The 71,614-nt window shown below is 49.4% G+C and overlaps 1 protein-coding gene across 1 annotated transcript; it reads right to left on the bottom strand.

Annotated features, from left to right (window-relative positions):
• Positions 1 to 45,185: 45,185 nt before the first annotated feature.
• Positions 45,186 to 47,649, bottom strand: LOC135981840 (uncharacterized). Its single transcript, XM_065586328.1, has 2 exons — positions 46,679 to 47,649; positions 45,186 to 45,766 (listed from the first exon to the last, which is right to left on the bottom strand). Exons 1-2 carry the CDS (start codon positions 47,253 to 47,255, stop codon positions 45,291 to 45,293), a joined length of 1,053 nt encoding a protein of 350 aa, XP_065442400.1. The 5' UTR covers positions 47,256 to 47,649; the 3' UTR covers positions 45,186 to 45,290.
• Positions 47,650 to 71,614: the final 23,965 nt, after the last annotated feature.

The following is a 71,614-nucleotide window of genomic DNA, read 5'->3' as shown; positions in this document are numbered from 1 at the left end:
AAAATGAAGGACCAGCTGGGTCCCAGGAGACAGTAGGGGTGGCAACACAATGGTGAAGCTCTCCCCTTCTGGTTCTCCTGTTCCTCCAGCCAGCAGTTTAGAAATTTTAAGAACCCCCAAGTTGACCGATGGGCAGAACAGCTCATCCCCTCATTATTTGTCCATCAGTTCGACTTAATTTCTGACACACCAGTTTTGGTCCATTGATTTCCAGTCTCGTACTCTTTCTATTTATCAGACGGGTTCTTAACAGGCCTTAAATTATATCAGGAGGTTTTTTTGGCTGGCCTAATTCAGTCTTTTTGTCTCCCTTTTTGCATCTTTCCCATCAACATTTGTTTGTATCGGTATTGGGAACATTTTGTGAACTTTTATCCACGTTCCCAGAGTTGAGCTCACAATTGGGGTAGGCCCACCAGGTCCCAGTTATTACAACACCTCACAAACCTTAATAAATGTATCCTCACAACAGTGTGACAGCTGGCCTGCTCTGACTGCTGTTTATCATGCTGATCTGTATAGTCTCACGGTTTCTTTGTGCTCCCCGGTCTGTCTATCTGCTATCTTTTGTCTTATGACTCATTCCATGATGAAAGCTTACAGAAAACCTTTGATGAGGTCCCTCACCAAAGGCTCATAAGCAAAGTAAGGAGTCATGGGGTAAGAGGGAAGGTCCTCTCATGGATCAGGTTATAAGATAGGAAACAAAGGGTAGGAATAAACCGACACTTTTCACAGTGGAGAGAGATAAATAGTTCTGTTCTGGGACCAGTGCTGTTCAATATATTCATAGATGATCTGGAAAAAGGGGTAAACTTTGAGACTATGGAGAATTACTCGAGATAGTTAAGTCAAAAGCAGACTGAGAATGTTACAAAGGGATCTCACAAAACTTGGTGACTGGGCTAAAAGTGGCAGATGAATTCAGTGTCGATAAATGCGAAGTAATGCACATTGGGAACATAATCCCAACTATAAAATGATGGGGTCTAAATTAGCTGTTACCACTCCAGAAAGAAATCTTGGAGTCATTGAGGGTAGTTCTCTGAAAACATCCACTCAATGCGCAACAGCCGTCAAATGTTAGGAGCCATTAGGAAAGGGATCGATAATCAGACAGAAAATATCATAATACCACTATATAAATCCATGGTGCGCCCACATCTTGAATACTGTGGTCGCCCCATCTCAAAAAAGATAGATTGGAAAAAGTACAGACAAGAGCAACCAAAATGATTAGCGGTATGGAGCAGCTTCCACATGAGGAGAGTTTAAAAAGACTGGGACGGTTCAGCTTGGACAAGAAACAATTGAGGGGGCTATGACAGAGATCTATAAAATCATGACTGGTGTGGAGAAAGTGACTAAGGAAGTGTTATTTATCCCTTCACATAACACATGAACTGGGGTCACTCGATGAAATGAATAGGCAGCAGGTTTACAACAAATGTAAGGAAGTATTTCTTCACACAACTCACAGTCAGGGATTGTTGTGAAGGCTAAAAGTATAACTGGGTTCAAAAAAGAACTAGATAAATTCATGGAGGATAGGAATGATTAAAGGTCTTGAGAACATGACCTATGAAGGAAGGCTGAAAGAATTGGGTTTGTTTAGTTTGGAAAAGAGAGGACTGAGAGGGGACATGATAGCAGTTTTCAGGTATTTAAAAGGGTGTCATAAGGAGGAGGGAGAAAACTTGTTCACCTTAGCCTCTAAGGATAGAACCAGAAGCAATGGGTTTAAACTGCAGCAAGGGAGGTCTAGGTTGGACATTAGGAAAAAGTTCCTAACTGTAAGGGTGGTTAAACACTGGAATAAATTGCCTAGGGAGGTTGTGGAATCTCCATCTCTGGAGATATTTCAGAGTAGGTTAGATAAATGTCTATCCGGGATGGTCTAGACAGTATTTGGTCCTGCCATGAGGGCAGGGGACTGGACTTGATGACCTCTCGAGGTCCCTTCCAGTCCTAGAATTATGAATCTATGAATGGCTATTAGCAAGATGGTCAGAGATACAACCACATGCTCTGGGTACCCTAAAGCCTCTGATTGCCAGAATCTGGGACTGAATGACATGGGACGGATCACTTGATAAATCGCTCTGTTCTGTTCACTCCCTCTGAAACTTCTGGCACCAACCACTGTTGGAAGACAGGACACTGGGCTAGATGGACCATTGCTTTGACCCCGTATGGCCACTCTTATGTTTCTGTGATCTTATGAATCATGGGATAGTGAGAGAGGAAACATGGGAGTTTTTGAGTTTGACTCCAAATCCCAGAATTCCAGTTGCTTCTGGGTGACTTCAGCTATATATCCCACATTGAACAGTGAGAAACGTCCCAGAGTGCATGGAGCCCAGCAGCAAGGCAAAGCACCTTGGGATACCCTCCCACAATGCCATGCGCTTACTCCATACAATGTCCCTGCTTTGTACGCACAGGGATTCATATTGAAGCAGGAGACAGCTGATGGTGTGTATGCAATGATTGCAGACTATCTAAAGTGTACAAAAACCAGAGCGTGAATTAACCTCCCCTGCCAGGCAGACAGAGCCTTCTACTTAACCCTTCGAAAAAGGGACTGACTCTTTGTTCCATGTTTGCACAGCGTCTACCACAATGGGGCCCGGATCCACGACTGCAGCTCTTAGGTGCTACCGCTAAACTACTACTACTAACAAACTCCCTGAGAACCAAGGGAATATAATCCCCATTGCGCAACTGGAGAACTGAGCCCCAGAGACGGGAAGGGACCTGCCCAAAGTCACAAAAGAGGCCTCTGTTAGAGCTGGGATTTGACAGGGGAAGGAGTCTCCAGTAGCTAGGCATCCATTCTCCTGCTTCATCACAGGCATCCTGGGTGACCTTGGGACTTTCATTTATGCAGACATTGCTGGAGGAGGCTCTGTGGCCTGTGCTAATCAGGAGGCCAGACCACATGACCATAAACAGGCCTTGAAATCCATGACCCCAGATGTTCCAAGTATTGGCCCCAGAATTTGTACCCCATGACCGTCCTTCCTCCATTCTCCTTGCCTGCTCTGCTGGGACTGCACAAGGATCTGAGTGGATGCCCATTGTGATGGTGGTGGCTGGAATGTGTACACCTCTCTCCGAGGAGTTGGTCTGGTCACTTGTCCTGTTGGGGTTATTGCTGATCTTTAAGGTTGACAGATACTTCGATTGCAAAATGCTGAAGATCTTGCAATTCCCCCCCCCCCCCCATCTCGTTTTAGTTTTTTAGAGTTTAAAATTAACATTATTTCCACAGGGAGGCGGGAAAAATATGAGCCTGTTCTAGCTGTCTTAGGTCTGTAGCGGCAAAGAGTTCAGTAAACGGAGCTCAGCTTCTGTCTAATGATTTCACTTTGCAGCTGTGTAAGAATGCTATTAACTCCTCTTGATGGGTTTTATCTCCAAACCATTACTGTATGCATTTCAACGAAGCCACGGAAATGATGATCCTCCTTCTAACTGATCCTCGGAAGTCTGCCAGGGAATGTGAATCGCTTGATAGGGCCAGCGTTCTCTTTGGAAGGGGCATCTGAGGCCGGAAGGGTGTAACTTTGCAGCTAGGCTCTTCCACGGCGAATGTGTGTGGGTATGGGTGGGTTGTGAGTCGCAGGGCCTGCTGATTGTGTGCTGGGGAGAAGGAATTCATGGGCACTGGAGGAAAGATCCAGGAATGGAAATAAAATGGTTGGCTCATGGTAATAGGTTGTAGCCGGCACCAGCGCAGGTATGAAATGGGGAGGGAGAGTAGAAAGGGACTTTCTCTGCCTCATAGAATCAGAGAAATGTTGGGCTGGAAGAGACCTCGAAAAGTCATCTAGTCCATCCCCCTGCACTGAGGCAGGACCAAGTAAACTTAGACCATCCCTGACAGGTGCTTGTCCAACCTCCAGTGATGGGGATTCCACAACCTCCCTTGGAAGCCTCTCCAGAGCTGAATTATCCTTATAGCTAGAAAGTTTTTCCTGATATCTAACCTAAACCTCCCTTGCTGCAGCCCTTAACGTATTTGACAACTGTCATCGGATTCCCCCTCAGCTGCCTCTTCTCTTGGTCAGGTTTTCTAATCATTTTTTCATTTTCGAGGCTCTTCTCTGGACTCGCTCCAATTTGTCTACATCTTTCCTAAAGTGTGGCACCCAGCTTTGGACACAGCTCTCCATCCGAGACCTCATCAGTGCTGAGGAGAGCAGGACAGTTATCTCCCGTGTCTGACCTACAAGACTCCCCAGAATTGGATTAGCCTTTTTCACACCCGCATCCCACTCGTGACTCATATGCTCCCATGCAGCATCCGTCACGACACAGCTGGAGGGCGCCGGCTGTGCTCGCTGCTCATGTTGTCACGGACGGTAGCTACCTAAAAGTGAGCTGGGAGGAAAGCCAGGTCCCGACCCTTTTGCAGACGAGCGGGCTCACGGCTAAAGCACGCCCCCTTGTGGTTGGTGCTCTCTTCTTGCACCCCTGGCTGATGACCGCCTGGCCCTTCTCATGACTCAGCCTTTCGCCCAGATCACTTACAGTCCCCACCTACTAGAGTAACACAAAGTCCAACAGAAACACATGTCCTATCCCCCCGTCCCGCCTGCCACCCTCAATTCTGGGCCTGGTAGTCCATACACCTTTTATCAGGCGTCCTTACCCTTTATGTTAAGAGCTTCACATCACCTTCCCTGCAGAGCTCTGACCTTCTTCAACACTGGGCTCCAGGCCAGGGAACCTAGCAGAGGCAGCAAGGTTCCCTGCACCAGACTCCTTGCTCCCACCTCCCTGGACTTCTTCCTATCAAACCTTTCCATGGGCTTTCTCCTCACCCTGTAAGAGTCTTTTTGTTCCCTACAGGCCTCCTCACTCCCTAGTACCAGGAGAGTGGTCTCCCTGCAGCCCGCTTCAGCTCTAACTTCCTCTGTTTATAGCACCACCCACCTCTTCCCCAACTGGGTTTCATCATTAATTAGGCCAGGCCCACCTTCCAGGTACAACCAGGTGGACTAATCAGCCTCTCCAGCTCACATTAGACCTTTCCTCTCCTGTGTGGGGTAGGCACCCCCTCACACCTTCCTGTGCGCTGACTGGGTGCAGAGGGACGCACTCGGCAGCCTTTCCACGAGCGATGGAGCTGCCACTCCTGTGTGAGCTACCCACGACATCCCAGTAGGAATTCCAGCTGAGTCACTCAGTGGCGTTGAAGACCTCTGGATCAGGGAGGGATCTGGTCCTATTATCTCCGCAGCATGACTCCGTGTTTAGCCCACTGTACCTGAGATCAGAGCCAAGCCCGTCGCCATGTGGAGTGGGACATGGGAGGGGCAGAGAGGCACACACAGAGGAAGAAAACTATCCCCTCTACCCCACAAAAAAAAATATTAAAAAGTAAAATCTGCATGGGGTTATTTGCAAGAGCGCCAGTCTCTACAGCTGGTTGAGAAATGGGGTGACATTGTTTCTAACATTTTTGTGACAAATTTTGTCCGCTTTTGAAATCAAACTTCCAAATTTCAATGAAAAACTTCATTGGGGGATATCACAATGTTCTGGCCAACTCCACCGTACTCCTCCTGGCTGGCTGTTGGCTTATTTCAAACTCAGCCTTTGAAACGGGATGATGGCCCAATTGTGGTTTCATTTCCACCTGCTGAACAACATCGGCTTCACTGGAGTCGCTTATAGACTTCCATGGGGGGTAAGGGCAGACTTAGGCCTCTGTTCTCTCCCGCCTCCCTTTTCAATAGCTTGAAGATATCATTCTGAAAAGAAGACGCCATGAATTCCCTCAGAATGGGTCTCTCAGCCACAGAGCACCACCCAGTTCAGGAATCATTGAGGGAACCCATATACACAGCTGTGTTCCTTCCTTCACGCTCCCTTGCCTTTTCCAGACAGGCCCCAGCACAAATTGATTCAGTATTATCGTAGCATCTGGAGACACCAGCTGAGCACGGAGCCTTCTTGTGCGAGGTGCTGTACAGACGCATGGTGAGGGATACGCCCTATCCCAAAGAACTCAGGCCCTTGGCTACACTTGCAAGCTAGAGCGCATTAAATCAGCCCGATGCGTCCACACTGGCAAGGCACATAAAGCGCCTGGACTCTGCAGCTGGAGCGCTCCTGATAATCCACCTCCACGAGAAGCATAAAGCTTGCTGTGCCCTGGCTGAAACACCCGGCCATCAGTGTGGACAAGGTGTTGCATTACTGCGCTGTGATTGGCCTCTGGAAACGTCCCATAATCCCCTGAAGTCAAGTGGCCACTCTGGTCATTGTTTTGAACTCGGCTGCAGGCATGCGGATATCCCCTTTCAAAGATCAGTTTCTGACAGCCCGCATGCTTATCTGCTCCAGGACACAAAGCAAACCATTGCTGTGGAATGCTTCTGCCGCAGAGGCAGGTGTGTGTGTGTGTGTGTGTGTGTGTGTGTGTGTGTGTGTGTGTGTGTGTAAGAGAGAGAGAGAGAAAGAGAGGTGGGGGTGGGGACTGATGTCGGGTTTCCCCCTTCCCGCTGCTGCTGTCTGAACTTACAAGACAGCATGCTGACACACTCTCTGCCCCCCAAAACACACTGTCTCTCCCCCCACATACACACAACACACTCCCTGTCACCCTTCACCCCCTGCCCCTCATTTGAAAAGCCGCTGGCAATCTAGTAGGATGCCCTTGGAACAATGGGATTGGGAAACCTGCATCATATGATGCTGTGCCTGCCCCATTAGGGATTGCAAACCCTTTCCAAAGCATGCGGCAGCCAGTTGCACACTGGGATAGCTCCCACAATGCACTGCTCTCTGTGGCGTTGCAAGAGCTGCTAATGTGGACATGCTCCACGGTCACAAGGAGCACAGTGTGAACACACGGCAGCGCTTTCCCTGCTGCTGTCTCCGAGGGCTGGTTTCACTCCCGGCGCTCCACATCTGCAAGTGTAGACGTAGCCTTAGACCCAGACCCTCCAAGGTATTTAGGTGCCTAACTCCCAGGGACTGAGGATCTGGGCCTTCCAGTCTAAATAGATCCAGAGAGGTGAAATGACTTAGCACACAGCAGCCCAGTGGCAGAGCCCAAAATATGCAGGGGCACTGGGTCACTGACGGAGAGAGAGAAGCAGCAAGCCTGTTGAAACCCCAGGACCACTCCCTGTCTCCTGATTCCCAGCACTGTGCCTTACCCACTGGATCTCACTGCCTCTTAAGGAGAGCGTCTTTCCTTCCCGTTGTGTTGTGGGTCTCAATGACTCTGGGGAGCCCAGGCGAGAGTGATGGAAGACTTTGTGGTGGAGAGTAGCAGAGGGGTAGCCGTGTTAGTCTGGATCTGTAAAAAGCAACAAAGAGTCCTGTGGCACCTTAAAGACTAACAGATGTATTGCATCTGGTGAAGTGGGTGTTCACCCACGGAAGCTTATGCTCCAATACATCTGTTAGTCTTTAGGGTGCAACAGGACTTTTTGTGGTGGAGGTAATTCCAATGCTGATTCCCCCTTCCACCCTCTACCCCCATGGACTGTAACTCTGTAGGGTAGCACAGCCCTTCTTTTCCCTATGTCTTTAAGAGCACAAGACCCTGTTCTTATGGCAGAATTATTATTATTACGGATGCAGCCTGTGGCTCATAAAATCGCAATGACTGCTCCGCTTCCTGCTTTGCAATTAGCGAAGATCATCTGTGGTACTAAACGGTGATTCGTATTGCACAGGAGTTAATCTGGATGGATAGCAAAGGCCAAGTGCCCGTGGATGCCGCTGTGTAGTTATTATTATTATTTACTATTTGTATTATCCTGTAGCACCACCGGGGCTGAAATACGGCTGACGATGTTTCCTCCCAAGCACACCCAGCGAGTCGTTTTGAACACGGGGGCTCTAAATATTTTTTAATTGGTATTTTGTTTTTCAGTGGGAGGCGTATGTGGCTATCAGAAAAACAGCTCAGGATTGTCCATATCACTGTTTGCACTCTAAAGAGCCCGAGTCAAATTCCTGTTTGGGCCTCGGAAATGGAGTAATGGGAATATTTTGCCTGGGTATCAGGAAACTGTGAAGTGCATCTGAAGAAGTGAGGTTCTTACCCACGAAAGCTTATGCTCCCAGTACTTCTGTTAGTCTCAAAGGTGCCGCAGGACACTCTGTTGCTTTTTACAGATTCAGACTAACACGGCTACCCCTCTGATATAGGAAACTGTGAGTGAGCCTGGTCTAGTTACAAACCTCCAGTGATCAGTGGGTCTCAGGAGATTTGGGGTTTACTCCTAGCTCTGCCAGTGACTAAGTGTGTGCCTTTGGATAGTCACTTTGGGTGTGTCTCCATTGCACACTGACTGGTGGTGGTGTGTAGGGTACTGTACATACATGCCCAGTGAAAGGCTCTGGCGGGGGGATACAGCAGGGAGAGGCTCCGGCAGCTCCCTGCCATGGGGGAAAGCTCTGCAGCAGGGAAGTGGCAGGACACTACGCTGCTAAAAATCGCGGTGTAGACAGGGGAGGCCCTGCTTGGACATGTAGGGAGCCGTTAGGGTATATGCCTAAGGTTCTTGTCTGCCTCTACTCTCCTAAGCTGTGTCTCAGTACTTACAGAGCTATTTATACCCACGCTATATCCAACCCATACTCCTGCCCGAAGTGCGGCTCCATCACCAGTCAGGGCCACAGCCACCTCACACAGTTTCACATTAAAATTCAGCTGGTGCCCGCATTGCAGATTTCCTGCCACCCCGAGCACACGTTGACATCCACGGCCAACTCTCTGTCGGTATGTTCAGAAGTGCATTCTGGGAAACGGCCGCAGCTAATTGCCAAGCTCTAGCAATGTTTTTGAACTCTCCTTGTCCTACCCTTTTCACTTAGGACCTCCGATGAGACCCCAAGAGAAAACTGTAGCAAGAGAAACACTTACCAGGAAGCTTTACGAATGTGCAATATAAAATATGGAGCATCCCCCAGCCAGGGCCGGCTTTAGGAAGTGCGGGGCCCGATTCGAACAGTTTCGACGGGGCCCCGACAGGGATGACTAAAAAAAAAAACCCCACGTTAAAAAAAAAACACGTGGGGCTTGTACTCACTGGGCCGCGCTCCTAGTCTTTGGTGGCGGGTCCTTCACTCGCTCTGGGTCTTTGGCGGCACTGAAGGACCCGCCGCCAAAGACCCGGAGCGAGTGAAGGACCCGCTGCCAAAGACCTGGAGCGCCGCCAGGTGAGTAAAAATTAAAAAGGTGCCTCTAGCCAGGGAAGGGATTCTCTGCCACTTGCCCCCCACTCTGGGCGACCCTGCCACTGGGCACGGGGCCCTCTTAAGCGCGGGGCCCGATTCGGGGGAATTGGTGGAATTGGCCTAAAGCCGGCCCTGCCCCCAGCTTAAAGTACACATTCTTCACCTCCTAGGTTCTTGGAGTGTGTTACACTAGCATAAACTTCCTTGTGTGTCGGCGAGTGGGTGTAAACAGGTCTAAAGGGCCTGAGTGAGTCTTACACTAGTTTACATATCATCAAATTTGGCCTGCGGAGTGTCTGCAGTGGTTTGAATAGCCTGTGATCAGCTCATGTTGCTCCTCCTCTGTATAATTTGTAATAACTGGACACGGTTCAATCAAAGAGACTATTTAATATTACCTCGGGTACTCTCACCACTTCCATGTGGCTTGGCTAGGGCTGTGTGATTAGTGCGTAGAAAGCAATGCTAGGCGTCAGGAAACGTGAGTTCTATCCTAACTCTGCTGCTGACTTGAGATGACAGCAAGTGAATTATTTCACCTCTCTGTGTCTCGGTTTGGCTGGTCTCTCTCCGACCTTCGCTAATTGCTTTGAGAGCCTTGGATGGAAGGTGCTACCTGCCTGCAGACTGTTGCTACCGATCCGTGGCCAGTGTTCAGATGCACTGGATTTTCATTCCTCTCCACAGCCCTCCCAAGTAGCGTGGCAGCTGGAGAGGGGTGCTTGAAAAATTAAGTTTATTATTGTAATTATGGCCTCAAAATTCCAAACTATTAAACAGATAATTGAGTTTATGCTGCTCCCTTCTGCCCTCTCGGTGTCTCTCTGCCCTGCTCGTCTGTGCATTTCTCTCGCTTTTCTTCTAAAAAAGCATTTGACGAGGACAACAGTTATTGACGTGAAAGAACCTTCTAATTCGCTAGCGCCCAGCCAGGGTTGAATGAGTGGGATTGGTCTGGGGATTGATGGGAAGATAATGCCTGCACAACTTGAACATATTGCATCTTCTATTAATGTGACTGAGCCGCTGCTCCAGTCTCGAGTCGTTTGCACCTCTCTGGTACATCCAATTTGACAGCGCCTCAATGATCATTTCAGCTCGAGAGCAATTAAAGCCAAATTCGCATCCGCGCATGAGATTAAAAAAGTGGGAAAGATTAATTTTTGAAAGCTGCTACCTTTCATGGGCGATAGCATCAATTGATTGGACAGACGGACCACGTGTACAAGCATCTCTATGCAAGAGGAAAAAAAAACCTTAGCCACCTTTCTTGCTTTGCCTAGCATCATCCTTTCAAGGCGATAAACACTTTCCTTTGTTCCCATAGGGCCTGGGTGCGTTAGCTAGGCATAAAGTTCATTGTGTAGCTTTATGCAAACAAGACTTCATTTGCAGGAGTGCTTTCCCTCCGTCTTAAAGGGGAGAATAGCACAATACACCCTGCAATGAAGCAATTTTCCCCTCCTACAAGAACGAATGGATATAAACTGGCCATGGGGAAGTTCAGGCTTGAAATTAGACGAAGGTTTCTGACCGTCAGAGGGGTGAAATATTGGAACGGCCTTCCGAGGGAAACGGTGGGGGCGACGGACCTGTCTGGTTTTAAGATTAAGTTAGATAAGTTTATGGAGGGAATGGTTTAATGGTAACACATAGTAGTCAAGGAAAACCAAGCAATGGTAGGTAAATAGTATAATGGCTAACAGGGGTCAGGCTGGAGACTCTTGCCTATATGCTCGGGGTCTTACTGATCGCCATATTTGGGGTCGGGAAGGAATTTTCCTCCAGGGCAGATTGGCTGAGCCTCTGGAGGTTTTTCGCCTTCCTCCGCAGCATGGGGCAGGGATCACTAGCAGGAGGGTCTCTGCCGATTGAAGTCACTAATAACAGGATTGGGGACTTCAGCAGCAGAGTCCAGGGAAGGGGTAGGGACGGTTTTATGGCCTGCAGCATGCAGGGGGTCAGACCAGATGATCATAATGGTCCCTTCTGACCTTAAAGTCTATGAGTCTATGAGTCTATGACATACAGACACAAAAGTTGCCTGCTAAACTACATGCTCCAGCATACAGAATAGAATTTCTGTTCTACCAACACATGAACCTACTGCTTGTGTTAAAGATTTAGTAGCTGTAAGCAGCACTAGGATTAGAGTTGGTTGGGACCTTTTTGACAAAACATTTTTTCCCACCGGAAAATGCTGATGCGTCTAAACCAAAACTATTTAGGTGACTTTCCCATTTGGAAATTAAAAAAAAAAAAAAAGTTTTGAAATTGTGCAAACATCCCAATCTGACCTTTTTTTTCTAAATGAAGAAGGTTCCATTTTGGGGTCAAAACATTTTTTGGTTCAGGAATTTAAGTTAATGTAAAGTAAAAAAAAAAAAAGTCAACTCAAAATTGAAATAACATGTTTCAAAATGGTCAAAATGAAATGTTTCAGCTGACCAGATATGAGTTTTTTTCTTCTGGCTTGTTGGGTTGTGAAAATTGTCCAGATTTCAACTTGTTTCAGTTTGGGGCAGGACACTTCTTTGAAATCTTGAAAATTCTCCCGGGACCGGAAAACCATTTCTCACCCATTTTAGCCTCTGTGCGCAGTGGTGAGTCATCCCCATGCTAGGCCAATCCACAAGCCAGGAGTTGGTCTGGTGACTCTCAGGGCCGGTATATAAGCCTCCCAGGAGAAACAGCTCCGTCTGCTCAATGTATGTGTGTGTACAGCACAAAAAGGCCCTGATCTCATTTGGAGTCTCTAGCCACTACCAATATAAAAAGGTCCACTTCTGGTGCTCCATATTTATCACACGTGTCTGTGTATCTACAGAACACACAATCGGTTTGATAGTGCCTCTAGCTTTTTGATTTGATGGAACATGACATTAAAATGTTGGACAAATTCCAGATTGTACATAGGATTTAAATGCTTCACTGTCCAACTGGCCAGAGAATGAGCCTCTGGGACACCACACAATGGTGCCCTTCAGACACTGGTTTAAATTGACCCCGTATGACAACTTTCTGCCTGTGTGTGTGGGTCTGGTCTCCAGCAGTTTGGTCTTTCCATCTTTTTCTTTCCTTCCATGGTTTTCAGGAGATGATGCTGGTGGGGAATGTAAAAAAGAACCATGATGTGCTTTAATTATTATATAGCGGTGTTCATGCGTTCTTGGCAATCGATTGTGAAATTAATTAGCATGTCATTTGCAAAACGGAATGGCGCTTTTCTTCCATTTTCACTCTTTTTGTTCTTGTTATCCACGATGCTTCTCAGCCCTTGTTTTCCACCTAATTAAAATTCCAGTAACTCTCAGGATGTGAGGATTTAAACAAACAAACAAAAATTTGTTTGCATGTAGCTCAAAGACTGTTTCGTGTCTCCCGAGGCTCCTGATTTGCTTCTGGGGATTTCGAAGCTGCTTGCTAAAGCCCTATCTACACTACCGAGTTTTGTCACCAGAACCTGCCTTTTGGCGACAAAACCGCGAGAGCGTACACTCTGCCATGCGACTTCTGTCGGGAAAAACGCCCAGTTTTGGTGACAAAAAACTTCCACCCCTACGAGAGACTTTTTTTTCTTTCCCCCTCCCTTTATTGTCGACAAAGAACCAGTGTAGACACGGCTGTTTGTTTTGTGGACAGAATTGACTTCCGCCAGTATCCCACAATGCCTGCCCTGGTGACTCTGCTCAGTGTTTTGAGCTCTGCTGCCCTGCAGGCATGCGCCTCTCCCCTTTCAAAGCTCCGGGAAGTATCTGACAGCTGAGTGCGCTGCTCCCTTTGGGGAACAAAGAGCAAATCGTTGGAATGCTCCTGTTCTGCCCGGCGCTAGGAACACAGCCGCAGGCAGACTGCTGTCATGGGCAGGGGAGACTGCTGCTTTGCCATTCCTCGGCAGGCAGAGCTCACAGAGCTACTCATGATGTTGCTCCCGGCAGCGGAGGAGGTTGCGGGAATCCCAAGATGGGCAGCGATCAGCTCTGCCTTCCCGCAGCACTGCACCGTGGGATACATAGAACAGGGTTCCATGCTTATCTTAGAATCATAGATTATCAGGGTGGAAGGGACCTCAGGAGGTCATCTAGTCCAACCCCCTGCTCAAAGCAGGACCAATTCCCAACTAAATCATCCCAGCCAGGGCTTTGTCAAGCCGGGCCTTAAAAACCTCCAAGGAAGGAGACTCCACCACCTCCCTAGGTAACGCATTCTAGTGCTTCACCACCCTCCTAGTGAAATAGTGTTTCCTAATATCCAACCTGGACCTCCCCCACTGCAACTTGAGACCATTGCTCCTTGTTCTGTCATCTGCCACCACTGAGAACAGCCAAGCTCTACCCTCTTTGGAACCTCCCTTCAGGTAGTTGAAGGCTGCTATCAAATCCCCCCTCATTCTTCTCTTCTGGAGACTAAACAATCCCAGTTCCCTCAGCCTCTCCTCATAAGTCATGTGCTCCAGCCCCCTAATCATTTTTGTTGCCCTCCGCTGGACTCTTTCCAATTTTTCCACATCCTTCTTGTAGTGTGGGGCCCAAAACTGGACACAGTACTCCAGGTGAGGCCTCACCAATGTCGAATAAAGGGGAACGATCACGTTCCTCGATCTGCTGGCAATGCCCCTACTTATACAGCCCAAAATGCCGTTAGCCTTCTTGGCAACAAGAGCACACTGTTGACTCATATCCAGTCGTGATGACTTTGCTACATGACCATATATGAATTGGACCCAGGCCGCCAGGCTCATTTCACCATAAACGGGCAGCCAGATACTTTCTATTTCCTCCAGTTTCCAAAGAGCAAAGCAAAATATGATGCGGAGCATCTACAGTCGAGCTAGGCTTCTTCCCTTGATGCATCATTCGTCATACAAAGGTGGGGGATCTTTCCATGGCAGGCGGAGATACTGCCCTTTAAAATCAACAGTGATCACTTCCCTAATAATTAGAACTCCAGCAGAATAAGGGGTGGGAGTGGAGGGGAAGCCACGTGCTCACACTGAGGCCTTGTCCACGAAGTCGACAAAACAAAAATCGCCAAAGGGTGTTCACACTTGCTCCCTCTGTTGACAGATCATGTCCACATTGGGGGCACCATCAGCAACAGTGTGAGCAATGCACCATGGGTATGTGGTTTGAGCATTGGCCTGCTGACCCCAGCGTTGTGAGTTCAATCCTTGAGGGGGCCATTTAGGGAACTGGGGTGTAACAAACAAACAAAAAAACTGTCTGGGGATTGGTCCTGCTTTGAGCAGGGGGTTGGACTAGATGACCTCCTGAGGTCCCTTCCAACCCTGATATTCTATGATTCTATGACTTCTGGCATTCATTGGCCCCCTTACTGGCAGTATGACCCTGTAGGGTGCAGTTAAGTATAATGGGGTGGAGATAAGGTTATCTAACTTTATACTTGGTGTTCAGTAGTAAATGAAGGTCATTTCTTACCTTTCCCTAACAGCTCTAATCAGGTGCATGGCATTGTGAGCATGTGCTTTCCCAGTTGCTCCACAAACACAGACCACACACGATAACTAAACTCCAGGGTTTGGCTTTACTAAGAAAGAAACAGGATAGCAAGGATCCATACAAATAGTGTTTTCTCCAGGTCTGGCTGCTCCCAGGTTCCTCCCTCAGGGCGACTCAGCCCACACCCTACATCCTCGCACTCCCCAGATAGCCATTTCCACGTCTCTTATATCCAGGTGGAGTAACTAACCTCTTGCCTCAGTGAGTAACCAGAAACCTATCCCTTTCCCAGCAGCATCAACACTGGTTAACAGGGTGGGCTGTGTCAGGCGAACACCGCCAGCCTTTTACAAGCAGCTTTTACATGAGTTAGCAGAAGCATTCCGGTGGATGGGAAGCAAGGTCTGATGGTTAAGGCACAGGGGCATAAATCGTGAGACCTGAGTTCTGTTGCTGATTCTATCCTGCACTTCTGCAACCATGGGCAAGTCAAAGCCAAATTGATGACCAGCGGTGCCTAACGTTAGCTGCATAAATCTGTCATTAGGCACCTGGACCCTGAAGCTGAGCTGGGCCTCTTGGGAAGCACAGCTCAGGTTATTCAGCTCATGAGCTTTTGTGCCAACCCAGCTGCTGGGCATAACTTAGAGCCCCCTTGAGGCTGCTGTAATTTATGGGCCTGTAGACCATGTTGCAGCCCACAATAGATAGAGTGCAAAGTGTTCCATGTTCTCAGCACACCCCTGTGCTAGGGCATCAGCAGGGGTATTTCCCAGGAACCATCTTTCCATCAGTGTAGGATGCTTGGTATAGTAAGGACTGCATTAGAACAAGCTTTCCACACACTCTGCCCCCTGTCATTTATTTCAGATGTGATCATCTGACTCTCACGCTGGGGGGAATAGCCTGCCCGCTCTCACTTCTTTCCATATGTATTTTTAAGAAAAGGCAAATCAATCAAATAGAAAAGAAACTATGGAAAGGCGTCTAAAATGAACTGATAACTCCACCCTCCCCCACATATAATACCACCGGGCCTGATTCTGATCCCACTCCTTTCAGTTCTGCAGCAGTGTAACACTCGTGGGCCAGGTTCTCAGCTGGCATAAATCAGCAGAGCTCCACTGACGTCAGTATAGTGACATCGACTCACAGCCGCTGAAGATGTGGCCTGTTGACCTCAGAGGCGTTTTCGGTGCCTTGTGCTGCTGCCGTCGAGAACAGAATCAGAGCCATCTTGCTTCAGCAAATGATTCTTCTCTTGGTTATGCTAAGAGTAGCTCCACTGATGTACACTGCTATAAACCCAGCACACGTCACTGGAGAGGACAACTGGGTCCTGTAGTTGGCAGGAGCAACCGCCCCTTCCCATGCCTGCCTTTGAGCTGCACTGAAGCAGCCACCTGCCTAATTCGTTCAAGCCAATATCTCCAACGGCCGGTGACAGGACGCTAGATGGGGAGGGCTCTGAGTTACTACAGAGAATGCTTTCCCAGGGGTCTGGCCGGGCATCTCGCCCACATGCTCAGGGTCTAACCAATCACCATATTTGGGGTTGGGAAGGAATTTCCCTCAGGTCCGATTGGCTGAGACCTGAGGGGGGTTGTCACCTTCCAATGCAGAACATGTCACTTGTTGGTTTGAACTGGAGTAAATGGTGGATTCTCTGGAACTTGAAGTCTTTAAACCAGGATTTGAGGACATCAGTAACTTAGCTAGAGGTGAGGGGTCTGTTACAGGAGTGGGTGGGTGAGGTTCTGTAGCCTGCGATGTGCCGGTGGTCAGGCTAGATGACCATGACGGTCCCTTCTGGCCTTACAGTCTATGAGTTTAATCTGTATTAGCCTCTAACTAGCTGGTTGGACCAGAGCCGAGTATCAGGTGGACTAAGCCACTCTCAGCGTCTGGGCTGAAACTGACCCTGGGCAGGGGATGCTGTTCATACATGTCAGCTCAGGGTGTAACATCAGCCTCCTCGGTGATATTGGCAGGTCAGCAAAGATCAGTGTGCTCCCATCCAACGTTATACAGCAATAAATGGATAGCGACCCGAGAAAGAAAGTGACATATTCTTTGTGCACAGAGCATTTTGTAAGTGAGGGGTCAGAGTGGCCCCAAATCATTTCTCCCTCCATCTCCACAAGGCTGAGATTGGACAGGCATTTTCCAGCCCACCAGCCCCTAAAGGGGGGCTCTGCCACAAAATTAATCCTCACTGAGTCAGCCTGAACTTTTCATCCATCCCTTCCAGCTGTGCACCCAGACCCTCACCCTGGGGACGGAGAGGATTGGTGTCCAGCGGCACCGCCTAGCTGGCAGGTCCCTGGAGGGATTGTGCTGCTGCTGTAGCAGTGAAAGGAGCAGGGAGGGAGGGTCCTCATGACTCTGGTGAGTTTAAATTCTCCTGTATCGCATTGCATGAGCCTAGCTGGCGCTTTGCCATAAATTGCAAGTGTGGCGAGCGATGAAGCTTGGCTAAAACGTCATTGGAGGTGAACCCGAGAGAGGGCAAGTGAACAGCAACAAACAGCGGAAAAACCCTCCGAAATTAAACACCGCTGATTGAAATCCTCGCCACAACAAATTGACATGATCATCTGTTCATTAAAAAAAGATGACATCACGTTCCTTGGGAACTGCTTTCTAAGGGCAGAAGAGCCCTCGCTGCCCAAACCGCAGCTGGGTGAAGTTACAAGAAGTTAGGACTCCCTGCGTGAGCTTGGCCAGGCACTGAATCGGTCTGTGCCGCAGCTCCACATCTGTGCCAGGAGGATAATAATGTTTTGTTTATTGAGGCTGTAAGTTGTTCAGGGCAGGGAGTGTCTGTATGGAAATGTACAGCACCTAACACAGTGGAGAACTGATCTCCATTGGAGACTCTAGGAGGTACTGTAATACACATACTTAATAATAGCCCCTCGCTCCTGATGTTGCATTTCTTCCCCCCCCTCTATGTGGCTGATATTCCCACGGTGTCCGAGGACCTTAAGGGCCTCAGCTGCTATTTCCTTTGGTTTGAATATGTTCCGGGTCAGGCGGTGACCGGATTAAATGGATTTCAACCCTGGCACGGGCTCCTGTCGTCCTGCCAAATCTTACTCGGAAGCCTTTTAAAAAGCTCCGTGTGTGTGTTCACACTGGCAACGACTTCCAGCATGCCAGCCAGCGCTGCCCGCTCCGAACGACCCAGCCTCAACGCATCCTTCCCCGCCTGTGCCCTCCTGGCCAGAACCTGTTTACAATGCATCTGCCTCCTGATTCCACATGGCCCGGCGCTTCTGTTGGCATGCACGCCTGGGCAAAGTGCTCCCCAAAACAGCCGCATGGGTGAGGCATGCACCCAGCTGAGAAGTCTCCTTCCAGGTACACTGGCCCGACCCTGACCTGGCGTCAATCAGCATAACTCTGTTGACTTCAACTGAGCTACGCCAAAGACCATCTGCTGAGACTCAGGCCTGGTTTGTTTTGTTCACGCCTCATGCTCCCAACCCCCACGCTCCATCTGTCCGTTGCCTCCATCAGTTGGATCCTAGTCTGACACCTAGATCGTGTGCTCTCTGGGTCAGGGAGTGTCCAGTTGGTCACTTGTTTGTACAGGGCCTAACACAGTGAGCCCCAATCCTGGATGGCAATTCTTAGGTGCTACCATAATAGAGATAATGACTAATAATAATTCTACGGTGTACATGGCTGCACAAGGTGCAAAATCAGCTGAGGATCTGTCCCTGAGATATGGTCTACACCCGGACTCATTTGATATAACTGTTTTAAGAATGGGCTTTTCGATCTAGCAGAGACAGGTGTACCACGATCCAATGGCTGGAAGTTGAAGCTAGACAGATTCAGATTGGAAATAGGGTGCACATTTTTAACACAGAGAGTGTAATTAACCATTGGCCCAATTTACCAGGGATGATGATGGATTCTCCATCACTGGCAAATTGAAAATCAAGACAGGATATTTTTCTGACCGAGCTGCTCTAGGAATTATTGAGGGGAAGTTGTATAGCCTATGTTACACAGGAGGTCAAACTAGATCAGTGGGTCTCCAACTTTTTTACTGGTGACCCCTTTCATATCGCAAGCCTCTGAATGCGACCCCCCTCATAAATTAAACACACGTTTAAATATATTTAACACAATTATAAATGCTGGCGGCAATGCGGGGTTTGGGGTGGCGGTTAACAGCTCATGACCCTCCCCCCATATAATCACCTCGCGACTCCCCAGTTTGAGAACCTCTGGACTAAATAATCACAATGGTCGCTTCTGGCCTTGGAATCTATAAATCTGTGAAACGACAGGTGAGATTGTATATTGATTTGGTTAAACCGGTGCAGTTTGGTGTATGGACATTCTTATAGCAGTTTGAACCTGGATTATATCGGTTTAGCTTGGCCTGTTACTGAAACCAACGTAACCAGTTTTAGACGGATACAAGAGAGTCCCCACACAAAAGCTGCACTGATTGTCTCATTGCATTCCCCAAGCTGTCTGTTTCCATCTGTTGACTCTTGGCTTATACTTAGATTGTAAGCGAGTCGGGGCAGGGAGCCTTTTTTTGTTCTGTGTTTGTACAGCGCCTGGCACAATGGGGTCCTGATCCCTGATTGGCACCCCTAGTGCTACAGTAATGCAAAAAAGGAATAATAATGTAGCTACCCTGATGGAAGTGAAACTGGTGCTCCTTTTGTGTGTAGACGAGTTGCTCATTTCTAAGCCCAGTTGTTTTCTGAGCTCATGATGATGCAGACTTACAAAAATCCCTTTTTGCTCTCTCAGAAGCCATGGTTTTGCTTATCTCTGAATTGCTGAATACCTCTGTTTCCTGGGGCATGTTATTTTTCGTGTATTTCACAGCTCCTGACTGCACTGGTGAAAGATAAAGACGGAATGGGTTAGTCAGTTCAGCTGCCATATCTGGTCGCATTTTGCTTTGCATTGCTCACAAAATATGGTTCAGTGGTCTGTTAAAATTAATTTCATATTAATTGTTTTAAAAGCAACAGCATCCTGCACTGTTTTGGGTGAGCAATTGCCTTTCTCTGCTGGGAAATAATTTTGGCATTTCATTTGGAAAAAAGTAATTAACTGCATGGGTATGCTTAGTTGAGTAAGTCATTACAATCTCTGACTTATGCAAATGAGGTTGTCAGGGTATAATTCAGATCGAGATAACGCAACAGATATATTAAACTTTAATTTGCACAAGTCCAAGGGAATATGACTGTGCAAATAAAAGCTGTTTATGGGTTAATTTACAAATCTCGTTTGCATAATCAGTTCTCCGAGAGCGTGAAGCAGATACCACGTGTCATCTTCTCAATCAGTCATTTAGTTGAGCCAGTGCAAACCCCTGTGTGGACACACACACAGTCTGGTGTAAGAATAGTTTCTTTTGATTTAGCTTGAACCTGTTTCTAACCCATTTAAGCTAACCCGAAATAAGCTTGGTTTAAACTGAAAGAAGAGCGTCCACACAGGAGGGTGCGCTGGTTTAACTAACTTGGTATATAGACGTGTCTTTGCTTAAACCAGAGCAACTTCTCCATGTAGACATGCCTCAGCAAGGAGGCATATAAGGGAATGGTGGAGGAACAAAAACAGTAGGTGTTTTAGCACTGACCACAGATATTGGACAAAAATGGGCTATAGCTGTTTGATGGCTAAACTGATGTATTCCTAGGTTCAAGTAGCCTAGCGCCCATTTGATATGCATTATGCCATGAAACATGCTTTAAGGGTCACCCCCCAGTGGATTATCCCCTGCCTTTATGATGATTATGATTATTGTTTAGTATTTGTATTATGGGAGCACCTGGTGGCCTTAATCAGTATCATTGTGCTAAGTGAAGCAAACCTACATAACAGAAAGACTGGCCCTGCCCCATAACGCCGACATTCTTAAAGATTTTATATTTTAAGGGACCATGAAGATCATTTCCTCTGACCTTCTTCCTAACCCATGCCAGAGCATTTCGCTCAGCGATTTGTGCATCAATCCCACTCTTAAAACGCTACTTTAATGCATCGTCTCCAGTCTCCAAGTGCTTACGGAGTTCTAGCTGCTGCTCTTAGGGTACATCTACACTACAGGGGGGAGTCGATTTAAGATACGCAAATTCAGCTACGTAAATAGCGTAGCTGAATTCGACGTATCGCAGCCGACTTACCCCGCTGTGAGGATGGCCGCAAAATCGACTTCTGCGGCTTTCTGTCGACGGCGCTTACTCCCACCTCCGCTGGTGGAGTAAGAGCGTCGATTCGGGGATCGATTGTCGCGTCCCAACGGGACGCGATAAATCGATCCCCGAGAGGTTGATTTCTACCCGCCGATTCAGGCGGGTAGTGTAGACCTAGCCTAAGTGACTAAAATAAGACTGGACAAGAAGGCAAGCACCCAGATTGACACTCGGATCCCAGGCTCACATATTTTTACTTGTATGGGGCATCACCGAAGGACAATAAACACGGAACTTTTTTAGAAGTGCTTTTCAGAATAGAAATGGACTTTAAGACAGGTTTCCTTATAGATGGATCAATGGATGGATGGCTAGATCCAAGCAAGGAACTGTGTGTGTGTGTGTGTGTGTGTGTGTTGAAACTGAAGTGCATTTGTACTCCAAAAAATGACTGCTGATGCTTGTTTCTGGGACAAATTTACACTATTACTGCCTGGTCTTTACCTGATAAATGTGAATTATGGATACAAGTATGTTTAATTCTAGGATGCATCAATTATGATATCTCATAACAGTTTCAGTCATGTCTCCTTAGTGCTCGTGGTCATCACATACCATCAATAAAAGCAGTAGAAACCCCATCTCCGGAAATACCCGCTTCTTTGGGACCGGAAGCAGAAATACCACATGGCTACAAGAACAGCCTTTCTGGGTAAACAAGTGACAAGGAATAAGCCAGTAGGTAACTTCCACTCCATTTTGTTTGTGACCAAACTGCCAACCGGTTGTGACTTCTACTGCGATATTCATGTCACAGCCTGGCTGGCCCTTTAAGGGGAGTTGGGTTCAAGTCTTGCCTGTGACCCAGCAGTTAACCCACCTCGACTGATCCTGAGCTGGGGACCCAATGACGGTTAGTGTGCCCAGCTGTGAAAGGATCAAGGAGGACCCCAAAGAGAGGGAAGAGAACTCAGTGAGGGAGGAAGCAACAGAGAGTCCTGTGGCACCTTTAAGACTAACAGACGTATTGGAGCATAAGCTTTCGTGGGTGAATGCCCACTTCATCAGACACATGTAATGGAAATTTCCAGAGGCAGGTATAAATATGCAGGCAAGAATCAGTCTGGAGATAACGAGGTTAGTTCAATCAGGAAGGGTGAGGTCCTCTGCTTGCAGTTGAGGTGTGAACACCAAGGGAGGACAAACTGCTTTTGTAGTTGGCTAGCCATTCACAGTCTTTGTTTAATCCTGAGCTGATGGTGTCAAATTTGCAAATGAACTGAAGCTCAGCAGTTTCTCTTTGAAGTCTGGTCCTGAAGTTTTTTTGCTGTAAGATGGCTACCTTTACATCTGCTATTGTGTGGCCAGAGAGGTTGAAGTGTTCTCCTACAGGTTTTTGTATATTGCCATTCCTGATATGACTTGTGTCCATTTATCCTCTTGCGTAGTGACTGTCCAGTTTGGCCAATGTACATAACAGAGGGGCATTGCTGGCACATGATGGCATATATAACATTGGTGGATGTGCAGGTGAATGAACCAGTGATGTTGTAGCTGATCTGGTTAGATCCTGTGATGGTGTTGCTGGTGTAGATATGTGGACAGAGTTGGCATCGAGGTTTGTTGCATGGATTGGTTCCTGAGTTAGAGTTGTTATGGTGTGGTGTGTGGTTGTTGGTGAGAATATGCTTAAGGTTGGCGGGTTGTCTGTGGGCGAGGACTGGCCTGCCTCCCAAGGTCTGTGAAAGTGAGGGATCATTGTCCAGGATGGGTTGTAGATCACTGATGATGCTTTGGAGAGGTTTAAGCTGAGGACTGTAGGTGATGGCCAGTGGAGTTCTGTTGGTTTCTTTCTTGGGCTTGTCTTGTAGCAGGAGGCTTCTGGGTACACATCTGGCTCTGTTGATTTGTTTCTTTATTTCCTTGTGCGGATATTGTAGTTTTGAGAATGCTTGGTGAAGATCTTGTAGGTGTTGGTCTCTGTCTGAGGGTTTGGAGCAGATGCTGTTGTACCTCAGTGGTTGGCTGTAGACGATGGATCGTGTGGTGTGTCTGGGGTGGAAGCTGGAGGCATGAAGGTAAGCATAGCGGTTGGTGGGTTTTCGGTATAGGGTGGTGTTAATGTGACCATCGCTTATTTGTACGGTGGTGTCTAGGAAGTGGACCTCCCGTGTAGATTGGTCCAGGCTGAGGTTGATGGTGGGGTGGAAGCTGTTGAAATCGTGGTGGAATTCTTCCAGAGTCTCCTTCCCATGGGTCCAGATGATGAAGATATCATCAATATAGCGTAGGTAGAGAAGGGGCGTGAGTGGACGAGAGCTGAGGAAGCGTTGTTCCAGGTCAACCATAAAAATGTTGGTATATTGTGGGGTCATGCAGGTGCCCATGGCGGTGCCGCTGGTCTGGAGGTATATATTGTCACCAAATTTGAAATAATTGTGCGTGAGGATAAAGTCACAGAGTTCAGCAACAAGTTGTGCTGTGTCATCATCAGGGATACTGTTCCTGACAGCTTGTATTCCATCTGTGTGTGGGATGTTTGTGTAGAGAGCCTCCACATCCATGGTGGCTGGGATGGTGTTTTCCGGGAGATCACCAATGCATTGTAGTTTTCTCAGGAAATCAGTGGTGTCACGGAGATAGCTGGGAGTGCTGGTGGCATAGGGTCTAAGCAGAGAGTCCACATATCCGGATAGTCCTTCAGTGAGTGTGCCAATTCCAGAGATGATGGGGCGTCCAGGATTTCCAGGTTTGTGGATCTTGGGTAGTAGATAGAATAACCCCGGTTGGGACTCTAAGGTTGTGTTGATTTGTTCCTGTGTTAGTGTAGGGAGTGTCCTGAGTAGTGCCACAAGACTCTCTGCTGCTTTTTACAGATCCAGACTAACACGGCTACCCAGGAAGACACCCAGGAGTGAGGGGAGTTTCCTCTGTCTGGAAAGAACCCCAGGGAGCAGGCGTGGAGATAGGACATGTGAGAAGCAGCCAAAGTCCATGAGGAGGGGGAAAGTGCTACGAAGAGGGGCCTCCAGGGCAAAAGCCCAGAGAGGCAGGGCTCAGCCAAAGAAGGAACTCTGCAGTCTCTGGGAACAAGGATGAAGAGCAGGGAACTTCAATGTAGCCGGAGTGGGGCAGGAGGATCTCGTGCTTGAGGCTGATGTGGATTCTTTAGCTGGAGTCTAGTTACGCTGCAAGGGGGGCAGTTCCCCCGAATACAGAATCACCAAAGCTTATATAGCTTAAAACCACAATTAGTCAAGCACACTTTTTCATTAGTAATATCCCTTAAAACAGAAAAACAACCCCTTATTAGGAATATAGAAGCACAAGCTTTTCTGTTGATTAACTGATGGTTCTTTTGCGGTTAATGGCTTTCCTAACACTTGCTGTCACAGCTATATTTCATAAGATTGGCTATTGTAAATAGTTCTGCTTAAAATTTTTCCATGTCCCTTGACCATTTACACAGTTATTTGACCAGAGGTTCGGGCCTACTAAATTTCCCCCCACAGCTGGAAGGGGACAAAACTGGAAAGAGGCATCCTGACTGGAGGGTGGAGGCACGGAGGACGTAACCAGAGACAGGCCATCGCAGGGCCCAAGAAGTGGGCAACAGGGCGAGCTAGAGATGAAGACCTGCAATGCCACAGACTGACAGTAGGAGGTGCTATGGTGGTGAGTGGAACAGATTACACAAATTGAATCTATTTCCCCATGTTAAGTATCCTCACATCTTCTTGTCAACTGTCTGAAATGGGCCATCTTGATTGTCACTACAAAAGCTTTTTTTCTCCTGCTAACAATAGCTCATCTTAATTAATTAGCCTCTTAGAGTTGGTAAGGGAACTCCCACCTTTTCATGTTCTCTGTATGTGTATATATATCTCCTCACTATATGTTCCATTCTATGCATCCGATGAAGTGGTTTATAGCCCACGAAAGCTTATGCTCAAATACATTTGTTAGTCTCTCAGGTGCCACAAGTACTCCTGTTCTTTTTAAAGATAGTACTGTGCACTTACTTAACGGCAGGGAATGTCAACGTTACAATTCTGACAGCCGTGTTAGCTCAGCCGCTGGGGGATTCTCCGTGTCTGCTCTTCTGGCTTAATCCACTGTAAGATCCACAGGAGAGCCACAGGACCAGATCCTCAGGTGGTGTGAATCAGCAGCACTGTCTTACAATCAGTGGAGCTACACCAGTTCACACCAGCCGACCATCTGGCCCATGCTACCTAGCTCGTTCCTTAGATGCTCCCCACCCCTTGTTATCGGAGAGCTTCGCACATGCTGTTAAATGTGTCCCCATGGATTGGGAACATTTTATCACCACTTTAATGGGGGAAGGAGGCAGGACTGAGGCACAGAGAGATTGGATGACTTGCCCAAGGCCACACCGGGAGTCTTTGGGAAACCCACCAATGGGACTCTGATCTCCTGAGTCCCAGTCCAGCACGAGGCTGAAGATGGGCATCAATATAAGGCGAATTTAGCTAGACCGAGTATGCAGAGGGGGCTAAATTGTGCTCAGTGGAGTTGCGTGGTGGGAAGTGAGAGCAGGACTCAACTCCCAGCTTCCAAAGAGCTTAAGCCTCTTTCAGGGTGACGAGCACTAACAAAAGAGTTGATTCCTCTGCTGATGTACAGCAGCGAGGGTCCACGGTGTGATATTGCACCCCATATTCTTCATAGTTGTATGATTATGATACAATTATGGCATAATTAAGATGCATTTTGTACAAGATGGGGCATGTAAGGTGTTGTTGGAAAAGTTATGATTTGCTTAACTTGATTATCTTATTTGTGTGCATGTATCATTTTTGTATCTGAAGTTATAAATATTGACTACGTAGCTGTAATGTCAAATGTAGTTACACCTGGGCGACACCCGTTAGGCAAATTGCTTCCAGTCTAGAGAGCTGGCTGCGAAGGGCCTATTCAAGGTAACGAGCCATTAGGAAAAACAACAGGCCTTAGGAGAAGCTTATCCCCCACCGGGTGAGCCCTCCTGACAATGTTCCAGACAGCCTGTCAGTAATGGCTGCTATAACGCCGCAAGGGCATGTGACCAGGCCACATGACTCTGGACTCCATTTTGGGACCCCTGTATTTTTCCACAAACTGGTCTGGGAACCAAGTTTGAAACAAAGGGTTCCCGCTGTTTGAAGAAGCTATATAAGGCAGGGAGTGACATAATCAGTCCTTCATTCCCCACAAGAGGACTCCTGAAAACACTGGAGGAACAAAGACTGAAGTGGGGGAAGTGCTGGACCCAGGCTAAAGAGATTTCTAGCCTGTGTGTGGAAAACCTGGGGATCCCAAACTGCAAAGCAAATGCAGCTTGTTCCTTAAAAATCTGCAGCCTGCTTCTATCATCAGCCAGGGTAAGAGACGGCTAATTCATCTCCAATCTGTCTAGTGTGTTAAACTAGTTTGCGTTTTTGTTTATTTGCTAAGTAATCTGCTTTGATCTCTTTGCTATCACTCCTAATCCCTTGAAATCTATCTTTTGTAGTTAATACACTTGGTTTATGCTTCATCTAAACCAGTAAGTTTGGAGTGAAGTGCTTGGAAATCTTAGCTCAAGGGGCAAAGGCTGTTGCGTATTCCTTTCCACATTGAGAGGGAGGTGAACTGGATAGTAAATTCCTATTGGGCAGGGTTTTGGACAGGGCAGGACGGTGCAGCTCTGGGATCCTAGCTTGGGAAGCTGGTGGTTATTTTGTTTGTAGCCTCTCTAGTGTTGGTTCATGCAGTGGCTGGTCAACCTGCATGTAATTACAGCTGGGCGTGTCCCTAGCTGTGTGTGTGCTGGTGGAAGTGTAGGATCAGGAGCAGATCTGCAGCTTGTCACGGCAGCACAGGGTGAGAGGGAGCCCAGCCTGGTGAGTCAGAGGGCTCAGTGGTACCCCAGTTCCAGGTTGCACTCCGGGGAGAACTCGTCACACATGGGTTCCTAGATCATGAGGCCAGAAGGGTCCACTGTGACCATCAAGTCTGACCTCCTGTGTGACACAGGCTGTGGGACTTCCCTGAATTAATTCCTGTTTGAACTAGAGCAGATGGTATAGAAAAAAACACTAGATCCTGGCTTTAAAATTCCCGGTGAGAGGAAATCCACAGCAACCTCCGGTAGGTTGTTCCGGTCGTCTAGGGATAAGGCATTAGGAACACCTCTGTTCTTTTCCTAGCTCTGCTATTGATTTTCTATATGACCTTTGCCAAGTTATTTATATCTCTGTCTCTCTCTTTGTGGGTTCTCATCCTTCTTCCTATCTACTGGACTAGACACAGAGATGGTCTCTTAATATGTGTGCCCAGTTCAGTGCAGCCCTGCTCTCAGCTGTTGCTCGCACGTGCTTCTGTAAAACAAATAATAGAGAAAGAGATGGCCACATACTTTTGCCGTCAGCCCAGTAAGCAGCATCCAGTCCTGGAAATCCCCTGACATTCAGTAGCTGGTTTCCCCTTTGTTAGCTCCATTATGAAAGTTTGTTTCAGCTGCGTGTCAGATCAGAAAAGTTTCTCTGAGACAGAAATCCTATGGCAAGGTCAAGCTGAGACGGTTGCTGCTTTAACAAACATCTCAAATTGTCTCTGATTAATTCTAAACAAATCTGAGGACAGGCTTGTGCCCGTGATAAGTGATTTCATGCGATTGCTGTTGACACATTGAGCTGCCAAGATTAAGGGGAGAAAATGATGAACAATGGGTGAGATTAGAAACTCTTTGTCAGGCCCCTCACAGAGGCAAAGGTAATGGATGAGGGTATCCGGAAAATGGCTGGGGACTTGGAGTGTGGCCAAACCACTCAATAGGCACTTTAGTCACTAAAAAAAGCAAGCTGTGGGGGGAGGAAAGAGCTTGAATACTCCCATTGGGAAGGAAATGGGACACTAGGATCTGGGTTTTCAGGACACATTTTTGGGTGGCCTCTGAGTGCAGCCACCAACTCTTGCTGGTGGCCGCGCTCACACTTTCCCCTAAAATACTTAATTAGCTTTAGGAAAACCAAATAAATATGTGCATGTACACATCCAAATCATTAAAAAGCAACAAAGAGTCCTGTGGCACCTTATAGATTAACAGAAGTATTGGAGTATAAGCTGTCGTGGGTGAATACCCACTTCGTCAGACGCATGCCTGGTGAAGTGGGTATTCACCCATGACAGCTTATGCTCCAATACTTCTGTTAGTCTATAAGGTGCCACAGGACTCTTTGTCGCTTTTTACAGATCCAGACTAACACGGCTACCCCTCTGCTCCTTGACATCCAAATCGTTGTCATTTATTTATTGCTAGCTAGTAAGTCTGTTGTGAAAAGTGATATTAACAAACATATAAGTATCACTTTTCACAGCAGACTTACTCAGCCCTGGCAAGCCTGGGGACAAATTAAGCCCAGATGAGGGGGTCAGGGAAGGCAGTGGACCAGGGGTGATGCAGGCGGCTGGAGACTGAAGCCCCGTGGCCAGGGGACGGGGCCTGGGGATGGAGCTCGAAGCTATGCGGCCAGAGCCTGGGGCCTGTCACTGTGCAGCCGGAGCCTGGGGCTGGAGCCTGAAGCCCCAGGGTCAGAGGCTGCCGCCCCGCCACCCCAGAGCTGAAGCCCAAAGCCTGAGCCCCCTTGCCCCTGGGAAGTTGGGGAACTCACCAGCTGCCTGGTCCTCCAGTGTTGTGCCCCAGGTGCCTCCAGACGGGGCACCATTAACACCCCTCCCCCACGCCATCACAGCCCAGGAGGCTGTGGCCACAAGAAAAGCTCCTGATGGCCTCATGCAGCCATGGTGGCCGCATTTGCACCACGCTGGGGAGGCTCTGAGTTACTCCAGAGAATTCTTTCCCAGGTGTCTGGCTGGTGGGTCTCGCCCACATGCTCAGGGTCTAACTGATCGCCATATTTGGGGTTGGGAAGGAATTTTCCCATAGGTCAGATTGGCAGGGGCCCGGGGGGGGGGAGGAGAATAGGGAAGGGCTGGCTTTCCTTTGCAGCATGGATCACGGGTCACGTGCAGGTTTGAACTAGAGTAAATGAGCGGATTCTCTGTAACTTGGTCTTTAAATCAAGAGTTGAGAACTTCGGTAACTCAGCCAGAAGTTATGGGCCCACCTCAGAAGTGGGTGGGTGAGGCTCTGTGGCCTGCGATGTGCAGGAGGTCAGGCTAAATGATCCTGATGGTCCCTTCTGGCCTTAAAATCTTTGAGCGAGGTTGAAAAGAGCTGGTTTGGGAAAGCCACAAAATGGGCAGCCTGGGGAGGCCTAGGGAAGTGCACTCAGTTCAAATGATGTGCTGATCCAAGAAGCTCTTGAGTTTTGGTTAATCTATGAGGACTTTATGGAGCTCCTCTGTGGGACCCTGTGGCACAAGTCCTGGTTGCTTCAGTGCACCTGGCATTAGCTCCCACTAGTTTCTAGAAGATCATGTGACCTGACTGTCACCCCTCCAGCACTGGGACTGACCATACCTGCTTTCTTAGTATTCGCAGCGGGCTTGTTTCACCCATCACTGAAATGCAGCCACCTCTGTGATGAAAATCTGCAGCTGTCCCACAATGCTTAGGACAGGAAGTGAAGAAGAATGTTTTATCCATTGACACTGCAGAAGGGAACTCAATACCCGGGGGTAGGCTTGGAATCCGGAGCTACGACAGTGAGGTTCACTTTGCTAATCTTAGGGAAGAGAGAGCAATGGGAACATTAATGACCATAAATGATGAGGAATATTGGTGGGTTCTTTTTTTCTCATTGTCAACCATAAAATGGCACCTCCACAAATGGTACCTCCCAGCATAAGCTGAAACACTGGCTCATTTCTGACCCAGAGTAACACATGCCCTGGAATTCCCAATGCCGCTTCCCCCAGAATCCTTTGCTCTCCTTGTCCATCCCCTCTCCCAACATATGACTGGCCCAGATATCACCGTCCGAAGTTGCATAGTTGTAGGCTGCAGTACAGGGGCCGATCCTCGCGAGGAGCTGAGACCATAATAAGGGTCCCATTTTGACAGTGGTGTTAGGAGGCCCCTCTTTTCCTAGCTGATCCCAGAGCAACCCTGGGGAATAGTCTCCCAAGGGAACGGTGGAAGTCCCGGTACTTAGCACCTTTAGAACTAGACAAAGCACTAGGAAAACTAGATAAGTTCATGGAGGGTAGGTCCATCAGTGGCTATTAGCCAGGCTGGGCAGGGATGGTGTCCCTAGCCTCTGTTTGCCAGAAGCTGGGAATGGGCGACAGGGGATGGATCACTTGATGATTCCCTGTTCTGTTCATTCCCTCTGGAGCACCTGGCATTGGCCAGTCGGAAGACAGGACACTGGGCTAAACGGACCTTTGGTCTGACCCAGTGTGGCCGTTCTTATGTTCTAAAATTACTGTACTGCAGGGAGCAATCCTACTTTGACTCCAGCGAATGGGTCTAGATGACCTTGGATTTCTTTCCCTCTCATATTTCTAGGTGCCTGTCATTCTGGAGCCCAGTGAGACAAAGGGAAAAGGGGTATGATTTCAACTGGCATATTCCCAGTGACTGCCTGGGACATTTGTCAAAGTCAGCAAATTTAATTTCATCTACTAAATTGCCGCTGGATTTCAATCCTTCCTTCCCCTCCCCCACCCCCAAGCAAAATTAATGCTACTGGCTTATTTTTATGGATGTCTTAATTAGACATTTGCCATTATCAGAAATGTTACAGATATTCAAATCAGCCCCATTATAAGGAGAGAGATGGTTGCTAATGACCCCGGTGTCATTCCTTGTATTAAAAATCCTTATGAAAATGTATTACTCTATAAAAAATGACTTAATCAAAAGCAGGAAATGCTTATGTGTGTGTACTAGCAACTCAGTCTCAGCTGCAGTTGGTGCATTTGCAAATCCGCTCTCAGGGCAACATAAACAAATATGCCAGAACAGTGAACGAAACAAAATATCGTGAGTCATAAATCAAAGCAACGTAGTAGATATGCAGAGGACACTGGAAATAGATAGGATAACAGAAGGAAATATTGTCTCAGGTATAAATAGCTCCATATAAATCATCAGCAAACAGGAGCAAGGCCGAAGCCTCCTGAAGTGGTGATAACCACAGCTGGAAACCTCTCGCTGTTGTCTTGTACTTAAGAACATAAGAACGGCCGTACTGCCAGCCCTCTGTTTGGGTGAATGTGCCCCATTGAGGTGACATGCCCAGTCCCAAGTGCACGGCTGGTACGAGCAGGTGTAATTTACACCTGGCCAATGGTTGTGAATTGTGGTGATTGTGATTGCACCAGCGTAGCCGTGTCACAATGGGAGGGGATCAGAACAGGTAAAACAGGGAGCTAAGTGACTTTACTAAAGCCACGGGAGTCACTGTCCCAGATGGGGTTAGGATTTAGCAGGTTCCTGGCTCCCAGTCCTACGTTTATGCCCCTGGACCACACACTGAATGGAGCACTGGGTAGTGATTCACCATGTTCCTGGAATGATGAATTCCATATGCAGTAGAAGTACGGGCAGGGATGGTGTCCCTAGCCTCTGTTTGCCAGGAGCTGGGAATGGGCGACAGGGGATGGATCACTCAATGATTACCTGTTCTATTCATTCCCTCTGGGGCACATGGCATTGGCCGCTATCAGAAGACAGATTTCAGTGGTAGCCGTGTTAGTCTGTATCAGCAAAAAAAAACGAGGAGTCCTTGTGGCACCTTAGAGACTAACAAATTTATTTGGGCATAAGCTTTCGTGGGCTAGAACCCACTTCCTCAGATGTATGAAGTAAAAGATACAGGAGCAGGTATAAATACATGAAAGGATGGGGGTTGCTTTATCAAGTGTGAGGTCAGTCTAACGAGATAAATCATTAACAGCAGGATACCAAGGGAGGAGAAATAACTTTTGAAGTGAATCATAGAATCATAGAATATTAGGGTTGGAAGAGACCTCAGGAGGTCATCTAGTCCAACCCCCTGCTCAAAGCAGGACCAATTCCCAACTAAATCATCCCAGCCAGGGCTTTGTCAAGCCGGGCCTTAAAAACCTCCAAGGAAGGAGACTCCACCACCTCCCTAGGTAACCCATTCCAGTGTTTCACCGCCCTCCTAGTGAAATAATGTTTCCTAATATCCAACCTGGACCTCCCCCACTGCAACTTGAGACCATTGCTCCTTGTTCTGTCATCTGCCACCACTGAGAACAGTCTAGATCCATCCTCTTTGGAACCCCCCTTCAGGTAGTTGAAGGTTGCTATCAAATCCCCCCTCATTCTTCTCTTCTGGAGACTAAACAATCCCAGTTCCCTCAGCCTCTCCTCATAAGTCATGTGCTCCAGACCCCTAATCATTTTTGTTGCCCTCTGCTGGACTCTTTCCAATTTTTCCACATCCTTCTTGTAGTGTGGGGCCCCCGAATTGGGGCAGCCCAGGCTGCTTATCACAGGCTCCCCAATGATGAGGCCCGTGACTATGGAGCAGATATACTCGATGTAGACGTCACCCCCAAATAATTTTGATGCTGGTTACAGGGAAGTTCTAACCTCCGGGGGCCCGACTCCAGGTAGTGGCACAGGACCTCAAGGACACCTGAGTGACGCTCTGCCACCGAAGTTGCTGAACAGGTGGTCACCGAGCAATTCGTCCACCTCCTCCCACCCGAAGGGAGGGCCTGGGTCCTCTGACATCGACACACCATCCTGAGGGTGATGGTCAGTTTAAAGGAGGACTTTCTGGCTGCTGAGACCCCATGGTGCCCGGAGCAGCGGTGGGAACACGGAGTCCCTTGAGCTCGGAAAGACCCTCCAGCCCTAAGATGGCGGCCCGACCTGGCTTGAGCCGCGACAAGGGCTGCAACAGCGGCCACCTGCCATGGCCTGTCCCGACACCCTGTGAAACGCCCACAGGCCACAATGGAGGGGGTAAATCCCCGAACCAGAGTCACTTGGAATGCCTGTGAAACCCCAACACCCGGCCAAGCCCCACTGAGGTTGGGCCCTGTTTCACTTGGGGCCAGTTTGGACACCTCCAGCGACAATGGACACCTCTCGCTCCTCCGGCCAGGTTTGCGCCAGGGAGGCCCGCACCCGACGGTGTCTTGCCACCAAGGTGACTATCCCCATGGGCCTCGGCGGGAGACAAGTGCCTGCCATGGCGGGGGCACTGCTGTGTGGGGTACTGAGCCACTTACAAAGGTCCCGTAAACATAACAGAGCACTGCATCAATATGGGCAGCTGGCCAGCTGTTTTCGCTGCTGGCACACCCACTCAGATAGTGTGTGTAGCAACCTGCATGGAACTTGTAGGGAGGAGCACAGGTTGTGGGAGGGAAGAGTTTTGAGGAGACACGAGGAAGTCAGTTTGTGTTCACATGGCTGGAATGCTAGCTGCAGTTCCAGCAGCACTGTAAATAGTTCTCTTAATAAAGCACCGGTTAGAAAAATGCAGCCCTCTCGTGTTGTCACCTACCACGTGATACGTGAAACATTGTGCACACTTATTTAGACATCAGAGGATGGCATTATTGTGCTAGTGCATGTCGTTTTTATGGGGGGTTGGGCAGTGCGGGCACCTGGGTTTTCTACTCCTAACCTCTAGCAAGCCAAGCTCATAACATAAGAACATAAGAACGGCCGTACCGGGTCAGACCAAAGGTCCATCTAGCCCAGTATCCTGTCTACTGACAGTGGCCAATGCCAGGTGCCCCAGATGGAGTGGACCAACAGGCAATGATCAAGTGATCTCTCTCCTGCCATCCATCTCCATCCTCTGACAAACAGAGGCTAGGGACACCATTCCTTACCCATCCTGGCTAATAGCCATTAATGGACTTAACCACCATGAATTTATCCGGTTCTCTTTTAAATGCTGTTATAGTCCTAGCCTTCACAACCTCCTCAGGTAAGGAGTTCCACAAGTTGACTGTGCGCTGCGTGAAGAAGAACTTCCTTGTATTTGTTTTAAACCTGCTGCCTATTAATTTCATTTGGTGACCCCTAGTTCTTGTATTATGGGAATAAGTAAATAACTTTTCCTTATCCACTTTCTCCACATCACTCATGATTTTATATACCTCTATCATATCCCCCCTTAGTCTCCTCTTTTCCAAGCTGAAGATCCTAGCCTCTTTAATCTCTCCTCCTATGGGACACGTTCCAAACCCCTAATCATTTTAGTTGCCCTTTTCTGAACCTTTTCTAGTGCCAGTATATCTTTTTTGAGATGAGGAGACCACATCTGTACGGAGTATTCGAGATGTGGGCGTACCATCGATTTATATAAGGGCAATAATATATTCTCAGTCTTATTCTCTATCCCCTTTTTAATGATCCCTAACATCCTGTTTGCTTTTTTGACCGCCTCTGCACACTGCGCGGACATCTTCAGAGAACTATCCACGATGACTCCAAGGTCTTTTTCCTGACTTGTTGTAGCTAAATTAGCCCCCATCATATTGTATGTATAGTTGGGGTTATTTTTTTCCAATGTGCATTACTTTACATTTATCCACATTAAATTTCATTTGCCATTTTGTTGCCCAATCACTTAGTTTTGTGAGATCTTTTTGAAGTTCATCACAGTCTGCTTTGGTCTTAACTGTCTTGAGCAGTTTAGAATTCCTAACTGCGGTGGAGGCCTTCTCTCTTGTTTGCTGCATGAGATAATTCTTCCCCCTGCTCGTACCTGTCAGCACAGGGTGGTTTGTCTCGTTGGAGCAGCTAGTTTCACACTGAATGCTGCATTAGCTGTTTGACATTTTCCTATGAGATGGGAAAACAATCAGCCCTTATTTCCTCGTTGTCTCCACATTCCTGCTGCTCCAGCTTTTGTCCTCTCCACTGATGGATCAGCATGTTCTGATCCGCTACCTTTCTGCAAAGCCCTTGGCTCTTCTGGGTGTTTTTGAGGCTGTACTAGATATATTGGAAATAAATTCAAAATAAAAGGCCTTTTTCGAATTCAATGGTTCACTTGGCCCACAAAGAGTTTCCGAATCGGAATTGCCTCCTGTGCCAGTCCCTCTGGTGAACGCACAGGATGGTCCCTCATGGCGTATTTGTGAGAGCTGCTCTGCTGTGATCACTGCTGTGGTGACTGCCTTTTCTGAAACAAGCGCAAGGATTACTGATGAGTAGGTTTCTTCTCCCCAGCTGTGGGAGCCAGGAGAGGGGGTCTGTACCTTAGAAATCAGCTTTGGTTTTTGAGGCTAAACGATTTGATCAGGAGCCGATGGCAGATTTCTGTTGATCACGATGGGGTGGTGAATAAAGGGGAGGGAGGATGGCCACGCTGCAGCGTGGGAAATGAGGAAGCAGCGTGGGAAATGAGGAAGCTACTGTGATGATGCAGAGCGCAGGGGTCATGGGGGAGCAGGGGACCCACTGGAGCAGGGCTGAGCTGGGCTCCCATCATCCCATAAAGGGCAGGGTGGAGCTGGAGAGCAGAGGGGGAAATAGGGGAGCTCCCATAATGCCGCAGAGCATTTAGTGTGTTGTAAACTGGATGTGGACCTTATTCCTCCTGTGTCTCTCCGCCATCTTCTGTCCATTTTATTCCTTCTAGTGTATTTCTCTGAATCTTGGAATCCCCTTTCCTTTTCCTTTTTCTTGATGGAATGTAAAGAATTCAGCATTGGCCAGGATGCTGGAATCCACCTGCAGTCTAGGGCAGAACGTATCTCCATGGCTAGGAGGGCACATTTTTCATGGGGTGGTTTCTTCCTGCTGAAAATTGGGTTTGCCTTGAAGGGTTTGATACAACCCAGAGACTGATGATGGGGCCATGGTGTAACAAATTAATCGTGGTAGGGGAGCATGTAGGTGAGGGGTCTCCATACGCAAGGTGAGACAGAAAAGGAGCAATGGACAAGAGTTAACATGGTGGCTGCCCCATGGCAATGACCCTTGATGCATTCTATTACAGAACCAGACCTGTGTGTGTACCAGTTCAGCAAAGTGCACAGGTTAGTATCCAGATCCATTGAGATTCAGGGATGTACCCTATATCCCTCATTGATAGAAAACTACAGGGGCAAGGCTGTATTGATTAAGGATTGGTAAATCACTATCCACTGTTTGATTTCTGCAGGAATAGCTACACTAGATGAGGTTCTACTGACTCATTCCCTGTATAGTCCGATCTCAACTGATCGATAAACCTCCATTTGCTACTTCTGGTGTTTCCCATGGCCAATGGCTGGATGGGCGTGTGTTAGTTTGCTCAGTGAATGTCACATTCTCGATGTCCTCAAGGAACAGCCAGAGTCCTCCTTGGTTTTGTTTCAATGTCTTCTATTCCTCTGGTAGGACTGAGCCCCCCCTCCCCCACCCCTATGGCATGGTGCACATGGGATAGCGGTTACCTGGTCAGGGTGCTAGTCATGTGCCGTTTGGAATCTGCCATTTTTTCCCACTTGTAAAAAGGGGATCGCTCCATAACTCACTCGAGGCTTCAGCACTCAGGGGTAATAACATCCCCATCCCCAACTTCTGCCACCGAGACATTTATTTCACACCACTTCACCATGGAGCCCCAGGTATATGGAGAACATATATCAATATCCACAGCTATCAAGAGCATGGCTGAGTTCTGTGCAGAGTCCTGCACTTAGGAAGGAAGAATCCCATGCACCGCTACAGGCTGGGGACCGACTGGCTAAGCAGCAGTTCTGCAGAAAAGGACCTGGGGATTACAGTAGACGAGAAGATGGATATGAGTCAACAGTGTGCCCTTGTTGTTAAGAAGGCCAATAGCATATTGGGCTGTATTAGTAGGAGCATTGCCAGCATATCGAGGGAAGTGATTATTCCCCTCTATTCAGCATTGGTGAGGCCACACCTGGAGTATTGGGTCCAGTTTTGGTCCCCCCACTACAGAAAGGATGTGGACAAATTGGAGAGGGTCCAACGGAGGGCAACGAAAATGATTAGGGGGCTGGGGCACATGACTTACGAGGAGAGGCTGAGGGAACTGGGGTTATTTAGTCTGCAGAAGAGAAGGGTGAGGGGGGGATTTGATAACAGTCTTCAATTACCAGAAGGGGGGTTCCAAAGAGGATGGAGCTGGGCTGTTCTCAGTGGTGACAGATGACAGAACAAGGAGCAATGTCTCAAGTTGCAGTGGGGGAGGTCTAGGTTGGAAAAACTATTTCCAAAGCACTGGAATGGGTTCCCTAGGGAGGTGGTGGAATCTCTGTCCTTAGAGGTTTTTAAGGCCCGGCTTGACAAAGCCCTGGCTGGGATGATTTAGTTGGGGTTGGTCCTGCTTTGAGCAGGGGATTGGACTAGATGACCTCCTGAGGTCTCTTCCAACCCTGATCTTCTATGATTCTATGAGCATTTCACATGCAGGTGTCTAATGTTGGGCACCTACCTTCATATTTAGGCCTCTAATTAAAAGTGGGCTGGTTTTCAGAGGAGCTGAGCACTAGTAGCTCACAGTTGACTTCAGCGGGAGCTGCTGGGTACTCAGACGTTCTGCATGGCCAGCCATTTACTTAAGTGCTTAATCTTAGGTGCCACACTTGAAACATTTGGCCTGTCTATGTAGTTAGAGCTAATACAGTGAATGCAATTTTCTCTGTCACGTCTCTCCCTAGAGAGAGGAAGGATGGCCATACGGATAAGATTCAGGACTGGGACACTAAAAATCTGGGTTCAGCTTCTGCTCTGCTACACATTTCCTGTGTTACCCTGGGCAAGTCACTTATGCTGTATGTAACTGGGGATATGCCTGGCTACAGCTCAGTAGCATAGATGCAGGCTACACTAACAGAAGGAAATTTTCTGCCCCTGTAGGAACCTCGACAACATTAGGACTCTTAAATCGACAGAGCTGCTTCTACCCTGAGTGGTTTTGCCAGCAAAGCTCTGGTCCATGGGTCTGTGTAGAATTTTTTTCACACCCCTAACCGCCATTGCTACCCCACTATAAGTTTTAAGTGTAAACCGGCCCAGAATTCCCATCTGTACAAGGGAGATAACAGCCTTGTCCCACCTGATTGGAATGTTGTGAGGATAACTACATCATTGTGAGGTGCTCAGACTCAGACAGATGGCAGGGGATCTTCCAGGAGTTCATACACACAGAAAATCCAGCTCTGTATTGCCTTTGCTCTGGCTGCTCTCAGAGCCCAAAAAGCAAACCAGCTTGCTCCAGACGAAAGCGAGAGATGTCTCCAGCTCTGTTGAGGACTCAATGCATATTCATGAGGAAGGGCTGCTTAAAAACTTCCTGAGAGGCAGGTGCAGCAATCAGAAGTGTGAGACTTGGCGTCAGGGGGAGATTTACATGAGCCCTTTCATCCCGGTCTTCCAGTCAGTGCTCTCCAGCAAAGGCGCATTGTATTTCTCTCAGCTGGGCCTGGGAGGTGCCGGAGAAGCTCTGGCAGACACCAGCCACTGCTGAGCTCACCAGCTCCTCTCCCTGCTGCATGGTGCCTCGCCTGACCAGCCCATTTTCTGTTCATTTCCTGCTGCTCTACTGCCTGCGAGCCGGTCAGATTTCCATCAGCCTAAGCTGGCATGGGGTAGGACACTGTAGTGTACACAGCACTAGGGTAGCAGCCCTTTAAATACAGTAGGTTGTGAATCCTCTAGTGGAGGCCGCCAAGGAAAGCCTGCATGCTGTAGGAAACGGCTTTTCTACTCATCCACTGTCCCAGCATAGCCTCAGGGTACACTGAGGCGCTGTCCTCACGAGGAGATGGATCAACTTGGCTTCTGATCCTCGGTCATTAAAGATTCCCATGGAACTTCCTTTCTGTAAGAGAACAGGCGTTCACTAATCCCTGTAAATAATAATACATGGAGATATACCTATCTCAGAGCTGGAAGGGACCCTGAAAGGTCATAGAGTCCAGCCCCCTGCCTTCACTAGCAGGACCAAGTACTGATTTTTGCCCCAGATCCCTAGGTGGCCCCTTCAAGGATTGAATTCACAACCCTGGGTTTAGCAGGCCAACGCTCAAACCACTGAGCTATCCCTCATATTTCAAACTTGTATTCCAGTAGCACTCAGAGGCCTCAACATAAAGCAAGACCCTCTTGTGCAAGGCACTGTATACACATGCCTAGTGAAAGGTCATCCTTTCCCTTAAGAGCTTACACTCTGTCTAGGGAGGACAGGCCACGTTCCCAGGTGGGGAAGTAAGGAATGAAATGACTTTGCTGAAGGTTGCCTGGGAAGCTTGTGGCAAAGCTGGGAATTAAACCCAGATCTCCTGAGTGCCAGGCCAGTGTGTTAACCACAAGCCCCTTCTTCCCTCAGCCAAGCGTGCTTCTTGGCTTAAAATTGTTGTGTGTTGCTGCTGTGCAGTATTAATCAGTTGCCACATTCTACTCCCGAGGAGGCTTGTAGCGATGCGGGACTCACCCCTGCGGCGCCTCCTGCTGGTCGTTGGGAATTAGCTCTTGTCCAGCATCCAGAGCGCCCTCTGCAGGCTGGTGTCCCACTGCCGCTTGGCCCTCATGTCCCTCCCAGACCCGGTGCCCAGTTATCTGGGGTGCTGCCCCCTGGCAACAACCCCTCACTCTCAAGGTCTCCCATCCCCAGGGAACCCCCAACCCCTATCCCTAGCTCACCTCAGTCGTAGGCTACTGCCAGTCACCAACTAGCCCCTGCACCCTGGGGCAGACTGCAGTGTAAGCCACTCATCATAGGCAAGGTTGGGTCTGGACTTGCTGCCTCTCTCTGGAACCCAGTGCCTCTATGGGGCCTTGAACAAGGCCCTGCAGCCTGGGAAGTTGCCAGCCGGGAGCTCCCCAGCCCCTCTGGCCTTTCCCCAGCCCTGCCTCACTCTAGGCACCCTGAGCTTCCCAGCAGCAAAGCCCCTCTCTCTCTCTGAAAGCAGAGAGAGACTGTCTGTGCTTTTGGCTCAAAGCCTTTTTATAGGGGCCGGCTGTGGTCTGTTTGGGGCGTGGCTCCCAGCTGTGTCTACTTCCCCAATCAGCCTGGGAGCTGCTTGCCCCAGCCCCAGCCCTCCGCTGGGCGGGGGTGACCACCCCGCTACAAGGCTGCATTTCAGTAGCGGATCTGGGCCATGTTTAGACTTAGGCCTTGTCTACACTACGAGAGTAGTTCGATTTTACTTGCATCAAATTTTTGGAATCGATATTGCAAAGTCGAACGTGTGTGTCCACACTAAGGACAGTAATTCGACTTTGTGAGTCCACACTAACGGTGAAAGCGTCGACATTTGAAGCGGTGCACTGTGGTCAGCTATCCCACAGTTCCCGCAGTCCCCTCTGACCATTGGAATTCTGGGTGTAGCCGGCAATGCCTTCTGGGTAACAAAATGTGTCGAGGGTGCTTTTGGGTAACTGTCGTCATCCGTCCATCACTCCCGCCCTCCCTCCCTGAAAGCGCCGGCGGGAAATCAGTTCGCGCACTTTTCCAGTCATTGACAGCGCGGACGCCACAGCACTGCGAGCATGGAGCACGCTGCGACCATCGCTGCAGTTGTGGCCGCTCTCAACGCCTCGCAGCTTATCATACAGGTTTCCCTGAGGCAGATGCAGAAAAGTCAGGCGAGGAGGCTACGGCACCGCGGTGATGTCCTGAAGTCTGAGAGTAGCACAGACCTCTCAGAAAGCAGGGGACCCAGCGCCGAGGACATCACGGTGGCAATGAGTCATGTTGATGCCGTGGAACGGCGATTCTGGGCACGGGAAACAAGCACTGAGTGGTGGGACCGCATAGTGCTTCAGGTCTGGGATGAATCCCAGTGGCTGCGAAACTTTCGCATGCGGAAGGGAACTTTCCTGGAACTTTGTGAGTTGCTGTCCCCTGCCCTGAAGCGCAGTGACACCCGGTTGCGAGCTGCACTGAGTGTACAGAAGCGAGTGGCCATAGCCCTCTGGAAGCTTGCAACGCCAGACAGCTACCGGTCAGTCGCGAACCAGTTTGGGGTGGGCAAATCTACCGTGGGGGTTGTTGTGATGCAAGTAGCGAAGGCAATCGTTGATGTACTGCTGCCAAAGGTAGTGACCCTGGGAAACGTGGAGGCGATCATAGATGGCTTCGCAGCGATGGGATTCCCAAACTGCGGTGGGGCCATAGATGTGTAAGCAGAGTCAGGATGAGCTCTACCCTGATATCTGGTGGTGAATTATGGCGAGTGTGGAAAAGAACTCCAGGGGCTGATCTTGTTTGCATAGGCACACCCACTCGCCTGGCATGAAACAACAGCAACTCAAAGTGGTTACTTTGGCTGGTGTGGGATCCCCAGTTTCTTTGTTATTGGGGCAGGAAGAATAAAGTTTTGTTACCCTGATTCTGTGAATCAAGGGTAGTGAACCTGTTGTATGACAGAAGGACTGAGTGAGTCCATCACCATTACCTAAGTAGCACTTGCTTGACAAGGGGCATGGGTTACAAAACCCAATGAATAGAGAGAGGATGGGGGCAGGTATTTGTACCTGATGGTGTGGCCCCCTCCCAGAGGGGTTGAAACACCAATTGCACTACCTCCTCTCTCCACTGTTGAATGTCAGAGCTAACTTTGATTCCATTAGAAGTCTAATTACAGACTGCTGAGCTGAATTCACTTTGGGCCAATGGTGCACTAGCACTGGGGCTCCCCTACTATGAGCTGAAATCACAAAAGAGCTGAGATCACTGAGGCTGTGTTAACTAGTTGGGGAGCCTGAAGCTATATTGCTAAGCGGCTGGCGAAGCAGCTAGCAGAGTGGAGCCTCATGGGGACGGTGGAGCGGAGCGGAGCTGAGCGACTCACAGGTCGGTGAGCAGGGTGGAGCGGCTGGAGAAGCAGCGAGCAGAGCAGAGCGGAGCCTTGTGGGAGCGGCCCAAGAAAAGGTGACTATACTGATTGCTAATGAAACAAGTCGAGATGTTGTTGTGAAGCAAGGACAAAAGATAGCAGATCTCTTCGAGCCTGAATCAATTGTAAAACCCCAGTGTGAGACTCAAGTTCCGACAATAGACCCTGCAAAGTTTGACTTTGGAGATTCACCATTGTCCGAGGAGTGGAAAGATCGCCTGAGGAGGAAACTTTGTGAAAGATCCAAGGTGTTCTCATTGCATGAGTGGGATGTGGGATGTGCAAAAGGAGTAGAGCACAACATCAGACTACATGACTCTCGACCTTTCAGGGAGAGATCTAGGAGGATTGCCCTCTCCGAGATGGAAGATGTGCGACAACATCTTCAGGAGCTGGCTGCGAATGGCATCATTACAGAGTCCCGCAGTCCATACGCCTCACCCATTGTGGTGGTCCGTAAAAAGAATGGGAAAATCCGGATGTGTATTGACTACCGCACCCTAAACCGCTGTACTGTGGTTGACCAGTAAACAATGCCCCGCGTCCAAGATGCCTTAGACTGTTTGCTGGGAAGCCAGTGGTTCTCTGTGTTGGATCTTCGGAGTGGATACTACCAGATCCCTCTGGGTGAAGAAGATAAGGAGAAGACAGCCTTCATCTGCCCATTAGGGTTTTATCAGTTTGAACGCATGCCCCAAGGGATTTCTGGAGCACCTGCCACATTTCAACGTCTTATGGAGAAAGTTGTAGGAGACATGAATTTACTGCAAGTGCTAGTTTATTTGGATGACCTGATTGTGTTTGGAAGAACCTTGGAGGAGCATGAAGAAAGACTTCTTAAAGTGCTTGATAGGTTAGAGGATTATGGTTTGAAGCTTTCAATTGACAAATGCCAGTTCTGCAGGACCTCAGTGAAGTATGTGGGTCACATCGTGTCCCAAGAGGGTGTGAGTACTGATCCTGATAAAATAGAAGCCCTCACTACATGGCCATGTCCAAGTAACTACAGAGAACTCAAGACCTTTCTTGGGTTTAGTGGCTACTACCGCAGATTTGTGAAGAACTATGCTACCATTGTAAAACCTCTGAATGATCTTACCAGGGGATACCAGTCCAGCAGGAACAAATCTAAGACCAAGAATAAGGGGAGGTCCCCAAAGCCTCCTGTGCAGAGACACTATGGCCCCTTCGAACCATTTGGGCCACAGTGGGATGAGAGATGTGAAAGGGCTTTTCGAGAAATCATTACATGCCTAACTCATGCTCCGGTCCTAGTCTTTGCTGACCCAAGCAAGCCATTTATCCTGCATACTGATGCCAGTTTGGAGGGTCTGGGAGCAGTACTGTACCAGGAAGTGGAAGGAAGACGTAAACCTGTAGCCTTGGCCAGCCGAGGACTGTCTGATAGTGAAACTCGCTATCCCACCCACAAGCTGGAGTTCTTGGCCTTGAAATGGGCCATCACTGAGAAATTTCGAGACTACTTGTATGGTGCTCAGTTCCAGGTGTGGACGGACAACAACCCACTGACCTATGTGTTAACAAGTGCTAAGCTGGATGCTACAGGGCAAAGATGGGTGGCCGCTTTGGCTAGCTATAACTTCAGCATTCAATACCGATCAGGGAGAAGCAATGTAGATGCAGATGCATTGTCCAGGCGTCCACAGGCACCAGGAGTTGCTGTGATACCCACAGATGGAGTGAGGGCTATTTGCAGTGTGAGTCGCCGGGAACCAGAGTCCCAGGAGAGTCTTCATGGATGTGCTGCAGAAGCTTTGGGCCTGCCCCCTGAATGCGTGCCTCCTGCTTCAGTGAACTATATTGCGTTGGACCAATCTCCTTTGCCCATGCTCAATGCGGCTGACTGCCCTGCTTGAACTCTGGGGCTGCACTGACCAGGGACAGAGACTTTGGGGGGTTGTTGGACTTTGGGGACTTTGGTGATCCTTGGGTGCTGGTTTCAAGAACCAAAGGGAAAGGACACAGCCCAATTTGCTGGGGTGAGTTTTTTTTTTTGCTCATGAAGCCTGTTTGTGGTGTTTTTTCCATTTAATGCTGATGTTGTTTACCTCATGTTATTAAACATTTTCTGTTACACTCAGACTCTGTGCTTGCGAGAGGGGAAGTATTGCCTCTTAGAGGTGCCCAGGGGGTGGTATGTAATTGTCCCAGGTCACTGGGTGGGGGCTCGAGCCGGTTTTGCATTGCGTTATTGAAACGGAACCCCTAGATACAGAACCCGGCCCTTGTTGCTGCCAACTTAGATGGGCAGAAGGGTTACAGATGGAACTCACATCCCTATCCTGGCACCGGACCACCAGGCCACTCAGTACATTAACCGAAAGGGCTACTTTTCCATGGTGCTGCAAGCACTGGTGGACCACAGGGGACGTTTTACCAACATCTACGTGGGATGGCCGGGCAAGGTTCATGACGCTCGTGTTTTCAGGAACTCTGGTCTGTTTAGACGGCTGCAACAAGGTATTTACTTCCCGGACCACAAAATAACTGTTGGGGATGTGGAGATGCCTATAGTCATCCTCGGGGACCCAGCCTACCCGCTAATGCCCTGGCTCATGAAGCCCTATACTGGCGCCCTGGACACTGAAAAAGAACTCTTCAACTACCGGCTGAGCAAGTGCAGAATGGTGGTGGAGTGTGCTTTTGGCCGTCTCAAGGGGAGATGGAGAAGCTTACTGACTCGCTGTGATCTCAGCGAAACCAATATCCCCATTGTTATAGCAGCTTGCTGTGTGCTCCACAATCTCTGTGAGAGCAAGGGGGAGACCTTTATGGCGGGGTGGGAGGTTGAGGAAAATAGCCTGTCTGCTGATTACGCACAGCCAGACAGCCGGGCTATTAGAAGAGACCAGCGGGAAGCGCTGTGCATCCGGGAGGCTTTGAAAGCAAAGTTCCTGAGTGAGCAGGGTAACCTGTGACTTTAAAGTTTGTGTACAGAGAAGCTGAACCTGCCCCCGTTTCTTTACCCAGTTAATGTTGACTATCCTATCCAGTTACATACCCTCTTCACCCCCCTTCCAACACACGTGTCGAAATAAAAATAGTTCTACTTTGTTAAAGCACACCGTTTTCTTTAATACTGTTTTCGCGGGAATTTTTTAAAACTGGGACGCAGACTGTGGTGCGGAGCGGGTGTAGTGTAGTGACGCGAATGCAGCTTCTAAACTCAAGGATTGACAGGCTCCGCTGCGGTGGGATGGTTGTTTCAACGGAGCCTGTCACCCCTCCTGATCGGGACTGTGTGTATGGGTGGTCTATGTGACTTTGTGGCAGGGGGAGGACGGTTACAGATCCCCTGCTGTGTGGCTCTGTGATCCTGCATAAGGACCGCCGCTTAAGATCTGTAACTGCCCTCCCCCGCCACAAAGTCACAGAGCAACCCACCCCCCACCACATAACATGAAAACAACCTCCCAGACTAACCAGGGTAACTAGTCACTGCATCACTGCACTGTGTATGTGCCCTGCTGCTGTGCCTGCCCCCGCCTATGTACCCTGCCAAAGGTGACTGTCCTGTCCAATTACCAACCCCCTTTCCTCTCCTCCTCCAAAAGAACATGATTGAAACAGTAGTTAACAGAAACGTATTTTTTATTATCAACTACACATGGAACTGGGAGGTGAAACTTGGACGGGGGCTTGTGTCAGGCGGGAAGGAAAGAACTTTTCAAATTTTGGGGAATGAGAGCCTTCTGCTACTAGAGCTCTCTGCAGGGGTGGAGTGAGACTTAGCAGGGACTCTGCCGCCTCTCCTTCTTTGCACTTTGGGTGAGGTGGGTATGGGACTTGGTGGCGGGGGAGGGCGGTTAGAGATGGACTGCAGCGGGGCTCTGTCCTCCTGCCTCCGTTCCTGCAGAACATCCACAAGGCGCCGGAGCGTGTCTGTTTGCTCCCTCAGTAGTCCAAGCAGCGTTTGAGTCGCCTGCTGGTCTTCCTGCCGCCACCTCTCCTCCCGATCCATGTTGGCTTGGTGCATTCGGGTCAAGTTCTCCCGCCACTGGGTCTGCTGTGCTGCCTGGGCTTGGGAACAGGCCATAAGCTCAGAGAACATGTCCTCCCGTGTCCTCTTCTTCCTACGCCTAATCCGCGCTAGCCTCTGGGAGTGTGATGCCAGGCTAGGTTGTGAGACAGTCGCAGATGGGGCTGTGGAAATGGGAAAAAGGGAGTGAATTCCTCAGAAAGATAAATGTAGTTGTGAACAAAGAACATAGTCTTTCTCTGTGAACAAGACCATGCACAGCACCTATCACACGCGCACTCAGCACAAGGTCGAATTCTCGGCCTTCGCATTCAGTGCCTGGGGTCTTGCACAGCACATTTGAGAAGCGGGGCAGCACAACGGAATTTCTGTTGCAGGCAGACATGGTAAGCCGTAGACTTGTGGCAGTTTAAAACTTGTATATTACCACTGGCCTCATTTCACATGTAAAGCAATGTCAGTCCCTGCTGCCAGCAATCCGGCAAGCGGGAGCTCTGCCCCTGTCCCACCCCCTCGCAGCTGTCCCCGGGAACGATCCCAACACTAACATTCCCCTACCTAATTCAAAGCAGGTCACCATGGGCGACATCACCCTGATGAGGATCTCTGAGAGCGAGAGAGAGAGAATGCTCCGGGAAAGCCTCCAAAGACCAGGGCCATATGCCGCCCTGCTGTGCAGAGCGATGATTCCCGAGTACTTGATAGTCTCGTGGCGCGGCAACGTGTCGTACTTCGGAGGACCCAATAAGGCCGCTCTCCCCAGGAACCTCATGCAACGGCTTTCCAATTACCTCCAGGAGAGCTTCATCGAGATGTCCCAGGAGGATTACTGCTCTATCCCCGGACATATAGACCGCATTTTACTGTAGCTGCAGTAGCAGGGAATAAACAGTAGAGCGGCTTGTGCAGGACAATCACGGAAAACCGGACATTGCTAGATTTTTTTTCAAAACTTGCACTGCCCATGACTAAACCGTTAAGCGCCTAGGGCACAGTAATCATGAACAACCCATTCTTTTAATTGTTAATATTCCTGTTCTGTTAAAAATAAATGTTTAGATGTTTACAACACTTACTGGCTGATCCTTCCCCAGATTCTGTGTCCGGGGTAACGGCTGGGGACGCTTCGTAGGGGATCTCTGTAAGGGTGATGAAGAGATCCTGGCTGTCGGGGAAATCAGCGTTGTGAGCGCTGCCGACTGCCTCGCCCTCCTCATCTCCTTCCTCATCTTCCCCGTCCCCTAACATGTCTGAGGAACCGGCCGTGGACACTATCCCATCCTCAGAGTCCACGGTCACTGGTGGGGTAGTGGTGGCGGCCGCACCGAGGATGGAATGCAGTGCCTCGTAGAAACGGGATGTCTGGGGATGGGATCCGGAGCGTCCATTTGCCTCTTTGGTCTTCTGGTAGCCTTGTCTCAGCTCCTTGATTTTCACGCGGCACTGCGTTGCATCCCGGCTGTATCCTCTCTCTGACATGTCTTTAGAGATCTTCTCGTAGATCTTTGCATTCTGTCTTTTGGATCGCAGCTCGGAAAGCACGGACTCATCGCCCCACACAGCGATGAGATCCAAGACTTCCTGATCAGTCCATGCTGGGGCCCTCTTTCTATTCACAGACTGCACGGCCATCACTGCTGGAGAGCTCTGCATCGTTGCCAGTGCTGCTGTGCTCGCCACGATGTCCAGACAGGAAATGAGATTCAAACTGGCCAGACAGGAAAAGGAATTCAAATTCAAATTTTCCCGGGGCTTTTCCTGTGTGGCTGGTCAGAGCATCCGAGCTCGTACTGCTGTCCAGAGCGTCAACAGAGTGGTGCACTGTGGGATAGCTCCCGGAGCTATTAGCGTCGATTTCCATCCACACCTAGCCTAATTCGACATGGCCATGTCGAATTTAGCGCTACTCCCCTCGTCGGGGAGGAGTACAGAAGTCGAATTAAAGAGACCTCTATGTCGAACTAAATACCATCGCAGTGTGGACGGGTGCAGGGTTAATTCGATGTAACGGCGCTAACTTCGACATAAACGCCTAGTGTAGACCAGGCCTTAGCCTTTCCCCCCTAGTACGCCTGTAGCAATCCTGAATGCAGCTACTGTTCAGAGTGGGGGCAGGGCATGGAACATGCATGGCTGCTGATCACGTCCTGCACAAGCATTTGCAGAGCATGGCGGAAGATGCCTTTTTTCTCTCCTATCCTAGACATAAGAGGAGTTCCAGGACATTCCAGGAAAGACTATGACAAAGTGGCAACATGGGCAAAAGGAGAAATGATGGCACGAGGGGGCACGGTAGCCTCGGTGGCAGAGGAGGAGCTGCCCTCATTCCCAAGCTTAGGAAACCAGCCCCTTCCAGTCTAGGGCTGGGCAGGTCTTTGGGAAGTGATGGCAGCTGCTTTTGTTCAGCAATATCACAGGCTGTTGACGTGCCCCATGCTCCTATGCCCAACAGAGGCTGCTTTCCCACTGGAGAGGGAACAACAGGGGCCTATGGAGACTTGTGTTACTCTACCAAAAGCAGGCGATAAGGACATCCATGTTATAGCCGCCACCTGCCCTGGCGAGAGAGGAAAGTGTAACTAAACTGTAGCCTTTACAGCCTTGACTTTGGAGTCATACGGGGATGAACACGAGTGCTGGGAAATGCAATTATTAGAGAGATTTTTTGTTCAGAAGAAGAACTATGCAACGTTAAATGTGTCACGCAGGGGAAAAGAATTTTAAAAAAGGAACTTAAAGGTCATTTAACAACCTGTCTGATAACAGTGAAATGTTCTCACTTTGCAGTGGATGTCCTCGTTCTTTCCTGGTTTTGTTTTGTTTTTTAAATTGTCTTAAGATCTGAAATTTTCCATACTTGCTTGGAACTCGTTGCCAGGGGATGTTGTGAAGGCCAAAAGTATAACTGGGTTCAAAAAAGAACTAGATAAATTCATGGAGGATAGGTCCATCAATGGCTCAGGGATACAGCCCCGTTCTCTGGGTACCCTAAACCTCTGGCTGCTGGAAGTTGGGACGGGGATGGGTCACTAGATAATTGCCCTGTTCTGTTCATTCCCTCTGAAGCCTCTGGTACTGGCCACTGTCAGAAGACAGGATACTGGGCTAGATGGACCATTGGTCTGACCCAGCATGGCCGTTCTTATGTTCCCATTTTTCTTTTTCAAATTATCACATTGGATTTATATATAATTTCATGTTTAAAAACCCCATCATTTAAGCTGATGCAGCATTAAGGTAACGCATTTATTAGGACTATTATATATCATGATATAATAGCACTTACTTTACATGGTGCTTTATATGTTCAAAGTGCATTGCAAACTGTAACTAATAATTTAAACATATAGATATCAGCAAATGACAGCTAAGTTAGGGGTAGTTACATTAAGTTGTCTATATACATATGGGTCAGACAGCTCACTTTCCATCAGTTATATGCAATACATGTCTGGTAGGAAAGGTAAATATTATTATTTGAGGTTCTTACTAGAGTTGGTAAAAATAAGTTGTTGACTATTTTTGGCAAAAAATGTCCTTCGGATGAAATGCAAATTTTTCCAAGTAAATGTCTCTTTTCATTAAAAATATTCAGTTTTTATGTCGAAAACCCAGAAGCTGAGAACAGTTTGGTTTTCCCAAGAGAACCCCCCCACGTTCCCCCAAAAATATTGACAAAAATGAAAAAAATCCAATATTTTCCATGGAAAATAAAAATATGTTTTCCATCCAGTTCTGATTGTTACTTTTTGATTTCCTGAGGTTTGTGTATGAAAACTCCTCACCTGACCGGTGAATGAATGTAGCACTCCCCCCACCCCATTGCACCCCACCCCCCACATTTAATTTCTATAAAAAATAAGAATAGAAATGCGGCTTAGTATTGTTAACATTTAAACTGTCCATCGAGGCTTTGGACATGGAGGTGAATCGGCCGGAGAAGATACTCAGCCTTGGCCTTATTACATGGGAAGAATTTACCGTGCTAAGTAACATTGGTTCCCTGGTATGACTGTAAAATGTCCCCTATCCATACACTCTCCTCAATTGATGTTCAACTATATGCAAATATGTTCGGAGAGGACCTTACAGTTATAAAGGCCCAGACTGCGAGTGGCTCCTGAGTCATCCAGGGTTATGGGGCTGCTCAAAGTGGGGGAGCTGCTTGGGGGAGCAGTCAGCATCATCTTAATGGCTGGAGCCTCATTGGCTCCAGTGCTCCTCCTGGAGCTGTTTGGCTCTGTGTTGCTCTTTGCACAAGGATGTGGCTTAAAAAAGTCATGATCTAGGAACTTGGGAATTATCGGCTTGGAGCAGACCAGATGGTCCAGGATCCTGTCTAACACCTTGGCCAGCATCAAACCCCAGAGAGATGTGGCCCACTAGAGTGAGGTATCATCAGCAGGGCCAGACAGAGGAAGTGTGATAATGAATCATTCGTTTATTTCTAAAGTGCCTCCCCCACCCCAGCGCTGTGGCAAATGACATCAAAACAGTCCAAACTATCTGGATGCGGCACGGTGTGGCGGACCAGGTCTGGTGCTGGGAGCCGGGGCCTTGTGACTTCCATTCCCAACTCTGCCATTGATTCCCTCGGTGACCTTGAGCATGTCACTTAACCCTCTCTGTGACTTAGTTTCCCCCATCTGTCAAGTGGGAGTGATGGTGATTTGCTGCCTCACGGGGGAGCTGTGACGATGACACAGATCTCGTCTACCCCCAAATATGGCCAGCTTTAATTAAACCAGTTCAACCCACCATGTGGACACTCTTTTTGCTTTCTTTAGTTTAGACCAGTGGTACTCAGACCTCAGTAGTTCAGGAGCCAAATTAGCCACCAGCGTTACCCAAAAGAGCCACAGTCGTGTGAATTCGTTGATTCATTTACGATGGTGCCATATAGTCGGATTTAAACCGTATGCCGGGGGCTCTTCCAGCGCAAGGTCTAACATGATCCAACGGCTGGAAGTTGAAGCCAGACAAATTCAGGCTGGAAAAAAGGTGTACATTGTTAACAGCGAGAGTACAGAGCACGTTGATTTAGCAGATTGCTCCTTGCTGCTGTTAAAGGAGCTTGTCCCTGATCTTTGCACCTGAGGCTGCCTCCTTGTAGGCTCCATCTCCTGGCACAGCGGCCACCATCGTCTCGCACGGCATTCTGGGATTGGTGAGGTATCCAGACTCCCCGTGAGCTCCACTCTCTCATGGCTCTTTTACGGCAATCAGCTTAAAAGATTCCATCTATTCATCCCCGTCTCTCTGAAGTCCAGGCTGTGAGGGCAACTGAGCGCTGAGCCCCAGGCCGTGCAGTTTGGCTCTCACGCCTGCTCTTTGCCCTGCTGTGACCAGCTCAGAGCAACCAGACCTGATGAGTCAAACCCATTCAAAGGACGCACTCCCGTGTCCCTGTCTCACCCTGCTGCCTGCTGTCCCTCGGCCATTAAATAACACCTCATTTACTCGGGGCGCTTTGGAGCCATGGCTTGTAAAAAGTTCTCCTGCGGTTTCCCCCAAGGGGCTGCCTGGAGTTTGGATTTGTGCAATTCTTCTTCTTTCATTAAAGGAGGAAACGACACCGTCCAAGTGACCAGCCTCTGTTGGCGAGGCAATCAAAGGCGAAATCATGCACAGAGGCAGGCGGCCGTTGCCCGATATATTATTCATTACCAAAGGCAAACTTCATTTCCTGCTGAGGCCCGCACTGCAAATGAAATGCGACATCTTTCCCCAGTCTCCGGGACACGACGGGGAGATCGGCGGCCTGCTGCCGGGAGCAAAGGGAAATGGATATGTCAGGGCTTTCGGACAGTTTTTAAAGCTATGAATAGTGGCACCAAGCGAAGCACAGAACTGTCTGGGTCCGGTTAAGGGGCCTGGATTGTGCTTGTTTGCCTTACAGGGGATTCATTACAGCAGGAGGGGAATAGCTTAGCAGCATCTCTGTACATTAACACAAGGGACTGGGATAGCAGCTAGGAGATGTTATTTATATTACTGGGGTGCCTAGAGGCCCTAACCAAGACCAGAGCTCCATTGTGCTAGGTGCTGTACATACTCATAGACAAAAAGATTGTCATTGTCATGGCTGCCATCTTGGCTGATGTCGTGGGGCTTGGACCGGGAAGGGGACCTACAGAGCTAAAAGCATGAACTGCTACAGCTGTAGTTAGTGCTGTGAGAGATTCCTGTCCTCTGGGCTTTGGGGACCTGTAAGGAGGGTGACCAGATGAGAGGAAGAAAATATCGGGACACATGGTGGGGGAAGGGGGGGTTTGCCGGTGGAGCAAAGAAAAGAAAAAAGAAAAAAAACACCAGAGTGCGAAATATCGGGACAAGTTTCGTCCCGACCAAACATCAGTCAGGACATGGGACAAACGCCTAAATATCGGGACAGTCCCGATTTTATCATGACGTCTGGTCACCCTACCTGTAATACACACTCATCACTGGGTTACACTGTTATCCCCATTTTACAAAGGGACAAGTGAGGCTCAGACAAAGCAAGTGACAAGACCATCCTCCCGTTCCACACAGCCACCCTCTCTAGTCTAATACGGTTCAAGACAGTTTCCTCATGTGATAACTGCCCTCTCGGCTGATGCTGGGGATACAATGAGCGATTCCAGCACTCAATGCGAGGGGTTACCACGAGGCCCACACCCTCTGCAGTTCAAGCACAGAAGGGGATCCGTAGAGCACACTTACCCAGGGAGTTACACAGACTAACTATTCTCAGCGGTGGAAATCGTTCGTGTCAATTGCAATTCTTTGCTTTCTAGAGCCATTTTCACATCGGGTTTTCAGCTGAACGCTGCGGTGAGATGGGTAAAGAGGGGGCTGTTCACGGTCCACTTCCCCCACCACTGCAACACAGCCATATCGCTCATGTCATTTGAGAGATTCTCTGTGTACGGACCACATCTTTCTCTGTCGGATGTACAGCACCATGCATCCCATCAATGCGCGCCCAGAAGAGGACAGGGAGGAGTATGTTGTCACAGTGCAAGCCCCATTTTGCACCAACTCAGCATAATCGGAGTTTGCTTCGGTGTAGCTACATCGGTGCAAATTTCCCTGATGTCGATGGACCCAGTGACTCGCTGATTTCTCCAGTCTCTCTGACTGCTCATTTCTACATGACCGTGACTGTGTGGGGAAGTGGGCGAGGTACCAGTGCCTGCTCTCAAATGGACTGGAGACCTGGCTGTCAGTTTTGTTTCTTTTGCCTCGCCCTTAAACTTGCCCTTCAGCTGCCGTAATGGTCTCAACCAGCTCTCATTTGAAGGCAAAGGAAAGACGCCCGTTAGCTTTCAAGGGAACTGGAGCAGGGCCGAACTGCACTGCTGTGAACTCTGCCAGGGGAGTGTCCACTCTTGGAGGGGACTGGGTAAGGGTGTCTCTCTCGGTGGCGGTGCGGTTCCATCCGGACGAAGTCTGCCTGCTGATGTGAAGAGCAGCGTTGTGAGGCGGTGGGCCACCGCCCGGTTTAGTGACAGATCTTGCGCGATTAAGCCCTTTGGGTGTTGATGCTTTAAAGCAAATAGTTGTTCTGCAAACATAATGCTTCAGTAGTGTTGTGCAAGTGGAGAATACACTGGGTAAAGACTGCAGAGCCCTGGTTCTGTTTCTGGCTCACATCCCCTCCTACCGCTGTCTGTCTGGTCTGTTTAGATTGTAAGCTCTCTGAGCCAGGACTATCTCTTGCTCTGTGTCTGTACAGCACCTAGCGCAATGCGGGCCTGATCTCAGTTGGGGCCTCTAGAGCAGCGGTCTCCAAATTTTGAGGGTTGTGCCCTCCCCTTACCCCGTCCACGCCCACTACCCCCCTAACCCTTCCGCCCCTGGAGCCAGGATTGGGAGAGGGGCTGCAGCTCTGGGGAGAGGAGGGGGAGGGGCACGGATAGGGGTAAAGGGGCCAAGGCTGGGGGTGGGGCTGGGGCCACAGCCAGTGGCTAAGGCTGGGGGGGGGGCAGGGGAGTCGCAGCCAGCCTCGCCCCCAGCCTTGGTCCAGGGCCGGGAACAGAGCCGCGGTGAAGGCTGGGGGCTGGCGCGGGGCCGGGAGGGGAGCGACGTCAAACCTGGGAACAGGGCCAAGTGTGGGGCCAGGAGCCGGGGACGCAGCTGGGGGCAGGACCAGAGCAGAACTGGGGGCAGGGAGGGGCTGGTTGGTTCTCCCTCCCTGTCCCCTGTGGGAGCTGACCCAGACCCCGCCAGCCCCCCCTGGATGTTCATCCATGGGGGGTGCACCCCACAGTTGGGATACCTCTGCTCTAGAGGCTATTACAATACAAACAATAATTAAAATATACTGTCGTTTGCTAGGGCCTCGGCCAAAGCTTCTGAAGCCAATGGAGGACTTTCCTTTGACCTGAGAAGAAAGTTGGATCTTCCCAGTGACTTCAATGGGTTTTGGATCAGTCCCTTTGTGAGCTAATGGTACAGAATCAGAGCGCTTGTAGCACATTAAAACTAACAGCAGAGGGAATGCATTAGTCCCACAGCTCTGGTACATTACCAGGGATCTGGACAGGATATTAATTCTAAATAATGAACCTCTAGCCCTCCAGAGACTCCCTTGGCTTTCTTCGCCTGCCATCCCTCCGCTCTGAGTCACACCCGGGCCTGATTCTCTGCTCCCCGACATCCCTGGAAGCCAGGGATCACGTCACTGAATTAGTGCAGTCATGTAGGCGTAACACTAACGTCAGTGAGAGGACACGCGGGCCTGGTGACATCCAGAGGATGATATTAAACAATAGAGTTCTTTGGGAATTTTTCCATTTAACACTTTTCATCGGAAAATGCCGATTCATCAAAACTGTTTTTTTTATTATTATTTTTTTGTGTGTGGAAAGGGGTCAGATTCAACTCATTTGTCAACTCAAAAATTGAAGAAAAACTTCTCTAAATGTTTTGTTACGATACCTTTTGAAATAACAAATTCTGATTTTCTGGTTTGAAATGACTTTTTGTTTACAAATTTAAGCTAACAATAATAGGTACAATATATAATAACTAAATATGGCCAAAATCGAAATGAGACAATTGACCCAAACTGATTCCTTTTTTTTTTTCTTCTTCAGATGTTTGGTTTGCAGAAACTTTTGAGATTTTGATTTTTTTTTCACTGTGGAAAAGGGCTTTTTTGATATCTGAAAATCTTCATGAGACAGGAAAACCAATTCCCTCCCAGCGCTCATTAAAAGTCACCGACTTAAAGCTTGACTCATCCAACGTTCCTTGACAAGATACACAGCCCACATCTAACACTGAGAAGGTTTTGACTACCAATAACTTCAGCAGTATTCATTAAAAATGTTAATGCTTTGTGGCTTTATTTAAATCATATGGTTCAATGCAGATCCGCATTTTTATTTGGCCTTTTCAGTTACAAGCATAGAATTAATCCAGCTTTTGCATATTAACAAGTTCATTTTTTTTTTTACTTTACCTGTTTGGGGAAAATGGATTTTTAGTTCTGTTGGTCTAGATTATTTACTTGTCTGCACAAGGCTGGAGGAAGGGGGTCCAGTAGGTAGCACTCTGGGCTAGGACACAGGACATGTCCATTCATTTCCTGGTTTAGGGGAGTCATGTCATTTGTCTTTCTCTTCCTACTTTTTGTCTGTCTTGTCTATTTAGATTGTTCACTGCTTGGGACAGGAGGCCTGATCTCAGGCGAGGCTTCTATAAATAACTAATTGGATTGCGACTCCTGTGTGCGGAGGAGTAAGGACGAGCCAGGGCTGCATAAGGGAGTGGGGTTTGAGGCAGGCATTGCTGCTTCGCGGCCCGGATCGGGGCTCAAAATGAGGCTGGGCGGTGGAGCCGGTGGGGGTGCATTCCTCAGTCCCGTGTGTCGGCCTGACTCACAGTCTAGCCCAGAAGAATAGCTCTTCCCCCTAGAGCTAACCACATTTCGCCCTCTGGCTCTCTTTGAATAGTGCCTGCCCTGACAGTGCAGTGGAACAGGGAGCCTCTTGGAAGCCTAGATATGGGCAGATGGATTTTTTTAAGGCCAGAAGGGACCATTGTGGTTATCTAGTGTGTCCTCCTGCATGGTACAGGCCAGAGCTTCCCACCCAGCGATTCCAATACTGGTGGCTAAGCTAGGGCAAAGCATGGAGGACTCTTGGTTTTCCAAGCCCTGAATAGCTGCACCTGAGGCCTCATCTTGCAAACTTGTGCGGAGACGTATCCAGACCCTGGCATGGCGAGTCTCGCCGATCACCTGCCTCAGCTCTCAGCAGGACATTGTGCCTTTGCTGGGACAGGTCCCAGAGAGGGTCGGGCTCCATCGCTCCCACTTTTCTCAGTCCCTTCTTCCCACAATGAACCACCTCTCCGAATTTTGCTTTCCCCGAAGAGTCCCTTTGATGTGGGTCACTACTGGATCTTTATTTCTATTTTCCCCCTATGAGCTGGCCTCTAAGGATACATCTATGCTGCATTAAAAGACGCGGCATGTGGCACCACAAGTGGGGTGGTATGGTGTCTACAGCCTGTTTTCACTGTGCTTTATAACGGTTTATATACATGATTCTACCCCAATGAACTGGCTGGTGTGTGTACACCACTGCCCTCTACTGGATATAATTAGAACTGCTGACCTGTGTGTGTCATAAGCCTTGTACTGCTAACAACGCATGGAGATTTTCCTTCACCCCAACTTGGAAGGGGCCTGTGTTTTTGGAGGAGCTAAGTTCTATCCCAGTTGCCATGTCGTGCAGCAAAGTGACAGCTGTGAAGTTCCTGTTGCAGAATGCCCGGGCCTTGTGCTTTCAAAGAGAACCCTAAAATGGCTGGGTGATCACCACAGAGTCATTAGGGACTCATGGGCAAGCTGGTGGTGCACTGAGGGATGCATCTATGACACCAGGGTCTTCAGCACTACGGTGCCACCGGCAAGTCGGTACGTGAATCTTCTCTCCTTTAAGGATAGCACCATCAATATTGCATTTCGGGAGACCAAGCCTGTGAAATTAATAAAGTAATATGGCTGGCTTGGCTGACAAACCAGCCACTCTTATCACTGTGAGCTGCCACTGATGCAGCCGAGGGGAAAATTAGGGGCAGCTCCCAAGCGTGACACTGGGCATGGCACAATCTCTCTGCGTTAGTGCTGAGGAATAAGGATGGGCTGAGCGAGACGGGACTTGCAATCCAGCAATGCTCAGACAGGTGCCGGAACCACGGAGGGCAACTGGAGTTTTCCCTCAGCCAGGGCTGCTGGGAACAAGTTCAGCCCCCCTCTATGCAGGTTAAAGCAGGTCTTAGAACAGGGGTCTCAAACTCCCGGCTCATGGGCCATCTGCGGCCTGCGAGCCTCCCCAATGTGGCCTGCGGGGCTCCAGCAGTTTTGGGGCCGGGTCTCTCACTTGGCCCCACCTGCCGCCCCTGGGCGCTCCCCCCTCAGGTACCTCCACAGCGTCTGCCTGCTCGCTCCAGTGGCTGCCGGACCCTCCCTGCGGCCCAGGGGTGGGGCGGGGCTGTGCCTTCGCACGCTGCCCTCACCCCGATCGCCCCTGCGGCCAATGGGATGCTGCGGGGGCAATGCCTGGGGGCAGAAGCACGCAGCGGCCCCCCAGCCCACCCCGCCTTGGAACCCCAGGTAAGCGCTGCACCCCCGACCCCCTCCTCACATATCTCCTCCCGCACCCAAACTCCCTCCCAGACCCTGCACCCCCTTCCCACACACCCCCTTCCACCTCCAAACTCCCTCCCAGAGCCTGCGCCCTGTTCCCACACACCCCCAGCCTCCAAACTCCCTCTCAGAGCCTGCACCCCTTCCCACACTCCCCTTTCCACCTCCAAATTCCCTCTCAGAGCCTGCACCCCTTCCCACACACCCCTTTCCACCTCCAAACTCCCTCCCAGAGCCTGCACCCTGTTCCCACACACCCTCAGCCCCCAAACTCCCTCTCAGAGCCTGCACCCCATTCCCACACACCCCTTTCCACCTCCAAACTCCCTCCCAGAGCCTGCACCCCCTTCCCACACACCCCTTTCCACCTCCAAACTCCCTTCCAGAGCCTGCACCCCCTTCCCACAGACCCCTTTCCACCTCCAAACTCCCTCCCACAGCCTGCGCCCTGTTCCCACACTCCCCCAGCCCCCAAACTCCATCCCAGAGCCTGCACCCCAATCCCCTACCCCAGACCTCCTCCCCCACCCAAACTCCGTCCCAGAGCCTTAGGCAGGTGGAGTTGGGGGGGGGGAGCGGGTTCTAGGCAGCATGAGTGACATTGGCCTGCTGGGAGGATTTGAGGACTGGCACTGGCCCTAAGGTAAATTGAGTTTGAGACCCCTGTCTTAGAGCTTGCCCACTTGACCCTGGCTGCACAGGGCCTTAAGGGCACAACCAGGCTCTAGCCCCTGCTCTAAGCACTCCTCCCAGCTATCTACGCTCTGCAGTACATTTGCTCAGTGGGGAGCCCTGGAAAGGTAACCCTCTTGTGACTTGTCAGAGGTGGTGTTAGTCAATATTTGCTGAGCGCCGTCTGTGTGCTTGGGGCTGTAAAAAAGGAAGCATGGTCCCTGCCCCAAGGAGTTTACAATCTAGCTCAGTTATATGCATGCGTACACACACCACTGCTAGCACTTATATTAGGAGACCTCGAAATGCTTTACAAAGGACCTCCGTATCATTTATCCCCCTTTTACACATGGGGAAACCGAGGCACGGAATGATTACAATGACTTTCGCAAGCAGACTAGTAACAAGAGCTGGGAATAGAACCAGGTTGCCTGAGTCCCAGACCAGTGTGCTCTCCGCTAGCTTGTCTTTGGGGCCTTTTGGGTTAGATGCTGGGTACTGTGCGCATTTCAAAATCTGGCCCTATTTGAGGATGCTGTCGGAGCCCTTCCACAATTCCTGGCTTAAGGAAGGTATCAGCATTTAGCTGGTAGAGTCATGGCTGAACAGGCTGTTGTTCTTTATACGTGATACGTTATTGGTAATTTGAATCCGAATGGGGAAACACCCAGAGCTGCATACAGAACACTAGAGCATCATGTAGCAATGTCCCCAGTAACGCACCGGTGTTGATGAGTTAAAAGAATAAGATTCCCAGGCATAGCAATCCCTCCCCCCAACTCAGTGTCTCGGGTAGTGGATTCGGGCTTCTGAATTAACCCATGATTCCTTTGCTGTCCTCATTCTAAGGACCACCCGGCAGAACTTTCTGTTTGGACACAGCTCGTTGCCCAAAGTAGGGGGATAAGGATTTATGCAAACCCAGAGAGGGGTTGGCGGCTTGTCATCTGGCTCTGTGAAATGGCTAATCAGTTTTGCTTCAGGAAACAACCTAAGGGGAGACCCGCAATCTTTTTTTGTTTCCCATCCCCATCTTTGAGGTTTGCAAACAATTTAGCCAAGAGAGTTGCTGCATCTTTGACCGATGGACATGGGCTCAGGCACTGTGTTGGCTAGCCTCAGAAATCTGGCTAGTTTTGCTCGGAGAATGGAAGAAAAGAGGCTAGCCTGGTTTTCTGTGGCACTGGAAAGGCAGTGCAGTTTTGTGGTGAATGCCTTGGACTGGAATCAAAGAGATCAAGGTTCACACCATAGCTCTGCCTAATATTAGTCCAGTGGCATCACCTCGATTTGCCCATCAATAAAATGGGGATAATGCTACCGGTACTTCAAATGGCGTGTGTTGAGACTTGACTCCTTCATGCTTGGGAAGTGCTGAGATATCCGGCCAGCAGACGCTGTTGGAGGGCAGTGTGCTACTAATAATCACTAAATTGATAACAAAAAGGAAACTAAGCTCGAGCTCCATACAGATCTTTTGTGAAGCACTCCGTGCGTCATCATTCCTTCTTCCCCTCCCGCCCCCTCAATACAGCTGCAGCCGAAGATTTAGGGAAGCGTGCAATCTCCCTTGTTTTATGTTTCGTCTGGAGAAAGGCACAGCTGTACGCCGCCACTTTGTCAAGAAAATGTCACTTCACACTTAATTGCCCGATAAAGAATGACAAGATGGAAACAATATAGATAACACGCTAAACATTTTTTTTTTAAATATAATTTAAATTTGCTGATGGTTGGGTTTAAAGTCAAGACAGGCTGAATGTGATTCTCAGGGATAATTTCCCCAGGAAATGTACTCAGTGAAAGGGATTTTCCCCTCCTTCTCTTAACCTCTCCTCTTCATGGTAGTGGCCTAACACCTCTTCTCGGTAAAACATCTGCTTCATGTTTGGCCTGGTAAGAAGAAACGTACATCCCAAGTAATTTAGTCTTTAATTGGTTGATTAATAGATTTTGAAAGTGTATTTGATGTAACTTTATTTTCAGTCTTCTTTACCACTACATTATGTTTACAGGGACCATATGCGTATATTTTTAAGTGCCCATAGGTGGAGGTGATAACTATGTGATAAATTGCAGTCATGTGATAAATACATTCCTCCTGTGCATTTGACCATGTCATCTCCCAGGTGGGACACTCACTTCCTTGTGCATCTTGCAAATGTAGGGGGCACACACCAAATCCAAAGTGCTCTTTGATCTTGCTGTAGGACTCAAACCCAGTTGCCTCTCCTGGCCACTACAAAGGTGCTAGAGGATTTTCTCTAAACGTTGGTCCTTCTTTGCTGTAGAGCACTGCAAGGAGACATCAACCTACTTGATCTCACAATCAGTGACCCTCACGGCCTGCGGGAACTGATGGTCATGTGACGTCTTCGGTTTTCCAGCTGTCCGCATCTGTTTATCACAATACCTTGTCGCTGTCCTCCCATCCTGATGCTGTCTTAGCTCATTAGAGATGGATTCCTTCGCATGTCAACCTTGACATTCATCTGCCATTGTGTGGCCCATTCCCCTCGCTTGGTGAGCTTGCTCAGAAGTTCCTTACACTCTTAACGCGCATAAATGATTTTGTGGTATCTGCACATTTTGCCACCTCGTTGCTCACCATCATTTCCGATTGTGAAGGGGCCTTGTGCCCCCACCCTGAACCAGCAAGCTCTGGGCCCCACTAAGTGATGAAGGGGCAGTTAAAAAGGGGAGAGCTCAACTCAGCTGCTGGCTGGCCAGGGAGGAGAACAGATAGCCTCCTCTTTGCTACCTGTGGAAAGGACCAGCCCTGAACCTCTGCGGGGACTGCTGGATGCCACAGTCCCTGAGGAGGAGGGTGGGCCTGGCGCAGGACCAAAGAGCCTGTTTTTCTTCATGGGTCTTTTCCTTTGCCCTACAGTCATTTCATAATAAAGCAGTCTGCCACCCAGGAGAAGCCTGAGGGGCCTTACAAGATTGTTGCAGGGAACCCGTGTGTGTGTGTGTGTGTGTGTGTGTGTGTGTGTGTGTGTGTAACAGCTGCAATAAACTCTGATTTTTGCACCCTACTCAAGTCTGCCCTGTGGCTTGGCTTGGCTTCCGAAGAGTGAGGTAACCTGGATCACTAATGGAGATGTTAACTGCTACAGGTAGGGGACCCTGGGCACCCTGCTGCTATCCTTTGGCCATAAAGCAAACTGACCATTTATTCCAACTCTTCATCTTCTGTCTCTTTGCCCGTTTCTAATCCTTAATAGAGTTTCTACTCTCATCCTGGGACTACTTCATGTCCTTACTAGTAGGGCTGCTAGAGAAACCAGTAACAAATGTAAGTTTTAATGATGATTTTTACTGGTTTTAGAAAATTTTTGCAATTTCAATAGATTATTTTTTTATTTTTGCCCAGCTCCTTCTTGTGAGGGACTTGGTCAACCCTGCCAGTGGTTGAGCAGCTGACGGGCTGAGATCACTGGTGATCGTGCTGACCTGCACTTTGTCAGTGTTTTCTGGGGCTTCCCCATCACTCTATCCACATCCACTGCTGCGTCTTGTCTTATGTTTAGATTGCGGGTCTGTGGGGCAGTGACTGTCTTTCTGTTCCGGGTTTGTGCAGCAGCTAACGCAACAGGGTCCTGATCCATGCTACTTAGGGCTCCTAGGTGCTACCACAATACAAATAATAACTTTGCCCAAGGCTTTCTGAACGTCCAAATTAATGATTTCCTCTGATTCTCCTTTATCCACTAGTCTGCTGTCAAGTTCAAATAGGTCTAATGGATTATTGTGTCGTTTGCAATTAGGGTTGCCAACTTTCTGTTGGCACAAAACTGAAGACCCTAGCCCCGCCCCTTCCCCAAGGCCCTGCCCCCCGTTCGCTACGTGCCTCCTCCTAGGTGGCTCACTCTCCCCCACCCTCACTCACTTTCACTAGGCTGGGGCAAGGGGTTGGGGTGCAGGAGAGGGTGAGGGATCTAAATGGGGGTCTGGGCTCCAGGGTGGGGCCAGAAATGAGGGGTTCAGTGTGCGAGATGGGGTTGCGGGCTGGGGCAGGATGTTGGGATGTGGGAGAGGATGAGGGCTCTGGCTGGGGGGTGCGGGCTCTGGGGTGGGGCTGGGGATGAGAGGTTTGGGGTGCAGGAGGGGGCTCCAGGCTGCAGGGGTGGGCTGAGGGATTTGGAGTGCGGGAGGGGACTGCGGGTTGAGGCTGGGAGATGGGGTGCAGGTGGGGGTTCAGGGCATGGGAGGGGGCTCGGGGCAGGGGGTTGAAGTGCAGGGGGGTGAGGGATCTGGGGTGCAGGAGGGGGCTCCGGGTTTGGGGGGGCTCAGGGCTGGAGGTTTGGTGGTTTGGGTGCAGGAGGGGGTATGGGCTCTGGGATGGGGATGTGGGAGGGGATTAGGGCTCTGGCTGGGGGTGCGGGCTCTGGGGTGGGGCTGGGGATGAGAGGTTTGGGGGGCAGGAGGGGGCTCCAGGCTGGGGGGGGTGGGCTGAGGGATTTGGAGTGCAGGAGGGGGCTGTGAGTTGAGGCAGGGGAATGGGGTGCAGATGGGAGTGAGGGCTCTGGGGTAGGGCTGGGGATGAGGGGTGAAATATTGGAACGGCCTTCCGAGGGAAACGGTGGGGGCGAGGGACTTGTCTGGCTTTAAGATTAAGTTAGATAAGTTTATGGAGGGAATGGTTTAATGGTAAAACATAGTTGTCAAGGAAAACCAAGCAATGGTAGGTAAATAGCATAATGGCTAAAAGGGGTCAGGATGGAGACTCTTGCCTATATGCTCGGGGTCTTACTGATCGCCATATTTGGGGTCGGGAAGGAATTTTCCTCCAGGGCAGATTGGCTGAGCCTCTGGAGGTTTTTCGCCTTCCTCCGCAGCATGGGGCAGGGATCTCTAGCAGGAGGGTCTCTGCCGATTGAGGTCACTAATAACATGATTGGGGACTTCAGCAGCAGAGTCCAGGGAAGGGGCGGGGACGGTTTTATGGCCTGCAGCGTGCAGGGGGTCAGACCAGATGATCATAATGGTCCCTTCTGACCTTAAAGTCTATGAATCTATGAATCTATGAGGGGTTCAGGGTGTGGGAGGGGGATCTGGGCTGGGGCGGGGGGTGAGGTGTGTGGGGGAGTGAGGGCTCTAGGATGGGGCTGGGGATGAGGGTTTGGGGTTCAGGAGAGGGCTCTGGTTTGGGAGGGCTCAGGGCTGGGGCAGAGGTTGGGGCTCGGGGTTGGGGCATGGGCTTACCTTGGACGGCTCCTAGTCCGCAGCGCAGCGGCAGTGCTAAGGCAGGCTGCCTGCCTGTCCTGGAGCACCGTGCTGCACCCCAGAAGCAGCCAGCAGGTTCGGCTCCTAGGTTGGGGGAGTACAGGAGGCTCCCCGGTGTCCACTGCTCTTGTCTGCAGACCCCGCCCACCCAGCTCCCATTGGCTGGTTCCTGGCCAATGGGAGTGTGGAGGGGGTGCTCAGGGTGACTAGCCTGCCTTGGCCCTGCAGCACCGCCAACCAGATTTTCACGGCCCGGTCGACGGTGCTGACCGGAATCACCAATGTCCCTTTTCAACAGCTGTTCCCATTGCAAATCGGACACCTGGTCACCCTCTTTGTAGTGCGTGCATTCCACTGTGTGGTGTGGGAGCCCATGTCTTCTTCACTCAGCTCTCATTAGATGGGACACAGGCTCAAGGAGCGTACGGGACGTGACTTCAGCTTGTGTTGGGAGCCCTCTGCTGTCCCCGTCTACTAGAAGTGCCCATTCCTGATAGGGAAATGGAGATGAGGATGGGCGTTTGCATCTATCCTTCCATGAGAAGCTTCCAGACGAAACCTCCATTCTCTCTTTGAGTATCCAGAGGTTTATAGAATCATAGAATTGTAGGACTGGAAGGGACCTTGAGAGGTCTTCTACTTCAATCCACTGCACTCAAGGCAGGACTAAGTATTCTAGACCATCCTTGACTGCTGTTTGTCTAACCTGCTCTTTAAAATCTCCAATGATGGAGATTACACAACCTCCTTAGACAATTTATTCCAGTGCTTAACTACCCTGACAGTTAGGAAGTTTTTCCTAATGTTCAACCTAAACTGTCCTTGCTGCAATTTAAGCCCATTGCTTCTTGTCATATCCTCAGATGTTAGCAAGAACAATTTATCTCCCTCGTCCTTGTAACTTGAAAACTGTGCTTGAAAACTGTTATCATGTCCTTCCTCAGTCTTATCTTCTCCACACTAAACCAAGCCAATTTTTTTCAATCTTCTCTCATGGGTCATGTTTTCCAGACCTTTAATCAGTTTTGTTGCTCTTCTCTGACTTTCTCCAATTTGTTCACATCCTTCCTGAAATGTGGCGCCCAGACTGGACACAATACTCCAGTTGAGGCCTAATTAGCGCGGAGTAGAGCGGCAAAATTACTTCTTGTGTCTTGCTTACAACACTCCTGGGAATATATTGTCATTGTCAGTGCCCTCTTATGTGCCTTTTTATTGGCTTTGAATTTGCCACCTTCCCATTCCAATGAATGTCCCCTTTTTCTTGTAACTTGGTCATTGCTAATGATTATTATTACCAACCCCTGTTTGCGGTAACACTGAATATTTATATGTAAAGCTCAGTGAGATTTCTCTCAGTCGGTTGGACAGGCACAGGAGAAAGAAGCAGGACACATCATATTACACCTGGAAGATGTTTTAAGGACTACAGCTTTTGTCATGGAGACCCATCTTCTCCAGCATCCCTCTGTCCATCTCCACCCTGAACACATAACGAGCTCCTGAGAGCGCTCAAAGTCCAAGGTTGCAAGTTGGAAGCAGCAGTGGAAGGAACCTCGATCAGTCAGTGTGACAGGCCTGTGCGTGGCACACCAGGGAAGCTCTGTCAGACTCCAGAGTTAATTGTAATGATGTTTCTAACATTCTCACGAAGGTCAGGAACGGGGCTCACTCTGTCTCTCCCGTCTACTGTTTGGACAAAACGACAGACAATATTTGCAATTCCCGGGGCATTCACAGTTACCTCCCGGGCCCGGCACCTCAGCAGCTCATTGATATCAAGGCCGGTGTGTTTTCAGCCCAGCGTCTACAATATGCAAAGAACCATTTCCAGCTCAGGGAAGCTTAGAACAGGGCTCCTAGTGGCTTGTAGCTGGCACAGATATCAGTCCTGCAAGGTGTGGCGCTTCCTACATTCCCATTACAATCAGCAGGAGCATAAGTTGCTCAGGACCGCACGTGATTGGCTCCCAAGTCTGTTCCAGCATATATCCAGCAGTTGGCAAATACACTACAGCTCTGCCCATTCAGATTCCCCTCCCCCCCACCTTCCCCACTGAATTGCCTCTGTCTGTCAAGGAATTTATATGGCTTCCATCACCTCAGCATCTGGGCTCCTCCAAGCCTCTCCCTTAATGCCTTCTCTGCCAGTATCAGCCACAACCATGCTCCAGTCTATAACACTGACACATCCCTGGCAGGACAATGCCAACCTGGGACAAGTTCTCTCTTTCCAGAGTTCACTTTGCTCTTCAGCAGTGTCATAGCCTTCACTCCAGCCCCGAAAAACGGTTTCTGCAAACTGAGCAGAGCTCGCCCTCGTTTGCTGTGTCTCGTTAAAAGGCTGACAGGCAGGTGTGTTAATGATCCCTTTATTCTCCCTTACAGGGGACGTTCCTTTTCCTCATTAATGAGACACCTGTCAGGGAAGTGCTGAGCCGTTCGCTAGGCCGTGACAGCTGTAAGACGCGCAATCCCCTTTTGTGACAGCAGGGGAGCGCTGTAGCACCATATGCTTTAGCTGGGAAGGCAATGAGCCACGTGGCGGGGAGTCCTGCTCACCACTCCTAGCCTCTTGGATTTCTATCATTCGCTCCAGGAACACCTGTGCTGCAGTTTTTCCCGTCAGCACTGACTGACGGGGTCAGGCAGCTCTCAGCGAGGTGAGCGGGCACGTAGATTGTCAAAGCTGTTGCAATTTCAGCCTGAGGTCAAGCAGAAGGAGGCAGACCGGATCGCTGGTGTCGGCAGCAGTGCGAGGTTTGTCATTAGCGGTGTTGGGACGTTCCTGGGCAGATTTAGGCTGGGCATTGGGGGAAAGCACTTTCATAGAATCATAGAATCATAGAATATCAGGGTTGGAAGGGACCTCAGGAGGTCATCTAGTCCAACCCCCTGCTCAAAGCAGGACCACTTTCTAGCGGTGAGAGCTGTAGACTTGCGGAATTGTCTCCCCAAGGGAAGTAATGGAAGCCCCATTGCTTGGGACCCGTAAAACTAGATATGCCAGCGTACTAGAGGATTAAAAACGGGTGGTAGGATGGTCTTGTGGTTCAGGTACTGGGATAGGTCTTGGGAGAGCTGGGTCCGGTTCCTGGATCTCCTATGACCTTGGTGTGTAGCCTTGAGCAAACTGGTTAATTTCTGTTTCCCATATGTCTATATGTGGTCTAACCTCTAAAGGAGAATGTGGAGGGTTATATGCTCCCCAAATCCACGTGTGGGTCACTGTTACACCCCTTGATCCCACATCTGTATGGGGATTTGGACTACTGTGGACCCCTCAAGTGGCATACAAGCTTTCTTGGCTAGGATCTCACAGCGTAGCTCTCTGTCCTTTATTACTTGTAATCCTAGTTCCTAGGACCGTCACATGCCCCATTGTGCCAGCTGCTGTACAAACACAAAACGTTCCTGCCTGCACAAGCTTCCAGTGTTTTGTGAATCACCCCACCCCAAAGCTCACTAAACGCACTTATATTTTCTAAATTTTAAATATACTTTATTTTAGGTAAACACAGTTGGATGATTAAATATTTTTAAGCTACTAGTTAACACATGAGGGGCTGAGCCGGACTCCACGGAGGAGAGTCTATTCCCTTTGATGGGCTTTGGATCCGAGTCTGAGTGCACAACCAACCTCTCCCTCTCTCATACGGGGGATAGGAGAGAATAATCTAAATACCCGTTTATCAGCCTGGATTCTGGATACACGTAGCTTGAGATGTGGGAGATAAACTGAAAAGGCTGCAGTTCCTGGGCCATCCCTGAAGGTGGCGCAGGCACCATGAGGTATAAACTTCGTGTGGTATAAGGCGCCGTGTGGTAATGTTAACAGGAGGCTATTGCTGAGGGCAGAAATCCAATCAGATTAGTTGAGACGGCCGCAGGGAGGCTCCCCGGGAAATACAGGCGTGCGGATGTTACTGGGATTAAGCTGGTGTCTGGAAACGCCCCGCTAAACCGGCAATGGAAACAAAAAGTTCTGCCACTCCATTAGCAGCTGGCGCTCCCCTGTGCCATGCGGAGCTTTTTGGAGCAGCTGCCCAGGGGGCTGAGACTGCGGGCTAGGGCCCAACAGCCCTGGCGTCTCCTTTCCCTGCAGGACGGCCTGAGATTCCAGCCCCATGCCCTGACGTGATCAATCAACCCTCAACTCCCAGCGACGGCAGTGCCGCTCAGTGCCCCAGAGGATCACGTTCAGGGTTCCAAGTATCAGGGGTAGCCGTGTTAGTCTGTATCCACAAAAACAACAAGGAGTCCGGTGGCACCTTAAAGACTTACAGATTTATTTGGGCATAAGCTTTCGTGGGTAAAAACCCACTTCTTCAAATGCAGGGTTACAAGTTCAGGGTTTGCTCCATGAAAAACACACACCCAGCGCATTTACGTGAGGGTCGCAGGCAGGGGTATAATTTAGGAGGGACGCGGGAGGAGAAGCGCTGCTCCCTCTCTCAGGCTGAATGCAGAGGGGGCCACTTCTCCTGTGTCCCAGCTGCAGGGGGAATGGCCCCACTGGACCTCCCAGTCCCTGCCAGTGGCCTCTCCTCCTGGAGACGCCGGGACCACAGGGATCTCGTGCTCTCTCCGGGAGCTCTGCACGCTGCGCCGCCAAGGCTGTGCTGGGACTTCGGAGGCCCACATTCAACACTCAGCTCTGCTCCGCGTTCCTGCTGTGGCCTCAGTTCCTCCTCTGTCAAATGGGAATAACATTACTCCCTTTTCCTGTCTATGGAGACTGTAAGCTCTTGGGGGCCGGTACTGTTTCTCTGCGGGTACGTACAGCTCCTTGGGTGATAGCCAGCTTCTCGACTGACACACCAGGGGTTGAACCAGGGAGTCCAGAGAGACGCTATACCATCTTGGTCTAAAGGGCCAAGGCACTGTAGTTAGTGGCTGGGTAACAGGTGCAGTTCTTCTGTGGATGGGCACAGCAGGGGGAACCTGTAACCCAGGGGTTCTCAATGTTTTTCTTTCTTAGACCCCCCAACATGCTATAAAATCTCCACGGCCCACTTGTGCCACAGTAACTGGTTTTCTGCATATAAAAGCCAGAGCCGGCACTAGTGGGTAGCGAGCAGGGCAATTGCCCAGGGCCCCACGCCACAGGGCCCCTTGCCAACTACGTTGCTCAGGCTTCAGCTTCAGCCCCAGGTGGCGGGGCTCAGGGCCCCGGGCTTCAGCCCCATGAACTGGGGCTTCGGCTTTCTGCCCTGAGTCCCAGCGAGTCTAACGCTGGCCCTGCTTGGCTGACCCCCTGAAACCTGCTCGCATCCCCCTAGAGGGCCCTGGACCACTGGTTGAGAACCACTGGTGTAACACATGCTGACCAGTGGATTACTCTTGCATGAAGCCTTGATCTCTAGTTGCTGCTATAACACAGCGTGCAATGATGCTCGGCCTGCTCCCTAAAGCCGTCTGAGAGGCCGCTGGCTGAAAAGCCCTATGGGCGTGGGAGGCATCGGTATTTCACACCGCCCCATATTTACCTTAGACTTCCGCATGCATGGAAGCCCAAAGCCACTCAAAAGCCCACGACACTGAGCGCAAACGGCGTTCAGAAGAAACTTCAGTATGGTCCCAATCCCGCCACCAGCTCATTAGTGGGGGACACGGAAACAAAGCGATTCCAGGGGTGGTAGGGGAGCTCTCCTCTTGCCCTCAGCACTGCCGAGCCTGGGAAACTGAGGCTGCTAATTACTGAGACCAGCTGCATTGTAGCCAGCTCCCATGACTTCATTGCCACTAAGGGGATTTCGGCCCCCACTTCTTACTCTGTGTCTGTACAGCCCCTAGCACCATGGGGTACTAGTCTGTGCTAGAGAGATGGGGGCCAGATAAGTACCATAGACAGATCGAGCCACTTGGATTCCAAATAGGGGTTCGATTCCCCCATGTCCAAGCCTCCTTGCTATTCAGTCTGTGATCAGTTTTTCTCCGTACGGATATTTGGGAAATGGCTGCTCGTCATATGATTCCCTTTATTCTCATGTGAACAGGCGCCAGCTCTATACTGAACCTCTCGGTGTCCTTCGGGTGTCACCTGTCTGTGCCTCGGTTTCCCTTCTGTAAAATGGGGATAATGATACTGACCTACCACATGGGTGTGTGTGTGTGTGTGTGTGTGTGTGTGTGTGTGTGTACGGGGGGCTTTCAGGATGTTAAGGGTGGCTATTAATAATGGGCCAACTTTAAAAGGATTGACGGTTCAATTGGGACAGGAGCTGGAATTTTTTTGACACAAAGGTTTATCAAAACCCCAAACTTTCTGTGGGAAAGGGTGGGTTTTAGTGAAAAAAGGCTCTTCGGGACAAGGTTTCTCAGATCCAGGATGGAAAGCAGACAGAGAGACACAGCAACTCACCCCAAACGAGCCTGTTGGTCAGGGCACGCAGCTGGGGTGTAGAAGATGCAGGGTCAAGCCCTTGCTCCAAATCAGATGCAGTAGGAACTAGCAGTGAATCCCAGGTGAGTGCCCCAACCTCTGGGCTGTTGGCTGCATCTCTCTTGCTCTCCACTTCCCAGGTCTCAGTTTTGTCCCGTTTGCGGAACAGGAAAATGTTTCTGAAATCTCAAAAACTTTGGTGGGAACAGGAAAGGTGTCTCCCACCCAGCTCTACTCTGGACACAGCATCCGAAATTTGGCCGTCACAATCATATTGGAACTATTCCATCTGCTTTGCTACGCAAACCTGGGGTGCAAATTGGGTGGAAAAAAGGTCCTCTGGCAATTCCAGTTCTTCCCCCTTGCACGTACCTGGAGCTATCCCAGGGCCAGCCTTTTGCAAGCTGGTCAGTGCTTTTATAACAGCCACCCACAGGGCAGGTCAAACAGGATTTGAACCCACTGCAGCACAGGCCTCTACCACTGAAGCTAAAGGAGTAATGCACTAGGGGAGACAAGCTGGCTGCTAGCCTGTAGTGGGGTAGCCATTCTGTCAGAGGTGGGATTTGATCCTCCTCCGCTTGAAGTAAATGCCAGCCTTTCCACAGACCTCACGGGGAGTCGGAACAGGCCACTGGGTGAAAATCCAGCCACGCAGACACTGGGGAAATGTTGACCAGACTTTTCCGGAACCTCAGACTCCTGGGTGAAGGATGGGTGGGGTGTAGGTGGGCTCAGAGGAGAGCAGTAAAAATAGGATTTCCTCTAACCTTCCCGGTCAGAACAGGTACATTCAAACTGTGGTTTCTTTATCCTGCCCATCCTCCACAAGGCACGGTAGCCGTCAGCTCCAGCATGATGGCCACTCATAAGACCGTAAGAACGGCCATATTGGGTCAGATCAGAGGTCCATCTAGCCCAGTATCCTGTCTGCAAACAATGGCCAGTGGTAGAGCCCCAGAGGGAATGAACAGAACAGGGAATCAAGTGATCCATCCGCTGTTGCCCATTCCCAGCTTCTGGCCTTCCTGACTGCTAATGTGATTTTTAATGCTCCCTCAGGCGCCAGGGGAATTTTTAGAAACCCTCCGTTAGGAATAAGTGCACGTTGTTGCAAGGGTTACTGTTGTGCTGAGCAGTGTTCCTTCTCAAGGGCTCTGACAATGCCCTGCTTCAAAGGCTGCAGTTATGTTGTTCTCAGATCTAGGATATTTTAATTCTCCTGGTCATCCGTGTGGCTCCTTTTCTGCATCTGCTGTTTTTTTCCGGCCAGGTTCGCTTTTCTGGGCTATTCGTAATACATTTTTTTAATGATGGGATTGAACAGTTCAATTAAACCAGGGGGTTGTAATTTTTTTTTATCCCACTGCAAATGCCGGGGTTCTATTTATTCCCAAGATGATGGTTTAATTTTCCCAAAGCAAATGGGCGTTTAAGGATTTCTTGCAGCTAACACACTTCCTCCCTTTTGTTGACTCTCTTTGTAATTCCATTGACATGCTTTGCAGAGAACTCTACTAAGTGGCTGCTGATGTGGGCTAGATTGCTGGGCGCTTGTAATTCATATGCAGAGGGCTTGTCTATACAGAGAGTTTCCCTGGTGTGATTTAGGGGGTGAATTTAATTGATTTAGTTAAACCAGTGGAGAAGGCCACCTGGACATTTATTTTAATTCAAAATCAGGATAGTTTCAGTTTATTTTAAATCACTTAGCAGCTAGTTTAATCTAAACCAAAATAAGCTATTCTTACACTGAATTAACATACTACCCAGTTCTTCAATAGCATTCTTCATCCATAGATCTCAAAGAACTTCCAAAGGAGGTCAGTATTATCATCAACCCTGCTTTACAGGTGGGGAAACTGAGGCATGGGGAGGGAACCAACTTGCCGAATGTCGCAATGCAGCAAGAGAGCCAGGAATTACATCCAGGTCTGCCGGTTACTAAACCAAGACCTTAACCTAGGTCATACAGAGATTGTCTGCAACTTAATTACACTACTTTAATGACATGGTTTAATTAAACCAGTGCGACCAAGGACTAAGGCTATGTCTGCACTATGGACCTTAAAGGTCTCTTGT

This window comes from Chrysemys picta, chromosome 2 (genome assembly GCF_011386835.1).
Source record: "Chrysemys picta bellii isolate R12L10 chromosome 2, ASM1138683v2, whole genome shotgun sequence".
NCBI lineage: Eukaryota > Metazoa > Chordata > Testudines > Emydidae > Chrysemys > Chrysemys picta.
The sequence above is the reverse complement of the archived record's forward strand: the minus strand, read 5'-3'. Positions and strand labels throughout refer to the sequence as shown.

Excerpts from the sequence above, each read along its gene's own strand:
- LOC135981840 (XM_065586328.1), bottom strand. The coding sequence starts at position 47,255 with ATGCAGAGCTCTCCAGCAGTGATGGCCGTGCAGTCTGTGAATAGAAAG. Across the intron at positions 45,767-46,678 it reads ATCTGGGGAAGGATCAGCCA|CCCCATCTGCGACTGTCTCA; the intron begins GTAAGTGTTGTA and ends CCATTTCCACAG.